Raw genomic sequence first — 72089 nt, 5'->3', positions numbered from 1 at the left:
GCATGAACCCAATGGGCCGAATAGTTCCACGGGGTCTGGAGCCAATGTTGAGGCTTCCTGGACCACCCCTTCCTGACTGTAAACCAATGAGGCATCATCTCTAATGGATCTCAGAAGGTCATAAGGTCATAAGTGATAGGAGCAGAATTAGGCCATTCAGCCCATCAAGTCTACTCGCCAAACACTCGCCAGCCCCAGCTCCCCGTCCGCATCTGCCCCCGCCGCTGCTTCTGTTTCCCTCCGCTCCAGCTCGCCAAAAGCTGCGGCCCATAGAGTTGATATTAGTTTTGAAATTCGCGTTGATCACAGAATTTCTCACAACAAGAGCGTGAAAAACTATGTGATCAGCGTGAGAGCGCGAGAATTGGGCGAAATGCATGAATCTCACGCTCAATGAGTGAGAGTTGGCAGCTCTTCATAAGGTCAAAGTGAGAGGAGTAGAATTATGCCCTTCGGTCCAACAAGTCTACTCTGCCATTCAATCACGGCTGATCTATCTCTCCCTCCTAACCCCATTCTCCTGCCTTCTCCCCATAACATCTGACACCCGTAAAAATCAAAAATATATCTATCTCTGCCTTCAAAATATCCACTGACTTGGCCTCCACAGCCTTCTCTGACTAAAGAAATGTCTCCTCATCTCCTTCCGAAAAGAACCTCCTGGTGTATTTGACAATAAATTAATCTCAATCTGCTCCAGTTATTGATATTCAAGGTGTTTTACACTGGAAACTAAAGTGCTTGGAAGAAAGAAAATCCCATGAAAAATGGGTAATAAGAATCCCAGGCAACAGTAATAATGGCAAAGAGCACCACCTACAGTAGATCTCGTCCAGGTTAATGCAACCTGCATGTCACAGTGTTTTCCTGGACTGTTGAATATATTTCTGGCCCACTGTGCGAGGTAACTGCCCCTGTAACAGGACTGCATCTGAGTCTGCTTGTATCCAGTATCACCGATTTTCCGGCAACTAGTGGCCCAGTCTTTAATCCAGACAAAATTAGGAGAAATTAGGAGAGAAATCCCCGCTGGAAGTCCCCCCAAAAATGTGGTGCTGAGGACAGGTGATGCGGCCGATCTCGACCTCATCATGAGTTCTGCGGCCGATCTGAGAGTCTAATTGGCCCCCTGTAGCCGGGGCTCGCTGATCGCCGACTTCTGACGCTGAATTTGCGGGCCAGTATCTCGCCCCCTTTACGGCCTAAGCGAACCCTCCCAGTACCGTTTGACTCCTCTCGGAGGCCGTGACCTCTGCAGGTCCAGCAAAAGGGACAATCCTGCAAGCCTCTGGAACCAAGGGTGCTGGAAAATCGGTAGCGAACCTGTACTGTGCATGGCATTTCTACCTGTGCCAGGTGTGGTACTGTTCTGTGCCTGTGTACCATGTCATCATGCTCTGCCTATGTCTGATGTTGACAACCCTCTACCTCTTGAATCCAGCATCTACTTGCAATTTGATTTTTAGCTTTCCCCGGGCTGTTTCATTGACAATACCTCATGTCAAGTTACCGGAGAGGCCAGGATCTGGGGAGGCTAATTAGCCCCAAATAATCGGACATTTGAATATTTCACACTGTTTTGAGTGATTTGAGTAAAGGGTAGCCTCTTCCTCTCAATGCTTACTGCCCTCGTGGCCAGTAATGGGCTGACCTGATAATTTAAACAATGAGCTGAAGGACAATGACAAAATTGCAATCCTCAAGAACTGATGTTTTTAATTCCTAAAATCAAAGACAAATTCCTCTCCAGTCAGAAGGAGGACAGTCTGATCTTTCATCTCGAGGGGTGGTATAAACAGTCTGAGAGAGTAACCCTGAGGCTGTAAACCTGCTCATCGAATGGTAGGAATTTTCTGCAGTTTTCAGCCACACAATCACTTAAAGATACTGTAAATGTCCATCTCGGGAATTGAATGTGTCACAAGAGCTGAAATAAGTAGGAGCAGGAGTCGTCTACCCAGGCCCCTCCAGCCTGCCCCACCATTCAATATGATCAAGGCTGATCTGTGCTGGCCTCAACTCCTCTTTTGTGCCAGTTCCCACATAATCAACAATACCCCCAAAGACACAGGTTTGCAGATTAATTTGCTTGGTAAAATTGTAAATTGCCCTAATGTGTCGGATAACGCTAATGTGCGGGGATCGCTGGTCAGCGTGGACCTAGTGGGCCGAAGGACCTGCTTCCGTGCTGTATCTTTAAGCTAAACTAACATTTCATCGATGTTTCAAATATCCATCTACAGTGGCAGGAGGGCATAGCAGCTAGAACTGCTGCCTCGTAGCTCCAGGGACCCAGGTTTAAACGCGACACCTTGGGTGCTGTCAATATATATTTCCTCCACGTGCTCCACATCTCAGAGATATTGCTGTTAGTTACATTACTGCAGCTGAGTCGCAGAGGAATCAAAGGGATGTCGATAGCCACATGAAAAGGAATGAGTTGTGGTGATCAGAGGAAACAGGGAGTTGGGAATGGCACTAATGAAAGTGTCTTGTTGGAAGCTAGCAAGGGCCAATGGACTGAATGGCTTCCACCAGTGCTATAGAACATTTCGCAGCTCACCAAGTGCTTCAGGAGCTCATCCAGCATTGTGGACAAGGCCAGAGCCCACAGAGATGTTCCTGTTTTGAATACAATCCAGTTTCCTCCCATATTCCAAAAAATGTGCAGGTTTGTAGGTTAATTGGCTTCTGTAAATTGTCCACATTGTGTAGGATAGAACTAGTGCATGGGTGATTTCTGGTCGATGCCAACTCGGTGGGATGAAGAGCCCGTTTCCAAGCTGTATCTCTAAACTAAACACTGGGGGAGAGATCGCAGTGAGATCGCAATGCGCAAACAACAGGCAAGTACGACCTATGATAACCAATGTATCCCTTATTCATGGGATGGCACCCATTAATGAATCCACAGAACTCCTCGATAAAGCATTGGCTGAAAGCTCAAATTCTGGAGTATCACACAGCTATTCCCAGACAGGAGAGTCAGTAAACCAACCAAGCCAGCGCACCAACCAGGAGCCAGAGTTTGAAAAAGCACAAAAATAAATATTGAAGAATATTATATCAAAGCGTGCGGAGGGATTGGCTCTGCAAATATTTGCAGTTATGGAGAAAACTAGCAAAGGCCTCAGCTCAGAGCGAGGGAGACCGCGGAGCAGCATTGAATGAAAGAGCCGAGCAACACAGAACAGACCATTCGGCCCTACCTGTCCATGCCGACCAGTGGGTACTCTTTACGCCCAACACTGGTCCATAGCTCTCCATGTTAAGAGAAGCAAGCGGTCATTTTGATACTTGTTAAGACCCGACTGTCCAAATTTTGTGCCTTCCACCACAGTGATGAATGCTGTGGTGGATGTTTGTGTTAAATTTTTATTGTGTTTTTGTGTGTTCTTTTTCATTGTACCGCTGCTGGCAAATTCATTTCACTTGCACTTTATGTGCAAGTGACGAATAAAACTGATTGTATGATAAAACTGATTGTAAGTGCTCTCAGTTACCCAGCTTCAATCACTCTGGCAGGCAATGCATTCCAGATGCTTAACACTCTCTGGGTGAGATAGCCCTCCTTATATCCCCTCTAATCTTTTTCCCCTTACCCTAAACCTGCTGGTCTTCAGTGCCACCGGGCTGTGGTCATTAAGGCACGCTAACATACTTTTCTTTGGCCATCAGGATGATAGTGGTCTTCTTAAAGCATGTGGGGATCTCAGAAGGGAGTGGGGAGGGATTAAAGATATCCATGAATACACCTCTCCGAATGTTATCACCTCAATCAGCTCCCCCCTGAACCTCCTCTGCAGACCCAGCTTCTCAAGTATCTCCACATAACCAAATCCACCCCAACCAACATCCTGCATATCCCTCTTCTTCAACACTATCCCATCCTTCTATTGCTTTGGTGACCAGAACCACACACAATACTCCAGTTGAGGAGTGTTCAAAGTTTGAGGTGACCGAAACAGAGGTCTGAGTGATATTGAGCAAGGTTTAAATTTCGGATGAAACTAATCATAAGATAAGACATGGCACACGGGAGCTTTGAATAGTGGAATTTATGATATTCATTGCACACCTCTGCATTTTTCTGTTAATTCCATAGCTACCTGAATTGGAACAAGGAAACACAAAAGACTACAGCTGTAAAACAAACTGCTGGAGAAAGTCAACAAGTCAAGCCGCAGCTGTGGAGGAAAATGGACAGACAGCATTTCAGATCAGAAGCCTTCTGCTGGACTGAATAAGAACATGGCTTGACATTAAAAAGACAGTCAGTAATAGAAATGAATGAATTGTATCTAGAACATGGTGAATTATGACACAGCTGCTAAACTGACCGTTTGTGCTGTGCAAGATACAAGGGATAGCTAATTACTTAAAAAATTTGAACGGCATACTTTTAGGTGAGGTGAACATTTCCTGAGACACATAGAAAATAGGTGCAGGAGTAGGCCATTCGGCCCATCGAGCCAGCACCGCCATTCAATATGATCAAGGCTGATCATCCAAAATCACTATCCCATTCCTGCTTTTTCTCCCCATAATCCTTGATTCCCTTAACGAGTTCAGCAGAGTCATTAACCAAATATGATCTACGCATGTAACGTAGAGGAACTGCAAATGCTGGTGTATACCAAAGATATAAACATGCTGGAGAAACTCAGCGGGACAGGCAGCATCTCTGGGGAAAATGGATAGGTGACATTTCGGGTCGGGATTAGTCTGAAGAAAGTTCCTGACTCGAAACATCACGTATCCATTTTCACCAGAGATGCGGCCTGTCGCGCTGAGTTATTCCAGCAATTTGTGTGCATCTATGATCTACCGCATGGTTCTAAGGATGAGGATGTTACAAGGTTGAGCTATGTGAATTAGGGTACGCATATAAATGGCAAAAACTGCTGTGGTAGTATTAGTTGTCATCAAAGACAATTCAGGCAAAGTATAACAGTAAACAGGAGTACCACCAGCCAGTAAAGGCAGCGTTTGGTGGTTCAAATCATTTCAAAGCGATTGAAAATACTTCTTTCAAGATAACAGAATGTGCAGATCAAACCAGACAGAGGAGTGCAAGGAATGCAGTGAATTAATTGACGAAAGAAGTGCATGTTTTACAGTCCAGCTACGTGTGATTGGTTGGAAGCTTTTGTGGACACTTTCCACGTCTACATTCGAGTGTCTTGCTTTCCAGTCACCATGTTGTTTGTCCATTTGAAAGCATCTCTACATTTAAATTGTAAAGTTTGAGTCCCAGCCCTACACAATGTTACACAATTAGTTCATGCCTATTCTCTGTTTTCTATTTACCAGCCCATATTCCATCTGTATTTCCTCTTACACAATGAGCGTATATTTTTTTCAAATGATCTTTGATGTTGCACCTTATCAATGCCTTCTGAAAAACTTTCCATCTATTTGCCTTAAGGTGCAGCACATTATTTCTTCAAAGAATCTAATAAATTGGTCAAACATGATTTCCCTTTCATAAAATCAAGTTGACTTTGCCTGATTGCCTTGATGTTTTTCTAAGTGCCCTGCAGTAACATATTTAATAACAGCTTCTAACATATTTCCCTTTGACAGATATTAAGCTAACTGGTCTGCAATTTCCTGCTGTCTCCCAACTCCTTTGAAAAAAAAAGTAGCACAGACACAAGAGTCTCAGTTGTTGGAATCTTGAGCAAAGACACAAAATGCTGGAGAAACTCAGCAGGTCAAGCAGCGTCTGTGGAGGGAATGGACAGGCGACGGTTCAGTGAAGGAACCTTCTTTAGAATAAGTCTCTTGTCACAAACATTTATACAAGTTTAATACAATAAGAAGTCAGCAGACCAACCTCGATAAGTGTGCAACCAGGTTTTAATTGAAAAACGATTATGTTGCCCAATATTATTCTGCAAAATGTGCTACTCCACAGACATCAGCTTGTATATTTTGTACTAATGTTTTTGGTTTCCAAGCTGAAACTTCTGTCTGAGTGCAATATATAAATTGCCCAAGTAGCAATGATGCCAGAAATGGAGGCTAAGTAGCAGAATGTAAATTGTAAATTATCCCTAGCCCGTAGGATAGTGCTAGCATACCGGGTGATCGCTAGTCGGCACAGACATAGTGGGCTATACCAGAGTTCAATGATGGAATTAAAGGAGAACAGCATGCATGAACTCGATGGTACTTGCTTCCAATGGAAAGTTTCAAACAATAAGCTAATTTCACATCCATAGAGCCACTGTGCTGAGTGCGCTGTTTGCCCAGGTTATTATCAATTCACCACCTTGCCTAAACTTGCTCTGCTTTTATTCTCCACCAGAAATTATCAAGTAATATGTGGTCCCAATATTTTCTCAGTCACAGTAAAACAACAAAGTTAAAGTATATTGACTCACATTGAAACCCATCAAGTGGATGGGGTCACGGCCACTGCTGTTAACATTTCTGCAGCACTTTATTATATAAAGAAATTATCAACATGTTCCTTTTCAATTTAACTATGGAATTCTATAAATCAATAGTCAACCAGGCCAAAACGTCAGTCAGGGAGGAATTAAGCAATTTAGGGTGATAAGTGAAAACCACATTTAGACGTGAGATTAAAACCCGAGTAAAAAGTGCCTACAATTCACAATATACTGGAGTGAAGCATGGGATCGGTAGTAAAGAAAGCAAACTCAATGTTAGCATTTATTTAAAGAGGGCATATACAAAAAACAGGGATGTATTGTTGAAGCTCTATAAGGCGCTGGTAAGGCCGCATCTGGAATATTGTGCGCAATTTTGGGAATCATATCCAAGGATGTGCTGGCTCTGCAGAGGGTCCAGAGGAGGTTTACAAGAATGATCCCAGGAATGAGTAGGTTAACCTATGATGAGCATTTGTCAGCACTGGGTCTGTACTTGCTGGAGTTTAGAAGAATGAGGGGGGATCTAATTGAAACATACAGAATAGTGAAAGGCTTGGATAGAGTGGATGTTGAGAGGATGTTTCTACTAGTGGGAAAGTTTAGGACTAGAGGTCATAGCCTCAGAATTAAAGGACGTTCTTTTAGGAAGGAGATGAGCAGTAATTTCTTTAGCCAGAGGGTAGTGAATCCGTGGAATTCTTTGTCACAGAAGGCTGTGGAGGCCAAGTCAATGGATATTTTTAAGGCAGCGATAGATAGATTCTTGATTAGTACGGGTGTCAGGGGTTATTGAGAGAAGGCAGAAGCATGGGGTTAGGAGGGAGAGATAGATCAGCCACGTTTCTTCAGTCCTCATGCTCGATGACACTTGAGATTTTGAAACTATGGTAGCAAGCTCAAGCATGTGAATGAGTTTATCAACATATATCTCACCTTATTCAGTTTGCTCAGTGCATTCAGTTACAATTTTCACAAGCCACATATTGAAAGCAAACACTTAAAGACTGATTACAAGGCAGAATGAAAACCAAATTGAGATAACTCGAAAAGCTATTAAAGATTATATTCAAAGAGCAATGCCAAAAAACAGAGGCCCTCTCGCCAGGATAGAACAAGCACTTTCCTGTTAAATGTAGGCCAAAGTTGTGCCTCGCCATTTTGCGAAATTGGTCTCCTTTTCATTTAAATACGAGGTTCCTAGTCAGCTTTATGCTCAACTGGTCATAATTTTGCAATGTGTACAAATGCAAATAACTACAATGGATCTCCCTGCTCTCCACCAACAAAGGTCATTGCCAAGATCCCAAACAACCAGCTTCTCCCAGTCATGAAGGGCTGTTCCGCAAATCAGTCTGGATTCCATCAAAAGCAGAAGCCCAGCTCTTCGCACAATAACTTCATGGGAGACACCACCCATGAATGGTCTTTTTCACACTAGAGCCTTTGATTTAAACAGACCACCTACCTGAAATTCAGCTGACATCTGCATCTTACATAGGTTGAAGAAGGGTCACTTATCCATGTTCTACGTAGATACTGCCCGACCCACTGAGTTACTCCAGCACTTTTTTCTCAGCACGTCAGACAGCATCAGTGTAACTGTTTCCAGTCGGAATTCCGTCATGTGAAGAGATTTCCAGATGAAATGAAAAAAGTGCCACAAGGTGTTCAAAACTTCTTTGAAGAATGGGAGGATGGGGAAAAGGCAGGAGAATGGGGTTGAGAGGGACAGGTAGATCAGCCATGATTGGGCCTAATTCTGCACCTATAACGCATGAACTAAGAAGGCTTAGTTGGATGGGGAGAGGATGTTTCCATGAGTGGGAGAGTCCAGGACCAGAGTTCATTGCCTCAGAATAAAATGGTGTTCCTTTCGGAAGGAGATGAGGTGGAATTTCTTTAGTCAGAGTGTGGTGAAACTGTGGGATTCATTGCCTTTATATTTTTAAGGCAGTGATAGATTCTTGATTAGTACAGATGTCAGGGGTTATGGCGAGAAGACAGGAGAATAGGGTTGAGGGAGAGTTAGATCAGCCATGAATGTATGGCAGAGTACACTTGATGGGCCGAATGGCCTAATTCTGCTCCCATCACTTACGAAAGCTGAACAACAAGTATATCTGTGCACCAATGAACTAATGAAGTGGAATATCCTGACGGAGTCGTAGGAATCTCACTGCTTAAACTGGTGAAGCAGCATTTGGGATCGTTTGAGAATCTCAAGTCCATGCACCAGGAGCACATACAAGGAGGCACATACAATGGCTTGCAAAAGTATTCATACCCCTTGAACTTTTCCACATTTTGTCACATTACAACCACAAACGTAAATGTATTTTATTGGGATTTTATGTGATAGACCAACACAAAGTGGCGCATAATTGTGAAGTGGAAGGAAAATGATACATGGTTTACAAATAAAAAAAACTGAAAAGTGTGGCGTGCAAAAGTATTCAGCCCCCTTTACTCTGATACCCCTAAATAAAATCCAGTGCAACCAATTGCCTTCAGAAGTCACCTAATTAGTAAATAGAGTCCACTTGTGTGTAATCTAATCTCAGTATAAATACAGCTGTTCTGGTGAAGGCCTCAGAGGTTTGTTAGAGAACATTAGTGAACAAACAGCATCATGAAGCCCAAGGAACACACCAGACAGGTCAGGGATAAAGTTGTGGAGAAGTTTAAAGCAGGGTTAGGTTATAAAAAAATATCCCAAGCTTTTGAACATCTCACGGAGCACTGTTCAATCCATCATCCGAAAATGGAAAGAGTATGGCACAACTGCAAACCTACCAAGACACGGCCGTCCACCTAAACTGACAGGCCGGGCAAGGAGAGCATTGATCAGAGAAGCAGTCAAGCATGGTAACTCTGGAGCTGCAGAGATCCACAGCTCAGGTGGGAGAATCTGTCCACAGGACAACTATTAGTCGTGCACTCCACAAATCGGGCCTTTATGGAAGAGTGGCAAGAAGAAAGCCATTGTTGAAAAAAAGCCATAAGAAGTCCCGTTTGCAGTTTGCCACAATCCATGTGGGGGACACAGCAAACATGTGGAGGAAGGTGCTCTGGTCAGATGAGACAAAATTGAAGCTTTTGGCCTAAATGCAAAACACTATGTGGGGCAGAAAACTAACACTGCACATCACCCTGAACACACCATCCCCACTGTGAAACATGGTGGTGGCAGCATCATGCTGTGGGGATGCTTTTCTTCAGTATAATGTGGATAAATGTGAGGTTATCCATTTTGGTGGCAAAAACGGGAAAGCAGACTATTATCTAAATGGTGGCCGATTGGGAAAGGGGGAGATGCAGCGAGACCTGGGTGTCATGGTACACCAGTCATTGAAGTTAGGCATGCAGGTGCAGCAGGCAGTAAAGAAAGCGAATGGTATGTTAGCTTTCATTGCAAAAGGATTTGAGTATAGGAGCAGAGAGGTTTTACTGCAGTTGTACAGGGTCTTGGTGAGACCACACCTGGAGTATTGCGTACAGTTTTGGTCTCCAAATCTGAGGAAGGACATTATTGCCATAGAGGGAGTGCAGAGACGGTTCACCAGACTGATTCCTGGGATGTCAGGACTGTCTTATGAAGAAAGACTGGATAGACTTGGTTTATACTCTCTAGAATTTAGGAGATTGAGAGGGGATCTTATAGAAACTTACAAAATTCTTAAGGGGTTGGACAGGCTAGATGCAGGAAGATTGTTCCCGATGTTAGGGAAGTCCAGGACAAGGGGTCACAGCTTAAGGATAAGGGGGAAATCCTTAAAAAACCGAGATGAGAAGAACTTTTTTCACACAGAGTGGTGAATCTCTGGAACTCTCTGCCACAGAGGGTAGTTGAGGCCAGTTCATTGGCTATATTTAAGAGGGAGTTAGATGTGGCCCTTGTGGCTAAGGGGATCAGGGGGTATGGAGAGAAGGCAGGTACGGGATACTGAGTGGATGATCAGCCATGATCATATTGAATGGCGGTGCAGGCTCGAAGGGCCGAATGGCCGACTCCTGCACCTAATTTCTATGTTTCAGCAGGGACAGGGAAGCTGGTCAGAGTTGATGGGAAGATGGATGGAGCCAAATACAGGGCAATCTTGGAAGAAAACCTGTTAGAGTCTGCAAAAGACTTGAGACTGGGGCGGAGGTTCACCTTCCAGCAGGACAACGACCCTAAACATACAGCCAGAGCTACAATGGAATGGTTTAGATCAAAGCATATTCATGTGTTAGAATGGCCGTCAAAGTCAAGTCCTAAATCCAATTGAGAATCTCTGGCAAGACTTGAAAATTGCTGTTCACAGACGCTCTCCATCCAATCTTACTGAGCTTGAGCTATTTTGCAAAGAAGAATGGGCAAAAATTTCAGTCTCTAGATGTGCAAAGCTGGTAGAGACATACCCCAAAAGACTTGCAGCTGTAATTGCAGCGAAAGGTGGTTCTACAAAGTATTGACTCAGGGGGGCTGAATACTTTTGCACACCACACTTTTCAGTTTTTTATTTGTAAAAAAATTTGAAAACCATGTATCATTTTCCTTCCACTTCACAATTATACACCACTTTGTGTTGGTCGATCACATAAAATTCCAATAAAATACATTTACGTTTGTGGTTGTAACGTGACAAAATGTGGAAAAGTTCAAGGGGTATGAAAACTTTTGCAAGACACTGTAGATGCACCGGATAGAGCAAGCTACGTTACAGACAACCCAGCCAGCCGCAGCATCAGGCAGTTCCTGCCCCAACCCACCAGCAAGTCTGCAGGCCACACATTTGCCTCCTTAGCCATCATAGATTCCATAAAGCTGGAGTGGAAGCTAGTCAGCTTTGATCTGAGGGTCTGCCTAAAAACGAGTTTAAAACAGGCCCAAGTTTGATCAAGCTCTCATACGAGTGTGCACTCACCTATTTCCACTTCCGCTCAGCCCAGGTGATTCAGTGGTCCGGGCACACGAAAAGGAAAATCTGCCTCATTAAATTTGGATTAAAATCTACAGGTTACATTAAAAAAATATCATGGTAAAAAGGCAGGATTCACAGTCTGATGGATGAATTATCAGCATAAATTACAAACTGTACTGAATGTAGTAGCAGGATTAAGACAAACATCCATCCATTCAGTCTAGCCATTGCTTGATATATTCCAAAGCACAAATTACACACAAACTACATGGTATATTTTAATGGTTGATGAATTTAAAGCATATTTGGGCTTTAGTAACTTTACATTAGTCTCTGTACATCCATCCATACGGTGGAGGTTTTAATGTTTTTAAAATGCAATTTGAGGCCTCTCTCCAATGAGAAAGGAAAGTGCTCACTCTTCGCTCACTAAATGTAATAAAATATTCACTGGAGACAAAGGAGTAATGAGCAAAGATGCAATTTAGGCTCTTTTTAATTGACAGTACAACAGACACTTTTCAAAGTACTCTGCAGGCCAAGCAAGAGATGTTCCTGTTGGAAGTGGTCACAGTCTGATGCACAGTCAGCAAACAGGTTGCTTCAATCAGGGCTTCAATCACAGCACATACTTGATCCAAATCAACCGCGTGGGCTGTAGGTGGAGATATACAACGCAACACCGTTTTTAACATTCCCAAATGATGACATCTGGAGACCATCAAAACTGTAAAAGGCAATTTGCTGCTTTATAATAAATACTGGCTCAAACAGCAACAATGAAAAATCTTTAAAGGAGAAATTTAAAGTATATTTACAGTCCCATTTCATACATTGTAACGTTTCTTTGAGAACAATTGTTGAGTGAACTATATTAGGTGGGGATTAGGATATCTTGCACACATGCCAAGCAGCATTGCTAGGAACCCATTTGAGCTATGGTAGATGGATGGATGGATGCAACAGTTATAGAGTATCTTGCGATATGGTTGAAATTCTCTGGTCAATGGTCTGTCAACTGTGGTCTGGCATGTTTCGATTCTGTGGTTCAGATCTGTACTAATTAACTAATTCTATCTATGAATTAATGAAAATCTAAAAGTGAACTAAAGTCTGTTTAAATCTATAGCTAGATGAACCTTGTAATGTAATTTTTGCAATCTCAGCTGACAGTATTTCCACTTTATGGAAACTTTGGTTTACAGAACCATTCCCCACGGACGGTCTGTACTTAAAAACAGTTCTCCTACTTGGAGGAAGATGATCTGGGGCAAATGATGTGGCCAGGCACCAGTTAGGTCCCAAGGGTGCCAGACCAGAGGCTCAACCCGTATCATCTAAAATTATTCATGTTGTAGTTACAGCCTGATGCCAGTGGTGTCACTGTGTTGCCACTGCTGGCCAATTGCTTAAAGTGGGGTCCCACACATAACAATTGTATTCAAAGCAATGTTAAAGGAGGAATAAATAATGACATGACACAAGAAGGCAGGAGGGAACTCTCACGCTTTCTTCAAAATTGAGAGGTGAGATAACATGAACCGCACAAGTCAGACTCGGAATGGATCCTAAAGGAACTCTGGAACAGGAACCTTTTTTCCACCTTGGAATTTGGACTCCAAGAAAATAGAGCATTGCATAGTTAGTGCCTGGCCAGCTTCTGAAGCACTGCATGTGTCACAGCATTCATAGAATTCTACCTTTGACAGATTCAAGGACAAAAGGGTTCTATTGAGAAGTATAGCTTGTGTAGCTGCCACTAGTAGCAATTATATGGGGATGGTTGGGCAAAGAGACAGCTGCCCAAATGTAGCTGCCTGCCTCAAAAAATTCTTTATCAACGTGCAGACCGATACATTCTTCCCTTCCAGGTACAAGGAAATAAAGTTCATTGGAATTCAATATTTTATTATTTCTAATCAGAATTATTAGTCTTCACCATGTCTTTGATCAGTCTTCCTCTCAGAAACAATTGGAAGCTGTGTAGCTAATTGCGTGCACTGGATTGTTCATCAGGTTTATCGGCATTCTGTAAATTATTTTAGATGGATGGGCTGAAGAGAGGGATCAAGATCAGACGGCGATGAGTCAGACAGAGACTTGGTCAGTTTCTCAAGGAAATACTGATTGGTTCCTGTAGCAGACTGCATCACAAAGGCATCTGCTCATGTCAAGTACTTGAACGCCAAGACCATGATGATGCAGGTCACGACCATTCCACCGATCATAATGAACTTGTCCTGGAAGGCCCGTTTCTCAATCAGACGCATCACGGTGTTCGACATTCCCAACATATTTGCTACATCGAGGATCTTCTTTTGTGCTCCCTGTAACAAAAGAACACAATGAATAGACATACTTACAATCAATTTAATCCCATAAATCAGCAGCTCAGGTGTGTCTTGCACCATTTGGTTCAAAGCTCAGGCAAATTTCTCCTGCCGTTCTTCATATTTACTCTTCAACCTACAATGAAAATGTCTGAGTTGTCTGTGTATCCTTCCCAAGAGAAATTGGATGTCAGTGGCCAAACAGTATAATCACAGTAAAACAAGTATTCATAATAAATGCAGACATAATATGTATATAAAAGACAGAAGGCAGGAACAGATCAACCATTTAGAGCCCAATTCCAGTTGAAGAGCACATTTAATCTTGATCCCTGAAGCTCAGCATCACAAAAGAGAAACCATTAACAAAATAACACCCACACATATTGCATTTGCATGGCTCCATACTTTGAAAAACCAAAGCATAACACAGTAAAATACACTGTTGGGAAGAATCAGCTCATCTGTTATGTTTCCACGTGATAAGCTTTTGAGTACAATAGGTGGATATACTAATAGGCAAGTTGGCATTTGTCAAAGCACTGAATTAATTGTGCAAAAAAGTGTCTGCAGGGTGACACCAGATGCAGCTAATAGAACCCAGAGTGTCGGGTTCAATCTGACCCGTGCGTGTGTGTATACATTTCCCTATCGGGTAGGTGAAGGGTAGAATCGAATGAGGGGGGAATGAGACGAAGAGGGTGGGTGGGGAGTTGATAAAATCCATAGAAAATGGGAATAATGCAGGGTTAGTGTAAGTGGATGGTTGATGTGGACTCGGTGAGCTGGATTCATGACTATAGTTTTGTTTAGTTTAGTTTAGAGATACAGCGCAGAAATACCGCGAGATTCAACACTATCCTACACACACTGGGGACAATTTTACACAAACACCAAGTTAATTAACCTGTACGTCTTTGGAGTGTGGGAGGAAACCGAAGATCTCTGAGAAAGCCCACAAGGTCACAGGGAGAACATACAAACTCCGTAGTCAGGATCGATCCCTTGTCTCCAGTGCTGCAAACGCTGTAAGGCAGCAACTCTGCCGCTGCACCACCCGACTATACTGATATGTTAAATTGTATCTCAACTTTACAAACTAATAGAAGTAAATTGATTGTAGTTTTGGATGCAAGGGAAATAGAACATCACCTTGATGGATAAATCCAATGATTGGTATTCTGAAATAGTTCGACAGAAATGATTCTCCAAGGGAACTGGCTGAAAAGAAAGCCCTGATAGCTAGAGAGGTGATGGGGATAGTAGGCTCTGCTTGTGACTGATAATTCAAACAACATGGACAGGATCAAAGATAGACACATGGATCATCTAAGCTCCATGATTCCACGAGATGGAAATAAATCATGCAAAATTCAACTGCATTTGCAAATAGTTTGAATGGACCATTAATAAGATTGCCTGCTTAACTATTTAATATATTTGGAATTTAGATTTGACAAAAACATATTTCCCCATGCAACTAAAACTACGTTCAATGTGTTTCTATTAGTTTGTAAAGTCAAGATTCAATTTAGCGTATCAGTGCATGAAATGCCTCAGCAATGTAGGTCCTTCACATCTATTAGATTGCTTCAGTTATCAGCAGAATCACATTATATTATAAGGTCATTAAGTAAATCAATTTGCTGACTTCCTGCTGTTAAAACTAATTTTGGCAAATCTTCATTCGTTCTTGCTGGGGTTCAATTATGGAACTCTATATCCATCAAATAAAATTATCTCCAAATCTGCACTTGTTTAAAGCAAACAAAATTGCCAATTTTTCCCATAGCAAAAAGTACAAATCATGAGTTGGCATAAATTATAACCTGCAACACTCAAGGATCCAGATGTGGATGAATGCAAGGCTGCGCACAAAGGAACAGAGAAGAATATATATAATGGCGAAAGTGTTCAGTATTGATCACTCTAGACTGACGGTTATCAATTGAAATTAGAAAACTGTTGAACAAAATTGCACTGAACAACCATATCAACCTGTGCCAGGTATATCTTACTGAAACAAATGGTTTACTCCACAGACCATATCCTGTTGATATGAAGCATTTATTAATAAATTTCAATGGCATTTGGTGTTTTACATAAATCAGTTTCCCCTCATTCTCATTAAAATAGTGTAAAATGCTAATGACCTGCAGGAGTAAAACTATTCATAGAAATGAATAAGTACAAACATAAATGAAAATACCCTTACTTCTTCAGCAGTCATTAACAGGCAAACCCCTACATACTGGGGTAACACACAGTTGCAGCTAATAGAACTGGTGCTTTGCAGCACCAGAGATTTTGCATTCAGTCTTGACCGTAAAGCTTATACTTTTTCCCTGTAACTACATGGGTTTTCTCCAGGTACTTCAGTTTCTTCCTACACCCCAAAGACGAGTGGGTTGACAGGTTAAAATGCCATTGAAAATGTCCCCTTGAGCATAGGTGGTTGTTGGATTAACGTAGAATGAATATAAATGGGTAAATGATGGTTGGCGAGTCGAGAAGTCAGTTTCCATATTGTATCTGTGTCCATGACTCCAACTCGTGTTCTGTAAAAGATCCTGTACAGAAACCACCATCCTTCCTATATGCTCCCCTCGCCAAATACATATTCTTCTTTAGCCTGGTAAACCCCTAGGCACTTACAGACACAGTTTTGTGTTCTTAATAATCTCATCTTTGTGTAATGCCACACAGCCGATGAAAACTGCAAATGCTGGAAACACTCAGTGGGTCAGGCAGCAACCGTAGAAAGAGAAACAGAGTTAACACTCAGGTAAAAAAAAAAAAAACCTTCAACAGAATAGCACATATTTTATTCCATTGTCTTGGCAATAATGTTGCACAGAGCGCATCGGGACAGCATTTCAGTTTTATCAGCGTAACTCATACTGAGTTTTGAAAACTCTTCCTATTCAGTACGTTAAGTCTATTAATAATTCCTCAAGTTTTAGAGGTAGTATACTACAGTGATCTGTCTAAAGGGGAGAGTTATTTTGAAAATCGAAATCTAACTAGATGCTGGAAGTCCAAAACAAAAAACAAGTGCTGGAAACACCCAACAGGTCAGGCAGCATCTGTGGAAAGAGAAAATGTTAACTTTTCAGGTCCAACTTTCAACAGTTACCCACCATATTAGGCCATCAGAAATATTCTCTTTGTTCTATCCATTCCTCCAACACCGTCTCTGCTACCTAGATCTAATTTGCTTTCTTTTTTACATTACCAAGTCTGATAAAGGGTGACAGACCTGAAACATTAATGTTTCTCTATCCACAGATGCTGCCTGACCTGCCGAGTGTTTCCCCGCATGTTCCTTTTCTGTCGATGACTAATTTTGATGACTTGCAGCTACACCATTCCAGGATTTGAAACATTACAACTGGGTAACAGGTTTAACAGTACCAAGTATCTAAAGCTTCTTACTGACACCATTCAGGGCTTTTATGGATGAAGTTCATTGAGTTGCATTTCAACTAATACCAGATATGGAAAACATAATGGCTTCTCACAAATTGTCTCAATTTGTGAGACAATAATGAGTAAACCTTATCAGTTTTACCAACACCAATGAACAGTCAATGGGAAATGCAGTAATATGGGCGGGTGCCAGAAGATTGGAAACCTGCCAATGTAACTCCCTTGCTTAGAAACGAGGGAATATGGAAACAGTGGAACTATAGGCCAGTTGGTTTAACGTCTATTGTTGGCAAGAGGCTCGAGTCAAGAATCAAAGAGGAAATAACTAATCATTCAGGAAAGCTGATTATAACCAAACCTAGTCACATGGCTTTATGGAAGTTAAATCATGTTTGACAAATGTGCTCAATTTGTTTGAGGATGTGACAGAGTTGATAGAAGGAAACCTGTAAATGTAATGTATTTAAATTTCCAAACGGCATTTGACAAGGTCCCATATAAGTAGATAGTGTATAAATTAAGAACCTGAGGTGTTGGAGGAAGTGGACTGAAAACTGGCAGTCACATGGAAAGCAAAGAGTTGGAATACATTTTTATTTCAACTCTACAAGCTGGAGAGAATACCCCAAGGAGCAGGTCTTGGCAGAGAAAGCAAAATGCAAGTTTTCTGTGATACAAAAAAAAAATAAGTGCAAAGGCATATTATATTGAGGACATTGATTCTGCAAAACACTGTAGAAAGATTGACAAAAAGCTGGCAAATTGAGTTTAATAGGGGAGGCAGGAAGGGGGGGGTGCAAGGTCATGAACTTTAGTAGGAGGGAGATGGCAGATTATTACCAAATTGTACAAATAATGCAAATAAGTGAAATAAGTGATTTTAGGGATCGAGGTGTTCTAGTGCACGAATCACAAAAAGTTAGCAGGCAGATCCAACAAGTAATTAAGGAGGCAAACAACATGTTGGCCTTTATTGTAAAGAGTTTGAAGTTTTAAGAATAGGAAGATCGTGTTATGCAGTTGTACAGAGTATTAATGAGGCCAGATCTGGAATACTGCGCATTATTCTGCTCCTCTTAAAGGCGTTAGTAACATTGGAGGCAGTCCAAAGGAAATTCACCAGGTTAAATCTGGGGATAAGAGGATTGATTATCCTATCAGGAGAGGCTAGATGGCTTGGAACATTTTGACATTCCTTTGGTTTTTGAAGAATGAGGGATGAACTTATTCAAACATATACGAGCTGACTTGATAGGGAAGATATTGAGTTTTCACCAAGTGAAGACATCTAGGAAGACATCTAGGACATCTAGGTAGAGAGTCACAAACAAGGGAACATAAAATAAGGGGCCAGTCATTTCAAACTGAGGAGCATAGAAATTTCTTCTCACAGAGGGCAGTGTTTAATTTAGTTTAGTTTAGATACAGCAAGGAAACAGTATCTTTGGCCCACCATGTCCACGTCAATCAGCAATCCTTGTACTCTAGCATTACCCACGTGATCACGGGGAAAATGTACAAACTTCATACAGACAGCACCCGCAGTCAGGTTCGAACCCGGGTCTCTGGTGCTATAAGGCAGTAACTCTACCACTGCACCACCGTGCCACCATCAGTGAATGTCTGTAATTCTCTGCCCCCGAGGATGATGGAGGCCAGATATACTTACAGTGGACAGATGAATATTTGGATGTTCGACAAATTGAGGATTTTGGGAAACTGGCACAGAAAAGTATTGGAGCTAAATAGGCCATGATATATTGAATGGCAGGGCAGGCTTGAGGGGGAGCCACAACTGTTAATCCTCTTATTTTAATTTACAATTTTTGGTAACTTATCAAAGGTTCCCACACCGAACACCAGAACTAAAAGCAAGAGTTCACACAAAAAAAGTTTCATAAAAACTGGGAGTAAAGAGTCAGCATTCAAAACAGTGCAAGGCAAAGTCAAAGCATTCATAGCCCCACAACATTAAATAATGTGTTTTACAACATGATAGCGGTCTAAGAGCATTATACATAGCATTATTCTAGAGTGGTGTAAAAAACCCAGTATTAATCAGTAAATATTCAATTAACTATAATACAAATCATCTGGTGTAGATTGTTCTAATGAAACTAGAAGAAAGGGAGCACAGAATAAATAGATTGCTTTTTATCCATTAATCAAAGGTTGTATCAAAAAAAAAAAATCACTCAGAAAGTAGTGGGTATATAGAATGAGTGCCAGCAAAGGTATTTTGAGGCTGGTACCATAACAGTACGTAAAAGATACTTGGACAGGTACATGAATGGGAAAGGTTTAGTGGGATATGGGCCAAATTAAGGCAAATGGGCATCTTAGTTGGCATGGACTAGTTGGGCTGAAGGGCCTGTTTCAGAGCTTCATGACTCTAACATCTTCAATGTTTATGAAAAAGTGTGACATTTAATACTTACATTTTGTTGAAATACAAAAGATTAATGTGCTGAACACAGCAGAATAAAAAAAAAATCCATAGATATGGAATTATAAAACATCAAAGCAATTATATTTGGATTAAAGTAAATAGAACCTCAGCTAACTTCCCCAAAATGTTAAGCCTGTTTAACTAATATCAGAACCAGAAGCACAACACTTTGAGTGTAATGTATGCTACACTTGAATCACCTTGGGACAAGGAATGCATCAGGTTTCATACATGTGGAAAGAGGTTGACAAGATCGCTAACACTGATTCCAAGAAGAGCTGGGTGACTAGATAGTGCCAAAAATGTGTATCCTTGAGCAATGAAATCCTGAAGATTTGCTGGATCACCTCTAGCTTTAAACCCATCAATGAGGTGACATCAATAGCAGCAATCCCAGAATTTCCCAGAAAACAATTTGCTCCATACTATGTGCTGTCAAGGCTCAATGCAAAGGATGCTCCCATATCCCCAGAGACGTACTGGTTGGTAGGTTAGTTGGCCACTGTCAATTGCCAGTATTGTGTAGATGATCGGTGGAATGTGGTGAGAGTAGATGGGAACATAGGGAGAATAATAAAAAAGGCTCAATGTAGATTGATGAGAAAATGGGTGGTTGATGGTTGGCATGGATTTGTTAGGAGGTAGGGACTATTTCAAAGCTCTACAAAAGGAAGGTATTCAGGTCACCTAAACATAATAGTCAACCTCACATTTCAGCTGTGTGGAAGTGAGTGCCACCTGATTGTTTCCCATTTTACCCATCATTTTGCAAAATCTATTTCCAGCACAGGTACATCACTGATTTTCTGCCACCCTTGGTTCCAGAGCCTTTCTGGATTATCCGTTTTGCTGGACCAACAGAGGTCATGTTCTTGGGAGGCAGAGATATCAGCCCGCAGAGTCAGCCACAGAAATCGGCAATGAGAACCGTTCTGCCGGCTTCGGCATGAGTTCTAGAACCACAGCTGCAGGTGGCATATTTGACCCGCCGATTAGCTGCGGAAGTCCCTGAAGAGGTCGAGATTAGCCACCTCATTCGGCCACATTTTGGGGAATTTTGTCCGAGTTAAAGGGGGTGGATTATCAGTTGCCTGGTAATTGTGGATCTATATGCAGAACAAAGCAAATTGCTACATGGGCACCAATCTGGTTGCACTCGGTTCCATTTGACTGAAACACGGGGTTAATTGCCGTGTTAACTCAATTAATTCAAACAGACCAATCTTTGACGATGCAAAGACGCCGCTGCCGTTTCTCAGAATGAAGGAAGTGGAAGATGACATCATTGTGTTTTTCTACAATGCTGACAAACATGTCAGTGTGCATACTCATCAAGTAGCTTTCCCCAAAAACTTGGCTATACTGACAGCCACGCAAGGAGATAAAATAAAGGCAACAAATGATTGCCTGCATTAAAAAATTGCATGACCAATTTCCAACTGAATACAAATGGGAATAAGTATCAGAAAATCTTTCATGGCAAATATTATCTGACCAATGTAAAATGAACCATATGCAAACATTGTGTTGCACCCATTCAATTGTCATTAAATGCTATCCGTTGCTTGAAATGTTGAGTGCTTAGATCATTTGTGAATCTGTGTATGTAGTCCAAGGACACAGATGTTTTCTATCTGGAGGATAGGATACATAAAACATCAGTGTGGGAACCAAGCTCTGGTGATCAGTAGATAGCCTGGATCTGACCCATCCAATTACAAATTAGCATCAAATTCAAAACATCATTTTTTAGGAAGGGTGGGGTGAACAGAAAGTATGCATTCTGGTTTTCATATTGTTATAATCTTATTTGTATATTCCTGACCATGCAACTGAGAACAGTCGGGGCATATAAATTGGCAAGAATATTCTGACCAGCTGTGGAAGCTTCAGTGCAAGTGATTCTGATTTTACTTAATTCCCGACAGAAGCGGGTAGGGCTTGTATTTCTTGCAGCTCCACGCTCTGCTCTTGAGTTCCCAGCGACCACACCTTAGATAAAGAGGCTGACATGATTTCTACTGGCAGCCAACACAGATAGAGAATAGGGCAATGGCAAATAGGGAAACAAATTGAATTGAACGTTGAACAAACAAAAGAAAAAGTCGCCAAATCACTTTCATGAAGCCACCTTTACAGCTGGGTATTCGCTACAATAGAAAGTTTCAAAAAAAATGTCAAACTTCAGATAATCTTTTGTCTTCATAATCGGCAAAATGCCTGCAACATAAGTACTGCAAATGAGTAGTACATTGTTGAGAACCAATGTGAAAGTTACATTGCTTGATAAGTATTACCGCAAACATTTTTAGATAGGCGTAAAATGACCCTTATCGCCGAGGTTGATGGGTGGAACGCACCGCTCAAAGTTTGACATTCAAGATTCATGTCAAGTCTGTCAAAACAGGCTCCAAAGTAACCATCGTGCATGTGACACCTTTTACAGGGACTCTTGCCCTACAAGTACTAATCCAAAGAAATATTCACTTCATTTGATAAGTAATCTTCTGTTTGGGCAATGCTCCCAAAAGCAAATTCTGCAATAATAGCAAGCAGTACGTCGGTTCATAGTTTGCTTTGATGCCAGCAATATATTATCACGATCTGTTACAGAAGGTTTATTAAATGAACATCGTCCCATCCATCGGGGGATCCATAGCAGATTAGTATAATTGGTGAACATTACTCGTCTTTACTTTATTAAAATGCACCAATTAGGGACCATTGTTGCGCTCACAAAGTTCAGTTAGCAAGCAGAACCACTGGACAATCTGCTCAGAAATAACTGCTGCAAAACTATAGGGATTGGAGACAGCTAAACCAGCAGCATTAATGTAGGGTATAGCATAAATCAGGAACTCGGAGGTGAACAGTGTGAACAAAGCACAACAATCATGGGGTATTCAAATCAATATGCCGATGGTACAAAGCAATTTAGTAGTAATAGTGGCCATTTATCTGAGAAGGTGATCCGAGTCATAGGGAAGCAGGCCTTTCAGCTCAACTTACCCTTGCCGACCAAGATGCTCCATCCATACTAGTTCCAGCTGCCCGCATTTGGCCCATATCCCTCTAAAACGTTCCTATCCATGTATGTGTCCAAATGCCTTTTAAATGTTGTATTACCTGCATCAACTACCTCCACTGGCCACTCATTCCTTATACCCACCACATTATGTGCAAAAGTTGCCCCTCGGGTTCCTAATAAATCTTTCCCCTCTCACCTTAAACCTATGTCCTCTGGTTCTTGATTTCCCTACTAACTCAAAGATAAAGCTAGCCATAACATTTGGGAAAAATTTGTTGCTCTTCAAGACGGTGCCATGGGATTATTTTTATGACCATTTGAAAGAGCCGGTCGTCCCTAACTTTAGCATCTAAAAGATGGCACCTCCAACAATGCAGCACTCCCTCATTCACAATTTGAAAAGTCAGTTGAAATGTGTACTTGTGTCTGTGTGGGACTTCAACACATAACGTCCAATTCAGACAATAGATAATCCACCAACAACAAATACAAAAAAATAATTCTTATCATTCAATTCATTTTCAATCTATACAGTGTATAAGAATACATCTTAAGCAACTTCCAGCAACATTGCAGTCACTGACACATACGGCAAAGGTGAAAGATGAGTGATTGACGGCACTGAGCCTGTACTCGCTGAAGTTTAGAAGAATGAGGGGGGACCACATTGAAATGTACGGAATTGTGAAAGGATTGGATAGAGTGGATGTGGAGAGAATGTTTCCATTAGTGGGAAAGTCCAGGACCAGCGGTAAAGGGCATTCTTTTAGGAAGGAGAGGAGGAGGAATTTCTTTAGCCAGATGGTGAATCTGTGGAATTCTTTGCCACAGAAGGTTGTGGAGGACAAGTCAATTAATATTTTTAAGGCAGAGATAGATAGATTCTTGATTAGTAGGATTGTCAGGGGTTATGGGGAGAAGGCAGGGGAATGGGGTTAGGAGGGAGAGATAGATCAGCCATGATTGAATGGCGGAGTAGACCTGATGGGTTGAATGGCCTAATTCTGCTCCCATCACTTATGACATTATGAAAGCTGAACATCATGCATATCTGTGCACCAATCTGCTCCACTGTATCAAATAGTCCACAAATCTTCAAGTATATATCTAGGGCAGTGAAATTAAACGAGACAATAACCTGCTCCCAACTGACACGGCACACCTTTGGTCTTGATTTCTAATAAAGAGAAATGGCATCTTAACACTTTACAGAGCCCCGAGCTAAAACTGTATTCTACGTATTCAATGCATTTAATAACATACAGAAGTCTTGCTTTGTCTCGAGTCTGTCAGCTCATATACCTTCCCTATTGTTTGTATGATGGAACAATTTATTAAAAAAAAGCCCTGCAAACTCAATGCCCTTTATAATGACTGCATCCCTCTTGTATCAGATCAGTTGACCTACATCCACAGCAATTTCCATTTTTTCCTTCAGTTTCATTTTATTCAAGTTTCCTTAATTAGCTAGCTCAGCTTCTGTGGTAGAAATTGGATTGCGTGGCACTGTTTTATTAAGCGCTAAACGATCCAAAACCAATTTTGCCTGGAGTGAACTGTACTACCTCCGGATGAAATTGCGGCAAGTGCAAAACTGGATCAAACATTTTTGATGCTGACATTGTTTATGTAATGCACATTCTCACCCACATCAACATAATTGGAGCTCAAAGCCCCACATTATAATCATTTAGAAATTGCCTTGGTAGAACTGGGATCACTCAGAACTTGCTATTCTCAGTTTAAAGAGACACACGACAAGCATTGGGAAACCTGACTGGGCAGTTCAGACTTTACTAAGTCCCCTATGTCAATAACCAGCAGCAGATGCTTTTTGCAGCATTTAGTGCTAAGATGCTCATTCACTGGCTACCTTTACAGTGACACAACTGGTAGCATCCCATTCTCGGAACCAGCATGATGGGCCATTCAGGGACCTTGTGCCAGAAGACAAAGAGATATCCATCTGTGATGTGCCAATTCTCAGAGAGGTCCTCAGGGACATCACATCCTGTCTGAACAAGGCTTATCCTCTACTACCAAGGTTTTGCATGTCAAATGGAATAGCGAGCATTGCTGTGACAATACAGCAACCATGAGCATCGGAGTGAGAAACACCATTGCTCTCCTGAAGATAAGATTCCGAACGCAGTCCATGTCAACCACAGGCGCAGTGTTCCTCGCGGTGTTCTGCAGGCTGCACAACCAAGCAGAGCACAAACAGGCCCTGCTGGTGGAAGAGCATCATACTGACCAGGAGCCAGGGATCCATGAACCGTAACCTGGGCACCTATGTAATCAAAACTAGGAACACTGGGCAGGCTATCAACGGCCTCTTCCATTGGGTAGTGTGATGAGAAAGGTTCAAAAGCCTGTTCAACACTCCAATTATGCACAGCTACACTAGATATAAATAACACTGCAATGTAAAGCTCAGATGATGCACAAATGTCCCTTACAGTGTCCTTACGCTGGAAAGAATGCAGAGAAGATTTACATAGGTGTTGCCTGTAGAGGTACTGAGCTATAGGGAAAGGTTGTGTAGGGTAAGATATTATTCCTTGTGAGTGCAGGAGGTTGAAATACGATCTTGGAGAGATGTATAAAATCATGAGGGGAATACATAGGATAAATTTACAGAATCTGGCAACAGTGATTTAAGGTAAGAGGGGAAAGATTTAATAGGAACTTGATGGGGGTGCTGGGTATATGGAACGAGCTGCCAGAAGAGGTAATTGCGGCAGATACTATAACAAAATTCGAAGGGCAAGTACATGGACAGGAAAGACAGAGGTATATGGGCCAAAAGTGGGCAAATGGGACTAGCTTAGATTGGACATCTTTGTTGACATGGACGAGTGGGCCTTGGGGGTCTGGTTCCGTGATGTACAGCTCTATGACTCTGACTTCAGGTCAGAGATCATTCGTCGGAACTATTAAAAAGTTCTTGTGAAGTTCAGTTCGGACAAAGGATCGCAAATTTAATATAAATTCAGTTCCTCCGTCCACAGATATTGCCTGACTTACAGAGTGTTTCTAGCATTGTAGACATAAGGAACTGCAGATGTTAGTTTACAAAAAGAACACAAAATAATGGAGAAATTCAGCAAGTCAGGCAGTATCTCTGGAGAACATGGATATATGATATTTTGGGTTAGGGTCCTTCTTCAAACTGATTGTGGTGGGAGGGGGAAAATGCTGGACGAGAGGAGTGGCAGGTCAAAGCTTGGCGAGTAATAGGTGGACAGCTGACACCAGGTCTCAGCGCTACAGATTTCTAGCATCTGCAGACATTTTGAATTTCACTAATGTTTGAAATCCAATTACTAGACATGTTAATTTGTGTGGAACCTGTAATGGTGAGTTTTTGGTACTTTCACAAGCTCTTCCAATATTGGTGGTGAGACCACATTTGGAGTATTGTGTACGGTTTTCAGTCTCCTAATTTGAGGAAGGACATCCTTGTGATTGAGGCAGTGCAGCGTAGGTTCACGAGATTGATCCCTGGGATGGCGGGACTGTCATATGAGGAAAGATTGAAAAGACTAGGCTTGTATTCACTGGAGTTTAAAAGGATGAGGGGGGGGATCTTAGAGAAACATATAAAATTATAAAATGACTCGACAAGCTGGATGCAGGAATAATGTTCCCAATGTTGGGCGAGTCCAGAACCAGGGGCCACAGTCTTAGAATAAAGGGCAATCCATTAAAGACTGAGGTGAGAAAAAAGAATTTCACCCAGAGAGTTGTGAATTTGTGGAATTCCCTGCCAAAGAGGGCAGTGGAGGCCAAGTCATTGGGTGGATTTAAGAGAGAGTTAGATAGAGCTCTAGGGGATAGTGGAATCGAGGGATATGGGGACAAGGCAGACACGGGTTATTGATTGGGGACGATCAGTCATGATCACAATGAATGGCGGTGCTGGCTCGAAGGGCCGAATGGCCTCCTCCTGCACCTATTTTCTATGTTTCTATTACATACTGTGCATTTAATTCCCTATCTGCAATTATTTCAGTGACAAGGAATTTCTACAGATAAATGTTTGAAAAGCCAATTCTTTCTTTGCTCATATACAACCATTCCCAAAGCCTTACTTAGGATAACTTAACTGCCTTCGAAAGTACCTTCTCTAAATGTTAAAAACTTTGTTTTGAAGTGCCGTAAGCACTGACCACACATGACACCAACAAAACATGGCATTTAACAAGGCAAAACAACCCAAGGCACTTCACGGATGAAATTGTTAAATAAAACTAGACACGGTGCCACACAAGGAGCTATTTAGACAGTCTGTCAGAAGATTGATCAGAGAAGTAGGTTTTAAGGAGTACCTTAAAAAGTGGAGCGCAGCTGGGGTGTTTGGGCAAGGGATTCTTGAGCTTAGGGCTCCAATCACCTGACATAGACTACTGCCCACACAGTGATTAAAAGTAGTGCTACAAAAGGGAGCCTGTAATGGCGAGCAAAACCGTCAAGGTTTTTGGAATTGAAGTTGCAAAGAAACAGAAGGATATAGAGTCACAGAGCATAGAAGCAGACCTTTCGTCCCGCAGAAACTATCAATCACTTGCAATGATCCTACACTAATCCCATTTAAGTCATCTCATATTCGCATCAGTTACGCTAAGCTTCAATAGTCACCTACACACGCACGCGTGCACTTTGGGCAATTTGCTTCCCCGTCTGCACGTCTTTGGGATATGGGAGGAAACTGGAGCACTCAGGAATCCCAGGCAGTCACAAGAAAAACGCACAAATTCCCACACAGACATCACCAGAGAATCAGACGAAATGTGTAGGAAGGAAATGCAGATGCTGGTTTAAACCAAAGATAGACACAAAATGCTGGAGTACCTCAGTGGGACAGGCAGCATCTCTGGAGAGAAGGAATGGGTCTCGACCTGAAACGTCACCCATTCCTTCTCTCCAGAGATGCTGCCTGTCCCACTGACTTACTCCAGCATTTTGTGTCTATCAACCAGAGAATCAGAACTTAAATGAGGTTGAGAGGCAGAGATGCAACTCTATCTCATAGTGTGCCACTGTACCAGGCTATAATATTAGCGCGCCACATGTGATTAGGCTTAGAAAGGACTTATTTTTGTTTTTCAATTGGTACAATTTATGAAATTTGAAGCTAGATTCATACATTAACCACACATGTTATATCTTTTCTATTTGTTCAATAGTACTTCTTTCTGTCTGCTGTGTACTACTGAAAATATCGAACCAACATCATGAGGTGTCTTGATGTGGAGAGGATGTTTCCACTTCTGTGAGAAACTAAAACTGGGGTTCACTGTCTAAAAATATGCCAGCAATTTAAACAGTGATAAGATTACATTTTTTCCTCATAAGCTTGCGAGCATTGGGGACTCTTTTCTTGAAATGGCAGTGGAGGTGGACGTTTTGAGGATTTGTAAGGCAAAGGGAGAGTCACAGAGATACAGCACAGACACATGCCCTTCAATAACCCCATTTATACTAATCCCTAATCCATCCCAATTTTTAATTTTTTCCACATTTCCATCGATTCCACACAGACTCCACCTATACACTCCAGGCAAGTTACAGTGGCCAATCAACCTGCCAAACTACACGTCTTTGGGATGCTGGAGGAAAACCAGGAGAACGTAGTCACAAGAAGGTGGTACAAATTCCCCACACAAAGCACCCAAAGTTAAAATTGAACTTGGGTCCCTGGTGCTGTGTGACAGTGGCCCTACTGCCCGCACCAAAGTGCCAGAAGTACTTGAAACACAAGAGGATGAAATTCTTATGTTCTTGTATGACACAAAATTAAAAGTGAATTACTTGTGAGCTAAACAGCAGAATTATACGCTATAAGAGAAAAAGGGGACATCTCAGCTTCAAATGAAACTGAAAATGGTGAAAGTTTTTAAATGAGATTGTTACTGGGTCTGGAGGGTTTGAGTCGTAAGGAGAGGCTGGATCTTTATTCCCTGCAGTGTAGGAGGCCGAGGGTGATGTTGTAGAGGTTTATCAAATCATAAGGGGCATAGGTAGGGTGAATCACCAGTCTTTCCCCCAGGGTAGAAGAGTGAAAAACCATGGGGTCATAGGTTTAAGATGAGGAGAAAGATTTAATAGGAATCTGAGGGCAGCTTTTGTTCACAGTGGGGTGGGAATGTGGAAAGAGCTGCCAGAGGAGGAAGCTGAGGCAGTTACTAAAACATTTAAAATACATTTGGACAGGTATATGGATAGGAGGGGAAAGATTTAAAAGAGATCCCAGGGACAATTTTTTCACACAAAAGGGTTGTGTGTTGATGGATTGAGATACCAGAGGAAGTGGTAGGAGTGGGTACAATTACAACATTGAAAAAGACACTTAGACAGGTACATGGAGTGGAAAGGTCTAGAGGGATGTGCACCATGAGTTTGGCAGCATGGGTTAGGCCTGTTTCTGTGCTGTAGAGCTCTGTGACTGTGAACAATTTCACACCATATCTGAACTGAGAGAAGCCATTGTGTGAAAATCATTTGGATTCGAAATACAGCATGCAGTAAGAGTGTATTTTTAGAAATATGCTTCTCCAAAAGAGAATATTGCACATGCCACTCTGTAACTTCCTTCCTAACAACAGTGAATACATTTCAGAAAGACATGATTGGCTGTAAAGTGCTTTGTTACACCCTCAATAACTGATTATAACTGCAGAGTGAGGGAACAAGATGATAATGAAGATAGATTACAGAGGGCAAAAGGACTAGGGCTGTGTCAAAAATAAGCGGAGTAGCAGAGAAGATCTCTATTATCATGTGTTTACATATAAATACATGGAAAAACAAGGTTATTGTGGGATCAACCATTCATTCCATAGAGCAGGCTTATTCGATTCTATCAAATACAATGCTCATTCGTTTAATAACCCATTCCCCGGAGTAATATTCCCAATTAGTAAGAATTCAAACAATAATATTAGTTAGTTCAGTCAGTTTTTCTGAGGTATTTAGTCATTTATTTTAGGTTAATTCTTTTTGAATACTTTCTAATTAAAAGGATGGTAGGAAGTCATGTACTTTTCAATAAACAAAACCCAAATGATTTGTAATACCATATTTACAAATGCTATACAATATATATCAGATGTGAAACTCTTCTCCACAGAAAGCAGATTTTCAGAGAAGACAGAAAAAAAAAAAAATCAAACAAACCAAATGTGTTGCCTGTGATTCATGATCTACTGTGGAGATTTAGCACTATTAAAATTACTCTTTGGTTAAATAAATAGAGTACAATATCTGTGAGAAAATACTGCTGTAATGTTCAGAAAAATTGGAAACATAATTGCGGTTGAATATTTTCTCTTTTTAAAATCAGGCTTTAAATCATATGCAGTTTCTTTCCTTTCATTTACAACTGTATAATTATTGAGAGCTTGTTTGGTGCTTAAGACAACATCCTTGCTCTAATATGGAAGAGCTCGGGGCTCTCATGGACATTTTTCAATATGTTGAAAAAACTTCACGAGCTTACCGCGTTTCCCCAAGTACCTGCCGTTAGCGTTACGAGCCGCTAAGAAATGTCCCGAGCTCCGACGTACCCACTACGTACTTACGAGTTTGATTTTTTTTTTTTAAACTCGGGAGAGCTCTTGGGTAAACTTGTATAGTGGGTCAGGCCCTTTAAGATGAGAATGACTGCCCTTGTCATCAAAGCAACATTTAAACAAATATGTCATCAAATCATTCTGGCGAAATTAAAGTAATTGGGCATTAAGAAACAAAAACCCACCTGTGTTTGAAGAAAGATTGTTTTGATTGTTGGGTCAGTCATCCCAGCTCCAGGAATGTCTTAACCATCCTCATCTTTGTCCTTCCTTACTTTATAAAATCACATTCACCTTCTAACACCCCAACCATTCTACCATCTACAGGACATATAAGAAGAGTAAGAATGAAGGCAATCTACTTGCCTAAAAATTCAGCTTCAGCAAGATTCAACACCACCCAGGAAAAAGCAGCGTGTTTAATTAATAGCCCAGCCACCATCCCAGAGCTATTTCTGTCATCACCAACACATGCTGCGAAAGTGTTCATCATGTAGAAAATACACTTGAATTTAGCTGACAGTGCCTTTAAGCATACAACCTCCACCATGAATGGCAAGGGCAACATGCAAGTGTGAACCCACCAATAGTAGGTTTATCTCCAAATCATATCCTCCTGACTTGGAAGTGCATCACTGTACTTTCACTGTTGCTGGATCTATATTCGGAAGTTACCCATTCAACAACATTCAACTGGTGGGATAGTCTAGGACCAGAGGTCATAGTCTCAGAATTAAAGGACGTTCCTGTAGGAAGGAGATGAAGAGGAATTTATTTGGTCAGAGGGCGGTGAATCTGTGGAATTAATTGCCATAGAAGTTTGTGAAGGCCGTCAATTGATATTTTTAAGGCAGAGATAGATAGATTCTGGATTAATATGGGTGTCAGGGATTATGGGGAGAAGGCGGGAGGATGGGGTTAGTAGGGAGAGATAGATCAGCCATGATTGAATGGCAGAGTAGACTTGAATAGCCTAATTCTGCCCCCATCACTTATGAACTTATGAAGATTGCAGCAGTACCTTCCTTAGGAAAACTGTGAAAACTTAAGATGGTTCAGCAGCACCATTCCAAGGGCATGTGAGGATGTGTAATCAATGTTGACCTTGCTTAAACTTGAAATTTGGTTTTACAAAGAAACTGGAGAAGCTGCAACAGTTTTCCTTCGAGCAGAGAAATTAGTGCCTGTCCAACACAAGTGTTCAAAACCAGGGAGGCTTTTTGTAGAGCAAATAAAGAAAAAATATTTAACCTTACAGGAAGGTCAGTAACCAGAGGGCACAGATTTAAGATAACTGGCAAAAAAACAAGAGGGAACAGATTTTTGAAAATAAGGCAAGTTTGATCTTGAATATTTACATAAAAAGTGATATAAATCACTTGTCAATGGGAATCTGACGTGAATCAGATTCAACAATGGCTTTTAGAGGGAATCAGATATACACTTGCAAAGGAATCCATTGTTGGACTCTGAAACACCAACAGGGGAATGAAACTAATTAACTCTTGAAGAGACAGCACAGGTATTATGGGTTGAAATGGAACAGTTTCTGCTACATAACTCTATAAGGTCAGTGTGCATTTTGGTCACAATATTTACAGACCGATACACTACTGTGGTATATATGATGAGGAACATCATGACAATTAAGGTAGGGCATCTGGCATTATTAGTTGCAGATTCTTGGCAAGGCAAAGGAAATGCGGTATCCTGTTTTAGGATTACATCTGAAGGATCATATCAGTGCCATCAACACGTTCTATTTTTCTTATTTGGAAACTATTTATGCAATTGCTTCAGATACCCCAAACATGATTTACATAAAATTAACCATACTAGTCGCTGCTTGACATCTCAGTGAAGCAGACGGTTGAAAATACTGTTAACACTGCCATATGTTTTATTTGAGGCAAAAAGAACTTTACATAAGCATCTTTTTCTGATAATATATGGCCATCTGTGATGGGATGTTGAGATTAGTACTGGTGATGTGTTGTGTAGAACTGATAGACTATTTGTGCAGTTCTGTGTTATTAACAGAAATTTATGGAAGCATTTCTTGGAAATAAAAACAGTCCTAACTATTTAATTTATTGTCTAAACTGGAAGTTACCCAGAACAAGTACTTTCCAAATATCTAGATACAAGTTCACTTAATTTAATATCAACCCAATGGCTACAGATTCACTAAGAATGAGTAACAATGAATTTCACAAATATGTACATCCCAAGTTAATCTCTAGATTGTTTCTCTTGGTTAAACACTGTATCAAGACCTCCAGGGTGTCGTTATGGAGGTGAGAACAAAGTAGATGATCAACAAATTCCATTTATCTAGCACCTTTATTAGAGCAAAGATATCCAAAAAACAAAAATAAATAACATGAAGGTGAAAAGACCAGGGACGATGATCAAAAATCCAGTCAAACAGCTAGTTTCATAAAGCTTTTCAAATCTGAGTGAGGTTTTCAGGGAAGGAATTAGGAGTTGAATCACAGCCATCACATCTAGAACAATGGCAGCCAAGAATGACCAAGAGACCATAATCAGTGCAACACAACATCTCAGCAGATTATAGGGCCGGAGCGTGGTCACAAAAATAAGGAGGCGAGAAAATGGTAGCATTTGGAAACAAATATACAATTTTTTTTTAAATAAGGCATTTTTTAACCAGGAGCCAATACAGGTCAAAAGTTATGTTCATAAGTTCTAGGCGCAGAGTTGGGCCATTCGGCCCATCATGTCTACTCTGCCAGTCAGTCATGACTGACTTATCTTTCCCTCTCAATTCATTTCTCCTGCTTTCACCCCATAACCCTCAACATCCTTCTTATATATTAAAGGGATTTGGCATAGGTCAGAGAGAACTTTGTACACTCACACATATGAAGGGGACACATGGTGGCCAGCCACGAGTGCCCACCCTCAACATCAACGCCAGACCTAATGAAGTTCCATGGTATCAGTTCATACAGACAAGGAAATCCTGCTGTTGATTACAATCGACTGCCATTCCTCAGTCAACCAAATTTTACTCTTCAATGTCGAATAGCACCTAGATGCACTGAAGTTCCACCCAGATAGTACTCCCAATGCTCATCACAAATAGCATAGCAGCACCACCAGTAACTGGGTGGAGAGTCTAGAGAGAGATGTAATGTGGAAAAAAGGGCCTATCAGCCCAATGTGTCCATGTTGATCATTAACCATTAATCAAATTTGTGAGGAACTAAGGCACCTGAATGTAACCCATGCCGTCAAAGGGTGGACTTGCAAACTCCACACAGACAGCACCAATGTCAAGATTGAACACAGCTAACTGGTGCTGTGAGGGATCAGCTCTACTAACTGCACCACAGTGCCTCATAAATCTTGGAAAAAACCCATCTGACAGTCTGCATCTGCAATGTGTATTAAAAAAGCCACTGAAGCTTGTCAGCCACAGAATCATCTATCAATGACCACAATTTGCAAGTGTGACCACTGTCTAAAGTCGCACCTTGGCAATGAAGGCAACATTCATCATGTTGTGTGGCATTCCTCTCCAAAAGTGTTATTCGCTACCACCAAGAACAACAAGGGCAGCAAGCACACAAAACACCACCACTCACAGGATTCCCTACAACAACATTTTGACTTGGAAATCTATTGTCATTCCTCCTAACTCGTTGGATTTAAATCCTGGAACTCATACTCAGATTGTGAGAGTACCTTCATCAAAGGGGCTAAGGAATGCCAAGGGCAATTAGAGATAGACAATATATATATATATATATTGGCCTTGTGAACATCATTCAAATCCTACAATAAAAATATCAGCACATTTCATAACAATGCCAAGATTAGACCACAGAAAACAGAATATCGTGACTTCATAATGTACAAGTCAAGATAGCCAACAATTCCCAAAAGACAATAGGAGGGATATCAATAGGAGGGATATCAAGGTGGATAAAGTACCCTGCAGCTAGGAGGCAGGGTCCATTGAATTCAAAAAGAGCTTGGACGCACAGGAAGAAGACCTCTGCAATAAATTAAATGTAAAATTCATTGAGATTATTAAAACACATTAATTCACTCTATTTCAGAATTAATCAGGCTGAAGAGAGCATAGATCTCAAATAGCTGCAAGAGTTTGGGGAATAGTATCATAGGGATAGAGAAAAATGAAACCCTGCAAAAGAATGGTAACAGAGTCTTCAGAAAGTTAGCTTGGAAAAAGACTAGACCTGGATGATAATTTCAATAGCAGAGAAGCTAGATAAAAGAAACATTAGAGGTGATGCAAAGGAGAAGGATTTAGGGTCTTAGCTTGGGACTCCAAGAAATAGGTTACATTTAATCTAGTTCAGTGGCCAAGGATTGGGATTACTGTCAATAATAATCAAGGGATTGTATTCCAGTGATCTGCAAAGTTTTAACTGATCAAAGCGGCAGGGTTGGCAATATCATTCTACATTCTGCATGACTACTGCTAGGGGATACTGATCAGGTACATTACTGCGACCACTACATAACATGTGGCATCTAGGGAGCACACCATGTAGCTTGGCTCATGTACAATTTTTTTTTAGTAAGGCAATGGAGAGGTGCCAGCATCTATGCAACTGCACACCCACATGAGTCAGTCATAGGGGGAAGAGTGAAATGAACAGATGGTGAGAAGTGTGGGGGAAGTAAATCACATTAAGGCTGTGAACCTATATGAAACAGGAAGGTGCAACACTTCAGAAGAAAAGTGAAACAAGGTGCATACATATCCCAGCACATCATGCAGTAGAGTCACATTGGACAGCCTTGATATGTTCCAGCAGATGAGTTTTGAACTCAAGTTAAGGGGTTTTGAATAATTATTGAACAATACCAAAGTTTATCAAAAGGAATTCTCCAATTTTAGGTAACTGCGAATCCCACATCGTTCTTCCCCCTCCCTCTTCTCCCGTGCCCCACCTGGACACGCACCAACTTCTTCCCTTGCACCTACATTCCTTCCTCCAGCTGCACAATTTGCAACTCTTCAATCCTTTGATGTCACGTCTTATGGATTTTCATCTCTGGCCTTTGTCCATCCACCTGCCCATCAAAAGCCTCTGTATCCACTTATTACTTGCCAGCCATCGTCCTGCCCTTCCTCTCTCCCTCCCTCCCTCCAACCAATCAGTCTGAAGAAGGGTCCAGACCCAAAACATTGCCCATCCATGTTCTACAAAGATGCCGTCTGACCCGCTGAGTTACTCCAAAACTGTGTGTCTTTTTTAACAAAAAGAACATTTTGTTTTTAATTAATGGACATTTTAATCCAGGCTCTCATAAACGACAGTCTTTGAGTTTATTTTTATAAAACAGGTTATCAGTAACAATTGAGATTAAATCATAGCATGTGTATTGTCTTGAGATTGTTTAATCATTATTTCAAATTATTAAAAACTCAGATTTAAGATGTATTCCACTCAAGTTGTTTAAACTTAAAATGATTGCTCAAAAATTATTCTCAGCAGCAAAACTTCAAGGGAATTTTAAACTGTTATTGAATGAGCGTTGTCATCCCAGAGAGTATGCTTACTATTTGTTGATCTCAATTACATGTGATCATTTAAAAATAATTACATTTATATCTAATTATATAAAAGTTACTCCATCTTAATCTACGGTACGGTCACATGCCAAAACTGTCAATGTTGCACTGATTATAATTAAACAATAACTATTTCTTCAAGGCAAATGATATATAAAACAAGAATATCAGTCAGTTTGAACTTCCAGTTGGGTTTCTGGCGATTGCTCAGACATGAGAGCTGTGCATGCCCGATTTAAATTTTATTTGATTAGAGAAACAATAATTCAAAAGATCATTTTCTCTGCAACACACAAGACCCATGAGGTCCCATTGCTAGTATAAACGGTATGTAACAGGACTAAAGGATAAATGAACATCTGCGGATTGCATCTAACTATTTTAGCAATTTCCATTTTTGTACAGGTCCACAACATTTGATTGTAAACTATATCTTTTGTTAGCTTTATTTGGCATACGAAATGTTTGTCTTTAAAAGATGAGGCATTCTAAAATCAAGCTAAGTATTAGGTCAGTGTATACAGTTAATTATTAAACAGGATAATTGTTAGGAAAGTAGAAAGTGTAAGACACAAATTTTGTACTGAAAAGTACAAGGTCTCATCAATCAAGCTTGAACTTTTCGATTAAAGTTAACAGCTATATAAAAACGCCTCAAGTAATAGATTAGCTCCAAATTGCAGTCAGTTTTCATTCAATTATCAAGGTAGATCTTATCCTTTCAGCTATGGAAATCCAATTATTAATTCTGAATGTGATATCTGCAGGCCAGAGTGAAAATCTGAGATGCTATCTTCCTTTTGCTCATGCATTCAAAAATGATTGTGCACAGTTCACACAGGAAGAAAGGAAGGCAAACAACCATTCTGATCCAGTCATGTGCACCTTGTACCATTCTGCTACAAAGAGAACACGCAAAGAGCATAGGGCAGGTGCCCAGCTGACTTTCCCCATACAAATTTATATGGCAATAAAAATAGTTATGGAGATAGAGCACACTTACTGGGTGAGTTACCGATTCAATCAAGGATTTAAATATAACAAATAACACAACTTCCTCTACTACGAAAAAAACATTTGCACGATGCGGGAGACATGAGGAAGACGTTTATTGAATGCATGTAAATGTCATTAAGAACGTGTTGATGAGACATCTTCTTAAACTCCTGTAGTATGCGTAGTTAAATTACTCCCAGAGTGTTGTTAATTAGGAAACTTTCCTATTTTGTCTTTTTTATCTACTGGCGAGTTCATGTTTCATCTGGCCAAGGAATTTTTCCATTCCTACAATTCCGCACTTTCCCATAAGATAACAATACCAGGCATGGCAAAATGAAACATCTAGATTACAGGAGAGGGGGCTCAATTTAAACTACAGCAAATTATGAACTAGTTCACAGGCTGCAAAAAAAGCTGATGTTAAAACCAGTCAGCTCAATAACCCACTGTTCAGACAAACAAGGCAAAACATGGAATTACCCTCAAAGGCATGCAGTTACCCTCAGGTAAAAGGCAGGGATCGGCTACTTGGATTCAAACACAAGTTTGATCAAACTGAAGCATTCTTCTACCAGCCCTTGAGTTTGCATTTGAGTTTGCAGTATCCCCCTGTATGCCAACAAAGAATTGGGTGGTAGGTTAATCAGCCGCTGTAAATTTTAAATACAGGGACTTGAGAAAGAGCTGATAGAGACGCTGGAGGAAAAATGTGATAGATCAGATGCGTTGGACCAAAGTGCTTGTTTCCTTATGGATGACTCCATGACTGAACACTCTGCAGGTAACAACACCAGGCCACTTGCAATTTGGAAACTTGACAACTGCACTACCCATCAATTAACACGAATATAGCAAACATTTGTAGGTTACAAATAGGGCGAGGACTGAACAATTAAAATTAGATTGCTCATCTTTTCGTCTTTAAATTAATTGCTAAACATGTGCTCTTTTTAGTATGGTTTTATCAAACATTAATGGGTAGATTGGCAAGGACAGATTTAATTTTCCCCTTACTAATGACCCTTGTCCCATGGACAAAGAATAATTACTGAGATGGTTTATATTTCTTTGAGGAAGATCTTGACGCTGCGGTAACATCATATGTGATTGATATTCTAGTCCTGATAAAGAAATAGCAAGCTGCAGCAGAAAAACTGGTGGGGGCAGCACAGTGGCAGCCTCACAGCACCAGAGACCCAGGTTCAATCCTGACTATGGGTGTGGTGCTATGGAGCACTTTCTATTTGTGAGACAATGGTACGTACATCTGTTAAAGGGAAAGTAGTGTGTGTGTGTGTGCACGGGTGTGTGTGTGTGTGTGTGTGCGCGTGTGAGCGCGCGCATGCGTGCGTGAGCGTATGTGTGAATAATAACACTGTAAGATTAGGTTTGCCATTTTCTTCTTCCACAGTGCGACACAGAGTAGTGTTTATCAAAGTATAATCAGATCTGATAGAACAACTGTTTAGAATATTGAGTATTCAGAAATGCACACTTTTGCTTCTTGAGGCAAGAGATTTGGGGGTAATGAAGAAAGCAGATAGATCAGAGACCCGTTCTTGAATAGTATGGGTATCAGAGGTTGTGGGGAAACATAGAAAATAGGTGTAAGAGTAGGCTATTTGGCCGTTTGGCCTTTCGAGCTAGCACCGCAACTCAATATGATCATGTCTGATCATCCAAAATCAGTACCATGTTCCTGCTTTCTCCCCAAATCCATTGATTCTGTTAGCCCTAAAAGATATATCTAACTTTCTCTTGAATTCTCATTGACATGAAGGCAGGAGAATGGGGTTAGGAGGGAGAGATAGATCAGCCATGATTAAATGGAGTAGAATTGGAATGTCCAGTCACAATTCTCCTCCTACTAACTGTTCAACTGTTCACTCTTCCCGATACAGACCATGGATCTTTGATGAAGACCACTCATGGCAGGATGTTCAGGTCAACCTACAGCATGTTAATCAAGTTTGAATCTCATTCTAAGGCAAGCCAGTTACTTACCTTGGCATGCTGTGCTACATTGTTTGAACAAGAAATGATTCCCTGGCTTGAGTGATGATAGAGTGGGGTTCTCTTGGCCCATGAAGTCATGGATTGTGTTTGAATAAACCTCTACTGCATCTGGTGGCCCAAAGAAGGTATTAGATTGGTTCTAAATCTACCCCATTTACCATCATACAGTCTGGAGACAATGCTAAGGACCCACTCTCCCAACTGATGTTTCCATTAATGGGAGTCAAGGACGGAGATGAGGAGGAATTTGGAAGGAGATGAGGAGGAATTTCTTTAGTCAGCGTGGGTGGTGAATCTGTGGAATGTTTTGCCACATAAGTCTGCAGAGGCAGTCAATTGATATTTTTAAGGCAGAGATAGATAGATTCTTAATTAGTACAGGTATCAGGGGTTATGGGGATAAGGTAGGAGAATGGGTTTAGGAGGGAGATAGATCAGCCATGACTGAATGTCAGAGTAGACTGACCTAATTCTGCTCCTATCACTTATGACCACCTCCCAATGTTTGCATGTATCCATGTGTTCGTGAGGAGCAGGACCCAGAAGGTCTAGTCTTTATCAAATCCAATACCTAGACTCATGTCAGATGATTATTCAGATTTTATTCTTATCCTAGTTTCTACAGTGTTCCCTTCATCTGGGGTTTGTTTAATCATTTTCAGAATGCAGCGACATTGTTGCGGGCCTTCCTTACATAGCAGAGGGTTTTATAAGAGAGCGGGCTATATTATACTTTGCATGGATGATGTACTTAAAAAAAAAAAAAAAAAAAAAAATTGTCATCAGTGAAGTGTAGGAAAGAACTGTAGATGCTGGTTTAAATCAAAGGCAGACACAAAATCCTGGAGTAACTCAACGGGATTTTAAACGTCACCCATTCCTTCTCTCTAGAGATGCTGCCTGTCCCGCTGAGTCATCAGTGAAGTGGCTTGTTTACAAGTTTCTATACAATTTTTAAAAGGCAACTGTAGTACGGCTTATCTAGCATTATTTCACAGCTACTTTATTTTGTTGACATTCACCGATATATAATTGAGATTTAAAGCAAAGTTTTGAAGCTGAAGGCCACCAAAAAATTAGATGCTATGGATTATTAACACCAATGGGTACTAGGAGGATCAAAGTACAAGATAGAAACAACCAGTCCATTTATCTGTTTGACTCATAATCAATGTGAGCAATCTTATTCAATAAAAAGAGATATTAGTTATGAAATAAGTTTTTAGAAGTTTTAGAAGTTGGCAAAGGGAAAATCAAAATAGAAGGATCACAGACAGCAATGTCTTTTAGAGATTCTACATGCGTTGTAATGTCCCACCTTGAGAGTCATCCGCTGATCCCGTAGTCCAGTGAGAATAGAGGACCCGCTCCCCAGGAGATCATCCATTCCTTTGTGTGCATTGTGTAAAGAAGTGTTAAACTGCAAGCTCTCGTCTATTGCTATTGATGTGTCAGCATCCTGCACAAAAAATGGGAGGTCCTTATTACCCGTTCAAATTCTTCTCAGTATCAATGTTACATTTTTACTACTAGGAACTTTTGAAACATTTACTTACTGGGAAATATTGCTTACAGGTTATTACAACTTCAGTTAGGATTATCACTTAATTTTTTTTTTTTTAATAAACAGGACTGGTGCAGAAATAAATGAATGAAAGAACAAAAATTAAGTGCCTGGATTAAAACATTAACTATCTTCAATCATCTGGACCCATGTGATTGTGCTATTTCTAGTAACCCCATTCATTCCCAAACCCATTGAACTTATAATATTTCTTATTTTGCTTCGTATGCTCATTGTGAAAGGAAGTTTGTCTCCATCTCTGCAATCACAAGAACTCGAGCACCTTGGTACAATACTATCGTGGTTAGGTTAGTGAGCTAGCAATCAGACCTCTGGACCATGGATTAAAAATCCCACCATCAGCAATTGGGAAAACTACATTTAATAATTAAATAAAGCTGGAATTTGGGAGGGGAAAAAAAGCTGGCTACTGTAACCATGAAGTTACTAGATTATCTGGTTCACTAATCTGGTTCAGGGAAGGAAGTTTGCCATCCTTATCCAATGTGACCTCATAATACAGGTGGGAGTCTAAAAGTTTTCTTATTTGGGGGCTAAATGGGTATAAATAATCTATGTTCGCCCTGCCAGTGACACCCATATTTCATTAGAGTGAATTAAATATCGAGGGTAATGTATATATATTTACACTACAAGTGCATGTGTGATGTTTAAAGCTTAATTTACACCACAATTACAACATTGGAGTGAACCAGATTTAACCTCAGCCAATACATTTTAGCATTTTTTATTGTATTGTATTCAATTTATTGTCATTATCTCATATTAGCATAAAGTAAAAACAATTTTCGCTAATTTAGATTTGGTGATCCAGTGATTTGGATCTTATTAAAATAAGTCAAAATAGTTCAACTAGATATGGCAGCCAGTTTGTAGTCCCAAAATGTTGAGTTCCCATACTGCGGTGTTGGGTCTCACTCAAGGCAGTAAGGAGGATATTAAACCTGGTCACACATTTAGTGTGAGAAGAGAAAAGGTTAAATATTCCAGTTTGCTGTGGGAAGTTTACATATTTTGGCATTGCCAAGGAAAAGACCAGGCCCATTCCTGCTACCCGACACCACCATCGAGCCTCACGTGAAAAATGCTTACTCAAGCAACACGAGGCCCAAGGAATAATAGGGAGTGAATTGGTGGGGAGATATGTTGAAATCCTCTCAAATGTGAAAACCAAACTGCTGAGAGAACAAGATTGAATCTTTTTGGTATTTAAAAGAAAAGAAAACCAAGATTTTATAAGGCTGGTCTTTTTCAACAATGAAGAGATATTTCAAAAGATGTACAGGGTCAGAAAAATAAACCTAACAATATTTTCTGATTTACTTGGGTGATCTTAAAAATAAAAAGATAAAAGAGAGTATTTTCCTCACACATGCACAACAATTAGTTCAACCATATAATACGGACGAACACAAGCCAAATGGACTCTTTAGATTCACTGAGATGGGAGATCATCCAGGTAGTTATTCTGGAAAAATAAGATCACAGTCTGAAGCTGTGACTGCAATAACTCTTGCCTTCTTCACCAAACTAATTAGATGATTTTGGCTCATGACTGGTAACTTCATGTGCAACTCAGTACGTTATCCAATGCTCCAAGTTAACCGTATAGTTTTGTTTTAGTTGATCAGCAAAGCTCCAGAAATTATAATCTTTCTCAAGAGGTTTGCATGTAAAAAGCTTTTCACTGTACCTCGGTACACGTGACAATAAAATACATTCAAAAAGGGTGAGCAGCCAAACTATATTACACAATTATTTTACCACCAGGATTACAAAGTACATTCAAATGTGGAGAATAAAGACATAAAGTGTTATCAAAGGTATAGCACTGATTTTCATTGCCCAATTTTGTCTTTCTTACATTTTTTTAATTTTGTCACTTGATAGTTTGTGAAATAAATACCAGGATGTATAGATAACTATAGTTTTGTGACATGCACAGATAATGCTCATAATTCACAGCAAATGTCCTCTTCCTATCATAGAGAGAATAACTAAATAATTACATTTCCCAAGTTTAGTTTTCAGTAAAATATATAAGCAAAGAAACTCTGACGTTAAATGGGCAATAATATAGCTCCAACTGAAAAATGATTGATGGCCCTGTGACTTTTACAGTGGAGCAGCACTGTCTGTACTCCTCACTGTTTGGCTTGAGTTTAATAGCTGGAAAAAAAAAATCAAATACTAATGGGTCATGCATTCAAGGTAGCAAGGACTGTCAAGATAACCATGTTTGACAATTGGATGAGGTTGGGAAAGGCAGGGGAGAAACATCAGTGAAAGTAAAAAACACACCAAGTGGAAAGAAAACATTCCAGATGTGTATTTCCTATGATCCTAAGCATCCATGTCCACAATGATCTCACTGTAGTATAGAATTTTCCCTACAGCTACTCTTCTAATCTCTTCCCACAAATCAAGCCTATAACCATAATTTTCCCATCTGGATAGACTTTTTATCTATTTCATCCTGTTCTAAACACATGAACACCTGCACCCTTTTAGAAAGTAACTAGAGGTCTTCAATAACAAACAGCAGATTTCACAGCAAGGGTGAGATGATGGTCAGCCAAACCAAGTACAACAATATGGTAAAGGCCCTTTGTAGAGAATATTTACCAAGCACTTTTGACTCCGATTAGTCTATGCACAGCTTCTACAAATTAAAGGTTAAAGAGTCATAGAGACATCATAGAGCCATGGAAACAGGCCCCTTAGCCCACTGACTACACACCGACCACCAGCCACACATTTGTATACATTAATCCTATCATTCTATTAATGAATCCCAAGTGCTGTACTAATCATTCTCTCAACATGCCCTGTTGCCATACATTCCCTATACCCATATCATTGGGTGTACATTGTTTCTATTCTGCCAAATGCATTACTTCATCTACCTCAATATTAAATTTCATCGTCCATGTATCTGATCATTTATGCACCTCTTCCTGCAGTTTACACTATGCCCATTTAGTGTTTATAGTTCAAGCTTTGGGTGATCCGCAGACAAGGACATTCTACTTGTATCCATATCTAAGCACTGATCCCCTAGGAAAGACCCCACTTGTTATCCTGTTCTCAGAAATAAAAAACATTTATCACTTTTCTGCTTTCTAGCCTCGAGGCAATTTTCATCCTATGATGCTTAATTTTTCTATACCTCTATTTTGCTAACCAACTTTATTTTTATGTTTGAGACTGCCTTCTGAAAATGTGCTGATAACATCCACTGCATTCTCTTCACCAACCTATTCTTGACCTTCTCAAAAAACTCATAGGTTACTCATGCAGGATATGCCTCTAATAAATTGGCGTTATCAACTAAAACTCTCCCAGTTCCAATTGTTTCCCCATATTTCTTGTTTTAATATTTCCACACCAAAGCAGAAAATGCTGGAATCGTCACGATGTCAAAACCTGTCAAAAGAAATATAGTTAACATTGAAGGTCTGAGACAGAACAGGGAAAGAGTGAAAGCAAGTTGGTTTTCAGTATCAAAGAAGGAGAAAGGGGAAATAACTCTAATGGAGCAAAACCAAAGGAGTTAATATAGCAATTACAAAATCAGATTATGCTGCCTTGTCTGTGCAATGGTTTGTTAACAGCAAGGCTGTGAAGGCCAGATTATATTAATTGAATAAGAAAAAATAAGCCAAAATGATGACAGGCAGAAATTTCAACTCCGATACAGATAGAAACAGCAAGTTACCTAAAGTTGGAGAATTCAATATTGAATCTGGAAGACTGCAACGTGCACAGACAGAAGATGAGGTGGTGTTCCTCAAGCTTGCATCGGGCATCACCATAACACTGCAGGAGGGCATAGGCACAAGATCAGAGCGGGGTGGAGAATTAAAGTGCCAGGCAACCAGAAGCAAGACACTCCTGTTGGACTAAATTCAGCTGCTCAATTACACCTGATCACCCAATGCATGTTTTTTTTTCTATTGCAAAGACCACATTGTGAACACTAAATGCAGTACACTAGATTGCCAGAAGTAGAAGTGAATCACTGTTTTACCTGGAAGGACTGCAAGAGTCCCAGGGCAGTGGGAAAAGAGGTGATAGGAGGATGGTTCATATGAAAGATGATGCAAAGTAGCAAATAGAAGATCAGGCCAGGGAATCACAATCCATTCAAAGTTCTGGAAGAGGAGGGGACGGGAATGTGCACATAGTAGTGAAATCTCGCAAAGGATGATCCATTGAACATGGAGGTTGGCATGGTAGAAAATGAGGACCAAGAAAACTTTGCTTCTTGCTCTGCACCAAAGGAGGGGTTGAGAGCAGAGGTGCAGAGAAAGACGAGACGCAGTCATGGGTTCTGTCCACTATAGTAGAGCGAAGTGTTCAAGAGGAGGAAGACATTTTAGAGGCACAAGCAAAGGTGAATTCCTGAATCAAGCAGCAATCCATACAAATATCTTCATAATACAAGATACCATAAAGGGATTATTTTAACACGACTCGCTTATCTTCCTCACAACCTAATGGAGAAAATATGTGATTAATTAGGTACTCTAATTTTATAAAACTGATAACTTTCTATCTGAAGGCAAGCACTCAGCTCATAAACATCTTTTGACAGAAAACTTGCTGCAGGTTGTAAGTTTACTCTATGCATTCCTCCCATTGATTTCAGGGCATACAAATGTTTACACCTGCGGTTACTTTCCAAAATAAAAAGGCAGAATCACTCACTAGATGAATGGGGAGTTTTATTTTCTTGCATGTAAGTTTCCCTTCTTCTTGTGTTTACCCACTATCCGCTCCAGTGCAGGGGATGATCACCAGAGATAATCATGCCACCACAGATGTGGCAAACCAAGCTGGATGTACCTCCTTCCTTTTCGGGCAACATCAGAAGGCCTCACCAACTCTAACATATAAAGGCCTTACAGAGGTGCAAATCTACACCATCCCACACGGAAAACATTGTAATTCGAATGTAGGGTACCACCTAATTTTCCTATTATGAATAGTAGCAACCACTTTCACCAACATAGGATAAAGCAGCATTAATTAATCCTTACATTAGTTGTGAACGTGCGTTGCAACAATTCCTCGCGCTCTCGATCCAGTTGTTCATGTGAATAGCGGTAGTGCTGGAAATTTTTCAAAGCCGTTTGTAAGTGCTGGCAGTCATATTTCAGTTGATCCACTCGGCTAGAAGAGAGAAGGGAAGCACTGAATGCCATTTAAAACCCAAAGTTAACAGATATTGTGAAAACATCAGTGCAAAAGTTATTGTGGAGGGCACATTGATCAGGGAGATTTCAGACAACACTTTGGACTCAGCAAAAACACAAGATGGTTGGAAGCTGCACACATACAAAATGGTGTAATCCAGCATCCAATTACATATGTTATGCAGTTGTGACTGCATTGTGTAGGTAAAATCGACTGTTTCACCATTATTACAACTAACATTCAAAATAACCCTGTTTTCCAGACAAATAAAATTGATTTATTTTGGTCCAATTTTGACATAATTTTTGAAACTAAATTATGCACTAGAAACTCAAACAACTCCACAAATTCACCAACTTATTCGGCTTTTTTAGGACTAGGATTTTTTTGTTGGAAATATTCAAAATTATTCTGAATAAGTAAGAATATAAAATAACTTTCGCACTTACAGCTTGGCATTCTGCCGTCTGTTTGGTGGCTCTTTGCTTGTCAATATTTCTAGTCGCTCCAAACTGCTAAATATTTGATCTATTCTGGCTTGGATTTCGTTTTCCACCACTGTAGAAGCATCAGAATTGTCAGTTTATTAAAACAATGAAAGAAATAATGGGATATTTATACAAGCTCCTCAATTAATATTATAGGTAAGCACCATGTCAACCCAGCTGTATACCTGCAATGCAAAATAGTGCATACATCCTATGATAGTAGCTGATCACTGGTAATATTCAGGTTAGGTTATGGATACGTTAAATTTGAGCATAAAACCGAAGATTGATGTTCCTAATCAAGTGTTGAAAGAGATCCTGTATTCAGAGGTGCAGTCTTTTGATAAGACTTAACAATATCATATGCTTCAGGTGGACACAAAGGACTTTACGCCACTATCTTCAAAAATAGGGACGTTATTGCCCATCATTATTTATTCCTCTGCCAATTCCTCTATAATTTATCCGGTCATTACAAATAAGTTTGAACAAATGAGCTTACTTTGTACATATTGACTGCTATATTTCTAACTGAAAAATGAACTACACTTAAAGAAAAATACTTCAGTGGCTGTAAAGGTCCAAGAGAAACCTTAAAGTCATGAAAATGATCCCTACAGGAAAAAAGCCTCCTAATCACTAGGTCCATTTAATTTCAATGTTGTAGATTTTTTTTTAAAACCAATGATGTGGGCACAATTAGGCATCTGGTAGAAATCTGAGTTACTAATTCACAATTTGATAAAGGAAAATCATGTCACACCAATCTGGTTTGATGATCTGAACAGATGATGAAGGAGGAAAACAAATGAATCTCCATGGATTATCGGGAGACACTTGACAAAGTCCCTCTTAAAAGGCTGTTAAAGAATAATGAGGCACATGGAATTAAAACAATTGCAGGGATGAGAAATTGGCTCATGAGCAATAACAGAGAGAAGACGTAAGCAGGACAGTGGACAGTGGGGATGCCCAAGGACAATGAGAAGACCACTTTGATACTTTGAGGAAGAAATTGGTGAAGCAAATAAAATCTAGAATACAAAAACATGTTATGTTGAAGAGGTATAAAAGATTGACGAGGCCAAAGTTGGAGTGCTGTACTCAATTTTGCTCACCACACTATGTATTTGAATGTTCTGGAGAGTATATGGGAAATAATTCTTCCAAGGATAAGAGGTTTCAGCTACAAATTTACAGTGGAGAAACTGGCATTTTACTCTGAGCACAAGTATGAAAGGAGAAAAAAATGCTGGAAACACTCAGAAGCAGGTCAGGCAACATCTGTTGAAAGATAAGCAGAGTTAACATTTCAGGTTGATGACCCTTTGTCCATTTCCAGCATTTGCAATATTCTGCTTCCAAATGGAAATTTCACACTGGTGCAGTCAGTGATGTTTATTCCAGTCCAGCTGGAATATCAGGCTATGCAGACTCATCTTAATCTAGATCAAAACATGTATCCTGCCAAGAAGAAAGAATCATCATCCTCAATATTCCATTACCTTCCTTTGTAAGATTTTCTTTTAAGTCTATATAGTGAAATAAGACTGAGGTACACGAATTTCAGTTACAAAAGTTTTTTCATCAGAGCCCGGAAACCCAAGGATAATATCAGTTCAGTCCCACTTCTTCTACAAGTTACAATAAGCAAAGATGGGGAGGCCTGAAAGTACTGACGTCGCATAAGTGGGAAAAGAATGGGCTAAGGTCTTCATCAGAACTAGAAATGCGAGCAAGCAAACATGTCAGGTTGCAGTGAGAGTGAGGGGTGGGCAGAACAGAATGAATACCTGTGATAATCAGTCTGCTTAAAGACTGACTGAAGAAGATATTCAGCAAACTGGACAATTGATATGTATATGGTTCTCCAATGTTGAGGAGACAACCAAATGCAACACACTAAATTGGAAGAAGTGCAAGCGAGTAGTTGCTTCACCTAAAAGAGATGTTTGGGTCCCTGATGGTGGGAAGAGAAAATGGGCAGGTTTGCATCTACTGTGGATCTGGACCATGTGAAAGTGAGAGCTGGGTGCAAATTGGCAGCAAAAGTAATGACCTTTTCAAATGTTGTACGAGTCCAGGAAGCAACACCAATATGGTTACCAATGCATCAGAAGAGTTGAGCGAGTGGGCCTGAATAATACTGGAACAAGGGCCGTCCGTGAATCCAATAAAGTGATCGGACCTAACGACCTCCACCACCAAGCCGGGCTGCTGACGTCGCTTCCAGGCTAGGCTACCGACCTTTGCCACCAGGCTGGGCTGCTGACGCCTCCCTGGCTGCCGCGAAGGCAGATCTACTACCGCCACCGTCAGCCCTCACAGCTTCCTTGGCCGCTTCTAGGTCATGCCTGCTGCTGCCGACCCTTGCCTGCACTCTGCGCGCAGGCTACGACCAATGACCCCGCCACCCACACTTCTCCCCGGCTGCCACCAAGCCAGGATCATCAACTCACCTGGATTCCGGGCCCAGTTCTAGACTGAGAGTCTGAAGAGGAATCTCACCCCAAAACGTCACCTATCCCTATTCTCCAGGGATGCTGCATGACCCATTCAGTTACCCAACACTTTGTGTCCTTTTGTGTATTAACCAGCACCTGCCTTTGCTGTTTCTACAACTGATACAATGGTTATCTCTTACTTGGCTGCAGCAGACAATCAGCAATAAAGGACACCATCCCCCCCCCACCCCCCCACCCACCCCCATATGGTCTACTATAACAAGGGTACAGAGTCCACACCTTCATTCTGCTCATTACGAACTTGATATCAGAATGCTGCTGTACTCGCCCTAACTCGCTGTACATTTTACTCATCATCCCCAATTATGTTAAATCTTAATTTGATTCGAAATGATCCAATTTAGACCCCCTGCTGCACAATTAGCAAGCTCCACAATTTCCTGTGTTCCTCCAATTTGGCCTCCCAATCAATGCTGAACGTAATTGCCCCCCCCCCCAAAATCCCAAGCACAGATTTTGTTTGCTAAATGTTTGCACCTCTTTTCCTTCCTTAAAGGCATTTAAACTCTGCCACACATCTAGCCAAATACCTCCTTGTGGCTCTTTATCAAACAAGATTTGACTACGCTCCTGTGAGGCGCCTCGGAAAATTTCAGTACATTAAAGGCGCTATTCAAATACAAGTTATTGTTGTTGGATGTGTCACCTCGTAAAATGCAACGTAATAAGGAACCCCACCAGGAGGAAAACATTATCATTATTTCTTTTGGCAAAGGTTTATGCCCACACCACTCCCCATCCCCTGACTTGGCACCAGGCAGACTCTGTTTACATCTCTTAATTACGAATACTCACAGTGAACAGACTGTGCGTCCGCCTTCTCCAGCCGCCCCATGTGGGTTTGCACCTCATGGATCTGCCTGTTGAGGAGACGCAAAGGAAATGGGTGGATTAGCATCTATCTACAAACATCTGGGCAAGGCCAGTGAAAGGAAAGACTTATTTTTTGCACTGTGTTGTACAAGGACTCCCTATCAGCCCTGGGAAAAAAACATGACAAAAGCCAAAGGAGTGGTTCAGTTTTCACAGCACAATTGGTGAGAAAGATAGTTGGAGACGGGATACGTGCACTGCAAAATAAAGAAATGGACTGAAACAGTGACGAATCTCTAATTCTTCCTGAATAAATTATACCCATACAGATCTTAGCCTCTGTGAAAACAGACATTAATGGGGAAAGTGAGAAGGTCCGTCAAATGGGGCCAGCGGCAGTTACAAGAAAAGAAAGATGCAGTCAGTAACTTGCAATACAAAAACCCATGTGGTAGTAATCAAATCAAATACTAATCAGATACTACGATGTTTAAGAGGTATTTAGACATGCACTTATATAGGCAAGGCACACAACCCAATGTGGGCAAATGGACTAGTATTGATGGGTAAGTTGGTGTGGACATAGTAAGCCGAAGAGCTCTGTATGTCTGCGACAAGCTCAGTTTTTTCCAAGTGTCGCAACATTTTTTTTGTCGCCGCTAGATTTTGAAATGTTCAAAATCTTTTGGCGACACTGATATGACGCCGGCAGTCGCAGAAAAAAAATCAAGTGGGACAGGCCCTTTAACCAATGCAACTTGACTCTCCATCTGTACCTGCGCCAGGTTTCTAACACCAGTTCTATGGGCAGATGTGCTTGTAAGAATTCCTTCCATCCTTGCTCAATGCCCATACTTTTTTATTATACTTCTTGGCATAATTAACAATTTTGAAGAATGAAAGCAATTAAAAAACGGAATTAAATCTCTCAAAACAGATACTGCTGCAAAAAAAATGCCTTCTTTCATAATTAAACTACAAGGAAACATGTTGCCTCAAGGACAAGCAAGGAATTAGATTTGATCTACATCAGCTCAGAGGACTACTCTTGGAGAAAATGGATTTAAAGCAATTTAGTAAAATTGTTCCAGTGTTTTGGGAATAAAATATGCGTACTTTTGAATGCCAAAACTGCCGGATTAAATTTCTTTTTTCACAGCCAATGCACTTTCATGCAGGTTTTTATTAAAACATCTTAAGCTGCTGAAGGTGATAGTGCTGAATGGGAACATTGGAAGAGTACCAAAGATTGTTATGACAAGGCTGCAAATACTACGGCAAAAACACCATTGTAACTATTATGGAGGTGTACAAAATATTGGAATTATGACAGTAATTTTAGTTTAGGAATACAGCGTGGGAGCAGGCCCTTTTGCCCACACCGTCCAACATTCACCCATACACTGGTTCTATGATATCGCAGTTTCACATCCTACACACTGGGGACAATTTTACAGAAGCCAATTAATCTACAAATCTGCACAATTTGGAATGTGGAAGGAAACTGGAGCACCCAGAAAACCCATGTAATCACAGGGAGAACGCGCATTCTCCGCACTGACAGCACCTGTTATTATGACCAAACCCGGGTCTCTGGCATAGGAAGGCAACTCTACCGCTGCGCCACTGTGCCGCCCTAGTGGAAACATTCCGATCCCTCTTCCTGCTTTCTCCCCAAATCTCGAGATCTCTTTGGTCATGAGTACTATATCCAATGCCTTCTTGAATAGAGTTAATGAAGTAACCAAACTGTCGTGTCGAATCCACAGGTTCTCCACTCTTTCATCTTAGTCCTAAAATCGCCCATCTTGCATCCTGAGAGAGCGGTGCCTCGTTCTGGACTTCATACCATTAGGAACATCCTTCTGCCCGGTCCAGCCAGGATTATATGTTTCAATTCAAAGACATTCCCTCTTATTCTTCTAAACCCAAGCAAATAAAAGCCCATTCATCCTAATCACTCTTTATACCCCAATCAAACCAAAAAGTTGCAATATTAGTCCAAGGATCCCCTTGCATCATTATATATTTGTTTCCAAAAACAGAAACATGTACAATTTTTTTTAAGAGATAAGTTATATATATAGTTGTGCGCCAATGAAAAAGTTAAAGATTTGATACAAAATGCCTTTTTAATCAAATTTGAGATCCAATGATATCTCAATTAGTTAACCTGAAGAGAGGTTTTGCCAAACAGATCAAGTTGACCACAAGCTCCACTTATGATTTATAACATTATTTGATCTCAGCAATGGGTGAGATGGGTTGTGTGCATGGGTACTGTAAAATAAATTCAGTGTATTTTGCATTCTCCATCCACAGTTGCCTGCTGGATATCTATGAAGATCTGACCATGCTCAATCTTGATGTTACCCATTGTCAAATAAATGTACACCTGCTGCAGAGTACTATAATGCATAATACAGTACAGATGGCAGCATAGCTCGTAAAGCTGCTAATGCGCAGCTCCAGTGACCCGAGTCTAATCCTGATCTCAGGTCTTCCTTGTGTGGGGTGCGACGCTCTTCTTATGGGTTCCAAGTGCTCAGGTTTCTTCCTAAGATGTACGAGTTGGTGGGTTACTCGACAAATGTAGATTACCCTTAATGAAGCAGCAGGAGAATTGTGGGGAGATGGACCTGTAGGAGAAAATAAGTTACAGGGAAATAAGTGGGGGAATGGGCTGCCGGGATTACTTTGATAGACATCAGAGGTCCTGCAGTTAACGTGCCCCATTCTATGCCATACGGAAATATGGGCAAGGTGGGGAAATGGTAAATTAAGTCCAAGTAAGACCTTCATGAAGGGAAAAAATGAAAAGAATAAATAAAAAGGAATCACACGACCCAGGACTGACAGGTCAGTTAACCTTCTTTAACTGTTCCTCACATAACCATGCATTTCCTCCAGCTGTTGACATACATCTTTCCTGTTAATGGACACCATTTGGAATTTCTAGGTTTTCCTACATGGAAACAGGTGGGAAAGCTGACCATCAGAGATCGCAGAGGAAACGCAGTGCTGCCAAATTATTAACTGCGTCACAACCAATTTGTAGTTTTAAAGATAGGACATTATAAACAAATCAACTCAAAACACCCAGAATGAGGCTTAAAGTTCTTTCCCAATTTTAATCTGTGATTTGGTGGCCTGAACTTGCCACTCCTTTTACACTTCCGGGTTCTTACTTTTCAATTACAAAGTTCCTGCTGTTTTAAAAGAAAGAGCAAACCACAACTTAAATTACTGAATAGGAAGAAACTGCAGATGCTGGTTTATATCGAAGATAGACACAAAATGCTGGAGTAACTCAGCGGGACTGGCAGCATCTCTGGATAGAAGGAATGGGCGATGTTTCAGGTTCTGAAGAAGAGTCTCGACCCGAAATGTCACCCGGTCCTCCCATCCAGAGATGCTACCTGTCCCGCTGAGTTACTCCAGCATTTTGCGTCTACCTAATTTACTGAGTTACATTGGAGAATCACACAGATGAGGAGTTGATTCAGTCCAGCATCCAGATGTCTGCACTATCAGAGCTATCTAATTAATTCCATTCTCCTCATCCACAGTTACCCTATTTCTCCAAACCAGTCATATAGAAGAAATAGGAGTAGGCAGCCCATTCACGTGCCTGGTCTGCCAATGGATAAGATCTTGTACTTCAACGCCACTTTCCTGCTCTAACTCCCATATTCCTTGAATCCCTCAATATAAAAAAATCTGAGAATTACGAGTAAAACTGCTTTAGACATATAATTCTACATTGCAACTCAGTATGTACATTTTTTTAACCTTGTCTCCTCCCCGATTCTTTTGCCAACCACCTTAAATCCATGCTCTCTGGTTCACGACCATCCAGCTACTGGAAACAACTACTTCTGATGTGGAATGATTACTTCCTCAGAAAAACAAAATACAATTACTACGTAAATCACCCAACTCTAAACAGAATCAATCTTTTTGAAAACCCTTTTGCTCCAAAAGTGCAAGATCCAAATTATGCCCAATGAAATATAATCATCAGTGCCATGTAATAAGTAGGAGTTGAATTAATAACTTACGCTAATCACTAGTGACTAGTCATTGCAGCGATTTGGGTAAAAGTATTCAATGAAGAAAGAATGCCCACTTTTAGAACTTTTGTTTCATTTTATCAGCTGATAATTTCCTTATTGCTGTACAATAATTCTTATTGTTTGGTAGACCTTCAAGATTGAGAATTAATTACTTTGGCTCCAGTTCTATTGGTTCTGACTTGGTTGATAAAATCGACATAGGGCTCCAGAAGCATTTCTATTGGTTACCGTTAATCTGTGGTAGACAAAAAAGCTGGAGAAACTCAGCACGTGAGGCAGCATCTATGGAGCGAAGGAATAGGTAACTTTTCGTGTCGGGACCCTTCTTCAGACTGATGCGGGACCCTTCTTCAGACTGATGCGGGGGGGGGGGGGGGGGGGGGGGGGGGGGGGGGGGGGGAGAGGGGGGGGGGGGAAGGGGGGGGGGGTAATTGACAAATAGGGGGGGGGAACTTAAATCAACTTAATAGGTATCTGAGGGGTAACTTTTTCACACAAACGGTGGTAGATGTATGGAACGAACTGCCAGTAGTTGAGGCAGGGGCTATCCCAATGTTTTAGAAAGTAAGACAGGTACGTGGATACGACAGGTTTGGAGGGATATGGGCCAAACACGGGCAGGTGGGATTAGTGAACCTGGGACATGTTGGCCAGTATGGGCAAGTTGGGCCAAAGACCCTGTGTCCTGTATGACAAGCAGAAGTTGGACATTCAGATCCTCATGATCGCTCTACCTTAAAATAAAATAGTTTGTTAGCCCCATTTTCCTACACAAATCCCATGTCTTGACTCTTTAACATCTAAAATTCTATTGACCTCCATCTCAAATGCAATCAGCAACCGAGCAGTACTTTCTAAGATTCACTACACTCTGGGTGAAGAAATGTCATCTCATCTCAACCATGAATGACTATCCTTTTAGAAACTAGCTTAGTGGTAGCCTGAGAAAACAATCTCTATATATACACCTTGTGCAGCACTTTTAGGCTTTTTCATGTTTTGATCTCAATTATTTTATGTCAAATATGTCTACCTATTTTCTCTCACATGCCCATCAAAACTATCCTAATTCTCCTAGCTGGCGGTAATATACAGTGATCTGCCCACTGTGACAAATTTGGGATATGGAAGGAAACCAATGTATGTGGGTTAAATTAATGTTGTCACAGAGAGAACATGCAAACTCCACATGGACAGAGCCAGCATTCAGAACCAACCCCAGGGACAGCAGCACTACCTACAGCTCCATTCTGCTGTCCTTTTTAACAACACAGTATAAGTTACCTGCAACAGTTCAAAAACTAATTTAAAGACTCGCAATAATAAAGTACAGAGCGTGTTTGACTGCATTAATTGAAAGGTACAACATGGAATTAAGCCCTTTGGCCCACCGACTCCAATCTGACCCTCCATCACCCATTCATACCAAAGATAGATACAAAAAGATGGAGTGACTCAACGGGTCAGGCAGCATCTCTGGAGAAAAGGAATAGGTGACGTTTTGGGTCGAGACCGTTCTGCAGATGATCTCGTCTGAAGAAGGGTCACGACCCGAAATGTCACTTATTCCTTTTCTCCAGAGATGCTGCCTGGCCCGCTGAATTACGCCAGCTTTTTATATCTATCTTTGGTTTAAAGCAGCATCCTTCATACCTATTCATACTAGTTATATGTTAAACTTACTTTTGCATCCACTCAGGAGATGGGCAATTTACAGAGGCCAATTAACCAACAAATCAGCACGTCTTTGGGATGTGAAAGGAAACTGGAGCACCCAGAGGAAACCCACATAATCACAGGAAGAACATGTAAACTCCATACAGACTTAACCTGAGGTCAGGATCAAACCAGATCTCTGGCACTGAGAGGCAGCAACTTTACCATCTACACTACTGTGCCACCATAAAAAGATTAACTTTTATAAAAATTTGAATAGAAAGAACACAACAATCTCACATATTGAGGGTGCCTTTGCGAGCAAACACTGGCCAAACAAGTTGGTACAGGTAGTAACCCAAGAGACACAATTTGTACTCTCACTCACTTAACCTTTGGGAACATGTTTAAATTTAAATGGGAGAGAGAAAATGGGGAATTACAGACCAGTTAGTCTAACATCGGTAGTGGGGAAACTGCTAGAGTCAGTTATTAAAGATGGGATAGCAGCACATTTGGAAAGTGGTGAAATCATTGGACAAAATCAGCATGGATTTACGAAAGGTAAATCATGTCTGACGAATCTTATAGAATTTTTCGAGGATGTAACTAGTAGCGTGGATAGGGGAGAACCAGTGGATGTGGTGTATCTGGACTTCCAGAAGGCTTTCGACAAGGTCCCACATAAGAGATTAGTATACAAACTTAAAGCACAAGGCATTGGGGGTTCAGTATTGATGTGGATAGAGAACTGGCTGGCAAACAGGAAGCAAAGAGTAGGAGTAAACGGGTCCTTTTCACAATGGCAGGCAGTGACTAGTGGGGTACCGCAAGGCTCAGTGCTGGGACCCCAGCTATTTACAATATATATTAATGATCTGGATGAGGGAATTGAAGGCAATATCTCCAAGTTTGCGGATGACACTAAGCTGGGGGGCAGTGTTAGGTGTGAGGAGGATGCTAGGAGACTGCAAGGTGACTTGGATAGGCTGGGTGAGTGGGCAAATGTTTGGCAGATGCAGTATAATGTGGATAAATGTGAGGTTATCCATTTTGGTGGCAAAAAACAGGAAAGCAGACTATTTCTAAATGGTGGCCGATTGGGAAAGGGGGAGATGCAGCGAGACCTGGGTGTCATGGTACACCAGTCATTGAAGGTAGGCATGCAGGTGCAGCAGGCAGTAAAGAAAGCGAATGGTATGTTAGTTTTCATTGCAAAAGGATTTGAGTATAGGAGCAGGGAGGTTCTACTGCAGTTGTACAGGGTCTTGGTGAGATCACATCTGGAGTATTGCGTACAGTTTTGGTCTCCAAATCTGAGGAAGGACATTATTGCCATAGAGGGCGTGCAGAGACGGTTCACCAGACTGATTCCTGGGATGACAGGACTGTCTTATGAAGAAAGACTGGATAGACTTGGTTTATACTCTCTAGAATTTAGGAGATTGAGAGGGGATCTTATAGAAACTTACAAAATTCTTAACGGGTTGGACCGGCTAGATGCAGGAAGATTGTTCCCGATGTTAGGGAAGTCCAGGACAAGGGGTCACAGCTTAAGGATAAGGGGGAAATCCTTTAAAACCGAGATGAGAAGAACTTTTTTCACACAGAGGGTGGTGAATCTCTGGAACTCTCTGCCACAGAGGGTAGTTGAGGCCAGTTCATTGGCTATATTTAAGAGGGAGTTAGATGTGGCCCTTGTGGCTAAGGGGATCAGGGGGTATGGAGAGAAGGCAGGTACGGGATACTGAGTTGGATGATCAGCCATGATCATATTGAATGGCGGTGCAGGCTCGAAGGGCCGAATGGCCTACTCCTGCACCTAATTTCTATGTTTCTATGTATCCCGTAACAAAATATTGCAGAGCCCAAAAATGTACTTTTGCAAAGCCTTTGACAAAGCACCACATGGTGGGCCAGTCCCAAAGATCTGATCACAAGAGACCCAGGGTGAGCTAATTGTATCCAATAGGATACAAAATTGCCTTAGTGGTAGTAGTCAGGAGGTGGTACTGGGTGCCTGTCACCTGTGGCCTGCTGCAGGGAACAGTGCTGGTCCCACTGCCACCTATATTAATGATCTGGATGGCAAAGTTAACAGGATTAGTAAATTTGAAGATGACACCAAAATTGAGGTATAATGGCTAGTGACGATGGTTATCTAATATACGATAGGATCTAAATCAGCTGGTGATGTTGGTCCAAGAATTTAACTTGGTCAAATGAAACTTGCTTCACACAGGTAAACATAACCAGGGCAGGACTTATACAGTAGATGTAATGGACCTGGAAATTATTGTAGTACAGAGAGACCAAGGAGTACAGGTACATAACACCTTGATGTGGAGAGTGGTGAAGAAAGTATTTGGCACACTTGCCTTCATCACTCAGGGCACAGAGTCTAGGAGTTGGAATGTCACATTAATTGCAACTGTATAAGTTGTGCTGAGACTGCACTTGCAATACTCTGCACAATTTTGTTCGGCAGCTGCAGGAAGGACACCATTAAGCTGGAAAGGGTGCAGAAAATAGTCACAAGGATGTTACTGGGACTTGAGGGCTTGAATTGTAAGAAAAGGATTGATAGGTTGCAACATTTTCTTTCTGAAAGGTAGGAGGCTGAGGGGTGACCCGATACAATATAACTTTATATATCTCAGGTGGGAAATTGATCTGCCAACAGTCGTAAAAACACAAAATGCATGAAACATTAAATTAAAGTGATGAATGGGATGTGCAAAGATTGGGGGGGGGGGGGGGGGAAGGAGACTCAGTCTACCCCATGACAGAAGGTGGGGAAGATTTGGACAGTTTGCTAGCCATAGGGAAGAAGGATCTCCTGTGGTGTTCTGTCCTGCATTTTGTTGGAACCAGTCTGTTGCTGAAGGTACTCCTCTGGTTGATCCGCCTCGCCCACTGAGTTTCTCCAGCATTTTTGTCTACCTCAGGTTGATCAGTGTGTCATGGAGGGGATGAGCTGTATTGTCCAGGATGCTCAGCAGTTTGAGGCGCATCCTCCCCTCACAGACCACCTCCCATGTATCCAACTCCGCTCCCAAATGCTGGAGAAACTCAGCGGGTGAGGCAGCATCTATGGAGCGAAGGAATAGGGGACGTTTTGGGTCGTGACCCTTCTTCAGAAGAACTGAAGACCCTTCGTCTGAAGAAGGGTCTCGACCTGAAACGTCACCTATTCCTTCGCTCCATAGATGCTGCCTCACCCGCTGAATTTCTCCACCAGGTAAGCACCTTTGTCACCTTGGACCAGTTGAATCAAAGAGCCTGTTTTCATACTGTATAACACAATGCCCCAATATCATTGAATCTGGAGAATGGAGTCATTCTGCGCATCAGTTCTGTGCTAACAAGATTTCAAATTGGTCACATACCTACAGCCTTGCAAGTATTGTTTAATTCACAGTGCAACCAGTTTACGTGCTCCCATCTGTGGCAGGGCTGAGAGGACTTTCCAACCAGGAGAGTACCGGGACTTGTGGGCTTGAGAGATAGGGAGAGGCTGAGATTGGGAAGTGTTTACATCGATATGAACCAAGTGGGCCCAGCCCAGAACTGAGCCGGCATGGACCAGATGGGCCGAGTGGCCTGTTTCCGTGTTATATAACTCTGTGAAGCCCGGGCAGGTCCTGGACAGCAGGCCCAGGTAGACACCGCCGGGCCCGGGGAGTGAATGCTGTCCGCCCGCCGAGCACCGGGCAGCAAACTTGGGGAGAGAGCGCCGGGCCCCGGGGTCGAGATCGCCGAGCTCCGGAGAGTGAATGGACGGACTACGGAAAATGCAGCCCGTCCAGCCGTCCCCGGGCAGCACACCCACACCACACACCCCTCCCCTCCCCTGGCAGCGGCCGCCACTTACTTGTTGGTCTGGTGATAGAGCGTCTCCATGGCGAGCGGAGGCCGCGGCTCCGGCCCGGGACTAGGCCTCACCCTGCAACACGTCAGCACCCGCCGCAAACAACCCGCGCACTTTACACCTTTCTAATTCTAACTGCGCCCGTTTGATTTGAGTTTTGAATTCTCGCTAACTATTCCGCTTGGGCGCCCCTTCCCCGGAGTTGTAACGGCGGGGAGACGAGCCGTATTCTACCAGCGACTTCAACGGCTGCCTCACAGTCTATCACCTGCTGCCGCCTCCCCCCCTCCCCACCGAGAGGCTCCTCAAGTGCCAACGTGGAGCCTGTTACATCAGTCAGGTCAAGAGTGGTTTATTGTCATATGTCCCAGATAGGACAATATAATTATTACTTGCAGCAGCACAACAGAATATGTAAAGTGTAGGAAGGAACTGCAATGCTAATTTACATCGAAGATAGACACAAAATGTTGGAATAACTCAGAGGGACAGGCAACATCTCTGGAGAGAAGGAATTGAGACCTTTCAGGAATTGAGACCCTTCTTCAGTCTGAGAGTCAGGGGAGAGGGAATCTGGAGGTATGTGGATGGGCAAAGTGTGAAAACCACAGATCAAAGCAGACAATCCCACACACACTAGGGACAATTTACAATTAAACAAAGCCAATTAACCTACAAACTTGTATGTCTGCGAGAGGAAACCGGAGATCCCGGAGAAAAACCCACGCAGATCACAGGGAGAACGTACAAACTCCATACAGACAGCTCCCGTGGTCAGGATCGAACCTGGTGCTGTAAGGCTGTAATTCTATTCACGGTAACCATGCCGCTCATGTAGAATGGATCGCTGTTAACTTATGGTGACAACGAAGCATACAATCAGCAAAATTAGATGATCAATCAGGACAGTGAAGCTAATCAGAGAGAAAGCAAGGCTTACTTAAAGTTTGAGTAATCCAATTCATACCACTGTGTTGTAAGCTACACGAACGGAATATGAGGTGTTGTTCCGTCAATTTACATTGGGCCTCATTGAGCAACAATGGACAGAAAGGTGCTGGAGCTTGAAAATAAAACAATAACATGTTGCATAAGGGTCAAGAATCGCATAAGGGACAATGATCGTATAAGGGACAAGGACCGTATAAGAGACAAGGATCACGCACCTTCTGTAGCCCCCGCAGTCTCACACGGTCCCATGATCTCATGTTCTGAAGCCAACATCAGAACATCTTTCAAGAGAATCCATGCAAAACATTGGGCCCAGGCAGCCTGGAGTATGTGTTCCTATTATAGACACAAAATCTGCCTCAATGACCACGGTCCTGTAGCACTTACATTCCTCGTAATGAAGTGTTGGCACAGATTATATCCATCCTCCCTCAAAAATGACCATCTTAAATTTGCCTCTCGCCGCAACGGGTCAACAGCAGATGTCATCTCACTGGCTCTCTATTCTGCTCTTGACCACTTGGACACCAGGAACACATATGCCAGGCTGCTGTCACCGACTAAAGCTCAACATTCAACGCAATCATCCCCTCCAAACTCATCACCAAGATCCAACACCTGGGTCACTGTACCTGCTTTTGCAACTGGATACTTGTATTCCTCATCAGCAGACCTCAATCAGTGTGGAATAATAACGTTGCCTCCTCACTGACTGATTAACACAGGTGTACCTTAAAGCAGTGAGCCAAGCCCGCGGCTTTACTCTCTTTATGCCCATGTTTGTGTGGCTAAGAACAGCTCAAATGCCATCTGCAAATGTGCCGTTGACACCACTGTTGTTGGCCGAATCACAGGTCGTGATGAGTCAGCGTACAAGAGAGAGTGGAACTTCTAGTCGAGTGGTGCCGCAACAACTATCTCTTACTCAATGTCAACAAAAATGGAGGAACTGATTGTTGCATGCGGCAGAAGGGTCCTGGCGAGCAGCAGAGATTCCCCGACAGCGGGCCTGACCCACCTGCTGTGGAACCAGGTAGAGTGAAGCCACGAAGTCCAGCCACTGCTTGTCCCGAAGACTAGGGAACTAGAGAGGAAGTGGAGGGAGTCATCCCCTACGACGTGTACGTGGCACTGAGTAGGACTAATGCACGTAAGGCTGCTGGCCCTGACGGCATCCCCGGGCGCGTCCTCAGGGCCTGTGCTGCGCAGCTGACAGACGTCTGGACTGACATCTTCAACCTGTCACTTGCCCAAGCAGTTGTCCCCACGTGCCTTAAAACCACCTCCATCGTGCCGGTGCCAAAACACTCCACTGCGGCAAGCCTCAACGACTTCCGCCCAGTTGCACTTACTCCCATCATCACCAAGTGCTTCGAGAGGCTGGTCCTGGCACACCTCAAAGGCTGCCTACCCCCCACATTGGATCCCTATCAGTTTGCCTACCACAAGAACAGGAGTACGGAGGATGCCATCTCAACGGCACTTCACTCCGCCCTCTCCCACCTCGACAACAGAGACACTTACGTAAGAATGCTGTTCATCGATTACAGCTCAGCATTCAACACCATTATACCCTCTAAACTGATCACCAAACTCGGTAACCTGGGCATCGACCCCTCCCTCTGCAACTGGATACTGGACTTTCTAACCAACAGACCCCAGTCTGTTAGGTTAGACAAGCACACCTCTTCAACCCTCACCCTGAACACCGGTGTTCCACAGGGCTGTGTGCTGAGCCCCCTCCTCTACTCCCTCTTCACCTACGACTGCACACCTGTACATGGTACTAACACCATCATCAAGTATTGCAGATGATACAACGGTGATTGGCCTCATCAGCAACAACGATGAGTCGGCCTATAGGGAGGAGGTCCAGCTCCTAGCAGCATGGTGCACTGACAACAACCTGGCCCTTAACTCCAAGAAGACCAAGGAGCTCATTGTAGACTTCAGGAAGTCTCGGCACGCACACCCCCATCAACGGGACGGAGGTGGAACATGTTTCCAGCTTCAGGTTCCTGGGGGTCAACATCTCCGATGACCTCTCTTGGACCCACAATACCTCAACTCTGGCCAAGAAGGCTCACCAGCGTCTCTTCTTCCTGGGGATACTGAAGAAGGTCCATCTGTCTCCTCAGATTCTGGTGAACTTCTACCGCTGCACCATCGAGAGCATCCTTACCAACTGTATCACAGTATGGTATGGCAACTGCTCTGTCTCCGACCGGAAAGCACTGCAGAGGGTGGTGAAAATTGCCCAACGCATCACCGGTTCCTCGCTCCCCTCCATTGAGTCCGTCCAAAGCAAGCGTTGTCTGCGAAGGGCACTCAGCATCGCCAAGGACTGCTCTCACCCCAACGATGGACTGTTTACCCTCCTACCATCCGGGAGGCGCTACAGGTTTCTCCGTTGCCGGACCAGCAGGTTCAGGAACAGCTTCTTCCTTGCGGCTGTCACACTACTCAACAATGTACCTCAGTGACTGCCAATCACCCCCCCGGACACTCCTCCCACAGGAAAAACACTATGACTGTATGCATGTAAATAGATTTATTTATTGAAATCATATTCTATGTCGCTCTTCCAGGGAGATGCTAACTGCATTTCGTTGTCTCTGCACTGTACACTGACAATGACAATTAAAGTTGAATCTGAATCTGACGGTGGCGGATGCTGGACGAAGGATGGTAGGAATAAACAGGCCTTTATGGCCAGTTGCAGTTGGGTTTGTGAATTATTGCACATAGAGTCAGTGTGCTTTTTCTATGCATTATGTGCTTAACCAGGGATCGTACTTATGTATGGTAATAATGTTACTGATCTATATGTGAGAAATGAATCTCACTGTACCTTTGTGCACGAACAAAGCGGGCGGCCACGGTGATGCAACGGTAGAGTTGCTGCCTTACAGCGCTTGATTTGCCGGAGTCCCGGGTTCGATCCCTACTACGGGTGCTGTCTGTATGGAGTTTGTACATTCTCCCCGTGACCGCGTGGGTTTTCTCCTAGATCTTCGGTTTCCACCAATCACTCCAAAGACGTATAGGTCTGTAAGTTAATTGGCTTGGTGTATGTGCATATTGTCCCTAATGTGTGCAGGACAGTGTTAATGTATGAGGATCGCTGGTCGGTGTGGAATCGGTGGGCTGAAGGGCCTGTTTCCATGCTGTATCTCTAAACTAAACTAAACATAATAATACTCAGACTTTTACTGGTGCTCTGTAGAAAGTATGCTGAATAGTTACATCGTGGCCAGCTGTAGCAATTCCAATAAACAAAAATGCAAGGGACCACAGAGAGACCACAAAATTAAACCCTTCTGAAACATCATCTATTCCTTTTCTCCAGAGATGTTGCCTTACCCACTGAGTTACTCCAACATTTTGTGACTATCTTTGCAAATCAGCATCTGCAATTCCTTCCTGCACATTTAGGCCACAGAGAGTGGTTGACTCGCCCTGGTTCATCAAGGCACAGTCCGCCATGGAAAGTATCTCAATCAGGAGCTGCCTCAAGAAGGCTGCATCCATCATTAATGACCCCCAACATATGGGCATGTCCTTTGCTCACTGCCACCTGCAGGCAGGAGGTCAGAAGTCCCAAACCATGAGGTACAAGAACAGCTAGTTTCCAACAACCTTAAGGTTCTTAAACCATTCTGATCCTATCCCAGCAATGGAACACAACACAACTTCATATGGACTTGTTTTCTAATTGTGCTTTGTTCTAATGTCTTGTTTTTTGCACAATCTTTTTCGTTTCACTCTCTCGTGGAATTTGCGTACAAGTTTTGTTTTGTGTGTTAAAGGGTCTATGTGGCTGTGATGCTGCTGCAAGCAAGATTTTTATTGTACATGAACCTCACCATACGTGCTTACAGCAATAAACCCCACTTGACTGGACTATGTGGGAAGAAAAACTGGGTTATCTTGCAACAGAACTTGTGTAAAATGATCTCTTGAAAAGTCATTGACCTGTGACATTAATTATTTTTTCCTCCAAAACTAAAAATACCTGTACAACAGAGGCAAATATATATTAGGTAATGGAAATAAAAGCCAATTCACAATTTCTGGACAAGATCACATATTCAAGTTTTTTTTTAATGCATTTCATTGAATTTTTCGAGCCACATGTAGGACTAAGGCTATAACAATCCACAGAGAAGATGATAGATATATATATATAACTTCCCTCATAGTTGCAAGATGTTCCTTTTCCTTTAAAAAATTCTATGCTGTGCTGGGTTTATAACTATATATATTATATATATATATATATATATATATAACTTCCCTCATAGTTGCAAGATGTTCCTTTTCCTTCTAAAAAATTCTATGCTCCGAGTAAATTGACTGTTTTCTATCTAAAAAGCAATCTGTAGTAGCTCATCAGGTCAAGAGGGTGTTGTCTGTCAATAATTCTAACCTGGTGATTTATTTGTTCTGCTCCATACCTAATAGCTGATATGAACATGAACATCAGGCCATTTATTGGATTAAACTAAGTCTATTAGCATCCAAGTAATCTGTGCAACATGATGCTACATTGTTGTGCTTCTTAAACTATCTTCTGACATGCTGGTCAAAGGCTTCCATTGGCGTTAGTACGACTACAATGTCAGGTGCTCAGGAGTTCACAACAACTCCCACGAGAACCAATAATCTTGATAAATTATTAGAGACTCCAGGTCACATTCCTAGTTTCCAAGTTCCTGTTATACTGACCCTCAGGCCTTGGAATGTACCAGACAAGCACCAGACAGTGCTCAATACTGAGGATGCATCCCTTTATAATTGGTTGCTGGTAATTCTCACAGGTTGGTTTGGAAAGGATAAGAAACTATCAACATTGAAGAAGGAGAAGTAACCAGCAGCAGCTGCAGCTTTCACACTGAAGCAAAGAGAATACTCCTTGCTTCTCTAGGTTCCATATTAAGGGGCAATTTAAAACACATAACTGGGCACCTTTCACCACCTCCAGCAGCTCTTTAGGACTGCTTTTCTGGCTGCTGTGGAGCCAAGAATTATAGTTGAAGTTTCCCAACAAAAACTCTGATGAGTTTAAATGAATCTGATTAATATGTTGAGAACCTGCTGTGAGAGCCACAAAATAATATGGAAATTAAAGTTGGGCTCATTTCAGAACCTGACAAATTCAGCAGTGACTCGAGTATTAATATATATTTGGATAGGTACATGAATAGGAAAGGTTTAGAGCGATATGGGTCAAACCTGGGCGATTGAGCCAAGCGTAGATGGACATTTTGGTCGGCATGGACGAGTTGGACTTAAGGGCCTGTAATCTTGCTGTGTGATGCCATTCAGATGTAGGTCTTCTCACGGCTCATCATTTTGCAGGTTAAATTCCTCAGAAACCTGGAATATGCAAAGAAACCTCTTACTTAAATAATCCACACTATGGATTTCCATCAGAAGATCTATGGTTTTTATGTCTAGGACATTAAACAGAATATGATGAGTTGAGATGTCCAATGTGATGAAAAGGACTGATGCCTTTCTATGTCTGACTCAATCTTAAAGAATGAGGGTTAGCATTGAGCACTGCCGGGACATAACCCTTTTGTGGAAAACCCTTAAAAATATCTGCTATCTAAGGCGAATGTAAAAGATGATTTGGTGCTGTTTTGAAGAAGAACGTTAAACTACCGCCTGGTTCTTTGGCCAATATTTGTCTCTCAAGCAACATCTTTAAATTAGATGAACAAGATAATTATCACGATGCTGTTTATAGGACGCTGTCCTGAGTAACTTGACTGTCACAGTTCCAACGTTAGAACAGTGCCCAAACGTTAGAAGTACTTTATTATAACGCATGCTGGAATATCGCACGATTGTGAGAAACAGGACAGAAATAATATTCCTTACTTTTTATGTAGGAAGGAACTGCAGACGCTGGTTTACACGAAAGACAGACACAAAATGCTGGAGTAACTCAGCAGGTCTCTGGAGAAAAGGAAAAGGTGACGTTTTCGGTCAAAACCCTTCTTCTGACTGAAAATCTTAAGAAGGGTCTCGATCTGAACCATCACCTTTTCTCCAGAGATGCTGCCTGACTGGCTGAGTTACTCCAGCATTTTGTGTCTTTCTTTGGTCCTTACGTTTTACTTGGATTAGAGGAATAGAATCGGAATTATCATTTTCCAAGTTTCAGCAAAACAATCACAAGTTTAACATGATAAAACTAAAAAAAATTGGAAGTGGTACAACAAATCAAATGGAAAAGAGGAAGCAGTACTAGAAAGGGAGTGTTATCAAACATTGTGATATTTCATGGGGTGCTGGGAAATATGAGTCAGTTTTGGTGGAAAAATGTGACGCAAAAGGAAACTAATAATTGGGAATTGTCACAGACCATCTGGGCAAGAGGAGGAAATTGAAAAGGCATTAGTTGAACAAATAGAAAATGTATTGAAGAAAAGGACATTGAACAGAAAGAGGATGTAGGGTAAGGTCACATTGTGGAGCCAAGTGCCTCTGAACATGGTATGTGAAAGAGGTAAAAGGCAATGGCAATCATTTTCCCACTGAATAGCTGCACTTACATGGATACAGAACTGAAGCAGATCTGCAATGCTTTAACCAAAGCTCATGCCTGTCCTCTCTGCAAGCCTGTTTCCCCATTAGCGGGGCAACAACTACCATTTGTATGTTTAATAGGCATCATCTGCAGTCATAGAGAAGGTGATATTAAATATGGAATCAGTCCAGCTGCAACAGCAATAACAGTAAATATTATCTACAACCTATAATGTATTAACACATTTCCAGTATGACAGGTGTAATACAGTATCAGCTGAAAATTGAGGCCAAACCTAAAGAGGATGCTAATATGGCAACTGGTTATAAAATATTGGTGAAATAAGTAGTTTCTACCATGCGCCTTAAAGGAGAAGCGAGATACAGAGAGGTTAGGGAAGGATTCCTTAACATGGCTGACTGGAAGAAGACAAGGTCACCAATGACTGAGTGAGGCAAGTCCAAGATGCACAAGTGTTAAATGAACGGAGAGGCCTTGGATTGTTAGAAAGTCAGAAGTTATGGAAATAGGGATAAATGGGGGTATGAAAGATATGATGAGGATTTAAAATTTGACATTCGGTGGACCCAGAGCATGTTTAAGGCATAGAAGGCAAGGGTAAAGAGAATGGTACCACACTTAATGAAGCATTATATCTTCAAATACATAAATATAAAAATACAAAAATATCTTCAACCATAAAATGATTTTCTGTCAATATCTGTGGTAGATTAATAAAAACCAGTAAAAATCTGCAGTCCAGATTTGATGAGATCATCTGGAATAACTATAATAAATATGACCCAATTTTTAAGAGGAACAACATTTTCTTTTAAATGTACAAATATTTTGAAAAGTATCCAATAATATATATCTTCAACATATTTAAACAGTTATAAAATGATCTAAGATCTGAATTTGCATCAAACCCATCTACCTCAATCTTCAGGTTGTTTTTGAAGGGTAGGTTAGATACATAAACTTAGCACATGGACATGCTGAATGATATAAGATATAAGAGGGTGGAGACAATACCCCAAGCTGAACACTCCCTGTGCATGACCCTGCACTCGGATTTCCTCACATCAGCACAAGTAAAAGAGGGGAATGTAATGACACATCTATGAAACCATCAAGTACCATGAGAAACTTTATTACATGAAAGATGGTGGATAGTCTAAATTGTTATTGGTGTTGTAGTTGGGGTGCTTCTGGGTCCTTATTAGAGGCAATATTACCTTCATCTCTATGGTCCAGCTACAACAGTAATAACAACCAAAAATTATCCCTTATTTACACTAATTAAAATAAACTGCTTTGTGATTACCACGCAGTCACAGTGTAAAGTACACGCCGATAGCAGGCAAGGTCAGGATCAAACCCGGGTCTCTGGCACTGTGAGGCAGCAGCACTGCCAACTGCTCCTTGTGCCACTCTGCTATCCACGGAGAATAAACTTACTGTCCTCTCTCGTTTGCAATGTTAACACTCTGCCCAGCAGATATCTGTTAGACCAGCTAACTACTTCACTGATGCTGAGATGGTGAAGTCAATAACAGCATGAGGTGAAAAATAGAATGGAGCCAAGGATAAATCCTTGAGGGTCACTATAGGCAAAGAAACAGGTATGGGAAGGGAAACCTTTGCAGTTGATCACCTGGTTATGCTTAAATAGATTAGATTGGTACGATGAGTGTAGTCTGATTCTAACCAGTGAACAGTGTAGAGGCATGCCAGAAGGGGGGGTATGGTCAAATGCAATGTTTGACAAACCCCTAAAATTCAACCTTTCACTTATCCATATTAGAATGCATTCTTCTATCCTTGTTTGAATTTGACCACTTAACTAATCTCATTAGTCATATATCTATCCTTAAACGATGCAAGCAGGACAGTCAGAAGGAAATCCTGATCAAAATGTGGAGTGGGAAAAACAGTGGAGATGGCAATGGTAAGGCTGAGATTAGTGAGGGTAGGAATAGAAGGATAAATTAATGTGTGGCAGGAGGACTGGGGTAGACAGGAGGGCTTCAGCTACCTGAACAGTTGAGATCTCTTCAGGGACAGAGGTGACCTGTAGAAGAGGGACAAGTTGCACCTGAACTGGAAGGAAACTAATGTCTTGTAGGGGAGGCTTACCAGTGCTATTTGTGAGGGTTTAAACTAGTCTGGCAAGGGGTGGATATTGCTGTGCATCTGATGTGAACGTTGAAACAAATGTAGAGGTTAGATCAAGTAGGTCCGGTAGGCCTGCTAGGCAGGTGCAGAGAGCAGAGACCATTGAAAGTCTGATAGGCTAAACTGCATATACTTTAATGGAAGATTCCTCACAAGTAAAGCAGATGAACTCAGGGCATGGATCGGCACGTGGAATTGTTATATTATAGCTATTACAGAAACTCAGTTGAGGGTTGGGCATGACTGTAGTTCGACCTACCAATGCTTGCGGCATGACAGATGTGGAGGTAAGAGCAAGAGGAGAGTAGCACTATTGATTAGGAAGAACAGCATGGAGCACTTAGAGAGGGTATCCTGGGAGAGTGCGGACAGGGGGTGTCTATCCCCTTGGCTTTACAGGAGAATGTAGAAATAAAACAGGGATAGACAAAAATGCTGGAGGAACTCAGCGGGCGAGGCAGCATCTATGGAGAGAAGGAATAGGCGACATTTTGGGTCGAGACCCTTCTTCAGACTGAAGCATCTGCAGTTCTTTCTTAAACAAATAAAACAGGGGAGTCATTTAGATGGGATTGCACTGTAGCTCCCTCAGAATTCAGAGGAAATTAGAGGAGTGTAAAATGACATAGAAATGTGCCAACGCTGAAATCTGGAGCATAAAACAAACTGCTAGAAGAGAACATATGTTGAAAAATCACAAACAATTTTAGGAATCATATGTTTGTAATAGTAGGTGACTAACTTTTCTAATATAGACTAGGACTGCCTTCATGCTTGGGGATTAGATGGAAGAGAATTGTGAAGCAGAAGGGGCTACACTCAACTCTCTCTTTGGAAATGAGGTAAAGCAAGTGACTGATGTGTCAGTGGGAAAGCACTTTGGGACCAATAACCACGGTGGGCCGCACAGTGACGCAGCTGGTAGAGCTTCTGCCAGACAGTGCTAGAGACCCGGGTTTAATCCTGACTTTGGTTGGTTCTGTGTGGAGTTTGCACGTTCTCCCTATGAACACATAGTTTTGGATGCTTTGGTTTTCTCCCACATCCCAAAGACATGTGGAATTATAGTTAACTGGCCTTTGTAAATTGGGAAAGTTGGATAGCATAGAACTAGTGTGAATAGGTGATCGATGGTCAGTGCAGGTTTAGTGACCAAAGGATCCGTTTCCATGCTGTACTTTCAATCAATCAATCAACCAAATACATTCTATTAGTTTCAAGATAGTTGTGAAAAAAAATAGGACTGGTCCTCAAGTTAAAGTCCTAATCTGGGATACAACTTCATGACTCTATGATCATCCCTGGAGACAATATGAAATCCCACCATGTTTCTGGTAGGCTTCTTGACATGGGTTGTCAGTCTTGTTACAAAGCTAAGTTCATGAAAGATACAACGTTAGATATTCGGTGGTAATGGGGAACAACACAACCTAAATTTCCAAAGAAACTCTGATATGGGATCCACCTGGATTAAAACGTGGCTAATATAGTCCTATATCAACAAGTATGGTTTACAGAAATAAAGCATATACTCTGTAAGGCATAGGTTTACTCTAATTGTCTCGTCACTCATTGTTCAAAGCCCTAAGGAAAATTAGTGAACCAAGTCTACATTCCAAAAATCCTACTTATGTCATACATTTGTCTGATATTATGCTCCAACTATGTATCATTCACACCTTGAAGCCGACAGGCAATATACAGGCATGTGAACTATGAGAGAAGAAAGATCCTTTGAGTAATTCTCCAAAACAGATCAATGAGGCTTTATACAATCAGCTGGAGCTTATCAGTTGTAACAATTGCCTCATATAGATATATACCCAATACGTAATGCAACGTATTACGTAATCCGTAATATGTAATAAGCTGTTAACATGCAGGAATATTGTGTGCAATTCTGGTCAAGTCACTCTTGGAAGGACACGGATTCACTGGAGAGGGTGAAGATGAGGATGATCCGGATGTTAACTGGATTAGAGAGTTCTAACTGTATGAAGAGGTTGTTTGTTTTCTCTGAAGTTTTGGAGACTAAAGGGTGATCAGACAGAAATATATAAAATTGTGTGAAGAGTAAAAATGGCACGGTCAGAGTCTGTTTCCCAGGGTGGAAACATCAATTATAAGAGGGGAAAGTTTAAAAAAGATGTGCAAAGTAAATATTTGACACAGAAAGTGGTAGGTGCCTGAAACATTCTGCCAGGATAGATAGTAAAAACAGATACAATAGTAAGCGCCGTACGGTGATTTATCATCTTTGATTTCGACAGACACATGAACAGGCAGGAAATAGTGGGATGCAGACCAGCTACTTTGACATCATGATCAGCATAGACATGGTGGGCCGAAGGGCCTGTCCCTATGCTATACTGTTGCATATTCTATGTTCTAAATTCGTCGGGAAAGGTAATAACAGCGTTAAACCGTGAGAGATTTTACTTCGGAGTCACGTGAGGGACTCCATGAAAGAAGCCCGCTACAGCGCATGCGTATCATATCGCATACACGCATTCAACGAGTCAGACGTGGGAGAGGACGTCTCCCTAGAGAGAAATGCAAAGAAGCAGGTAAGAGACTGCAAAAATTTTTCCACTTACCTTGCAGGTAGGAAATACAAGAAGCTGCAGGAGCTGGAGAAGAGACTGCAGAAATAGTGCAGCCAGAACCAGCAGCAGCAGTTAGCGCGAATCCTCTGGAGGGGATTCCCAAACGGCTATTTTTAGCACAGAACAGCTGTGCCCGACGTCGCTCCCCGCACCAGCAAGATTGACTGCTGCCGGGCGGGAAACAAAGCTACACGGCCCGGGGAGTTTCTAGACCAAGTCGGGTCTATTTTTAGATGCAGTCGCTAGGGGCTCCGCAGCTGATTGAAGCAGCTGCACCACCCGGGCGAGAGAGAGAGCTGACATCGGGGACAGCAGCCCATGGACCTGCGCTACGGGGTCCGTGGGGCTGCGGGAGGAAGGACGTTCCTCCGAAAACGGCAGGCTGAAAACCAGTACAGGTAAGAACAGATTTCCCTTACCTTTTTGGTGCTTTTTTCCAGACGTGCTTGCTGTATTCTGAAGAGACTGGTGTGTTGCTGAACAGCAGGCAGCCAGCTAAGGACGTCAGGGCACAGCCACAGGTCGTTACTGGTGTGAGGCTGAACAGCAGGCAGCCAGCTACGGATGTCAGTATAGAGCTGAAGGGCTGCCAACACAGAGTTTGCTGTTGTTTAATGACAAGCAGCAGGCAGCAATAAATGTCGGCACCAGCATCTCCCAGAAGGGAGCGAGTGCCAAACTTCACCCTAAATGGGTAGAGGTGCCCGTGAGTACCAGGACCAGGGGGAATGGTCCAGTGCCCGTAGGCATGGGGACGGGCTGTGGGATATACCGCGTGCGACTAGTGCCCGAGAGCACCAAGGTCGGCAGGAGCGGTCCCATATATTAAGCACCCGCGACGACTAGTGCCCGAGAGCATGTAAGTCGGCTGGAGCGGTTTGCTGGAGTAAAT

General features: G+C 41.7%; 1 protein-coding gene across 2 annotated transcripts; it reads right to left on the bottom strand.

Moving 5' to 3' along the window:
* Positions 1–11773: 11773 nt before the first annotated feature.
* Positions 11774–59238, bottom strand: gosr2 (golgi SNAP receptor complex member 2). 2 transcript variants are annotated; one of them, XM_055657033.1, is made up of 6 exons: positions 58925–59231; positions 49301–49365; positions 45942–46050; positions 45336–45468; positions 40027–40167; positions 11774–13635 (listed from the first exon to the last, which is right to left on the bottom strand). In XM_055657033.1, the coding sequence occupies exons 1-6, from the start codon at positions 58951–58953 to the stop codon at positions 13474–13476; spliced, it is 639 nt and encodes a 212-aa protein (XP_055513008.1). In that variant the 5' UTR covers positions 58954–59231; the 3' UTR covers positions 11774–13473. The 2 variants fall into 2 exon arrangements, with proteins under 2 accessions (XP_055513008.1, XP_055513009.1); XM_055657034.1 differs by lacking the exon at positions 40027–40167 and having other exon boundaries at positions 58925–59238.
* Positions 59239–72089: the final 12851 nt, after the last annotated feature.

This window comes from Leucoraja erinacea, chromosome 27, assembly GCF_028641065.1.
Source record: "Leucoraja erinacea ecotype New England chromosome 27, Leri_hhj_1, whole genome shotgun sequence".
Classification (NCBI taxonomy): domain Eukaryota; kingdom Metazoa; phylum Chordata; class Chondrichthyes; order Rajiformes; family Rajidae; genus Leucoraja; species Leucoraja erinaceus.
The sequence above is the reverse complement of the archived record's forward strand: the minus strand, read 5'-3'. Positions and strand labels throughout refer to the sequence as shown.

Coding starts and splice junctions, on each gene's coding strand:
- gosr2 (XM_055657033.1), bottom strand. CDS start 58,953: ATGGAGACGCTCTATCACCAGACCAACAA. Junction 49,366..58,924: donor CTCTATCACCAGACCAACAA/GTAAGTGGCGGC, acceptor TCTCCTCAACAG/GCAGATCCATGAGGTGCAAA. Junction 13,636..40,026: donor ATCAGCGGATGACTCTCAAG/GTGGGACATTAC, acceptor CTTTTGTTACAG/GGAGCACAAAAGAAGATCCT.